The sequence below is a fragment of the Tachyglossus aculeatus genome, chromosome 21 (genome assembly GCF_015852505.1).
Source record: "Tachyglossus aculeatus isolate mTacAcu1 chromosome 21, mTacAcu1.pri, whole genome shotgun sequence".
Classification (NCBI taxonomy): Eukaryota; Metazoa; Chordata; class Mammalia; order Monotremata; family Tachyglossidae; genus Tachyglossus; species Tachyglossus aculeatus.
This window is the reverse complement of record NC_052086.1, coordinates 48,128,187-48,200,275: the sequence shown is the minus strand read 5'-3', so window position 1 is coordinate 48,200,275 and position 72,089 is coordinate 48,128,187.

Below are 72,089 nucleotides of genomic sequence, written 5' to 3'. Positions count from 1 at the left end.
CGTTCTCACCTGTCCCGCCATCGACCCCCGGCCCACGTCCTCCCCCTGGCCTGGAATGCCCTCCCTCCACACATCCGCCAAACTAGCTCTCTTCCTCCCTTCAAAGCCCTACTGAGAGCTCACCTCCTCCAAGAGGCCTTCCCAGAATGAGCCCCCTTTTTCCTCTCCTCCTCCTCATCCCCCTGCCCTACCTCCTTCCCCTCCCTACAGCATCTGTATATATGTTTGTACAGATTAATTACTCTATTGATTTTACTTGTACATATTTACTATTCTATTCATTTTCTTAATGATGTGCATTTAGCTTTAATTCTATTTGTTCTGACGACTTGACACCAGTCAACATGTTGTGTTTTGTTGTCTGTCTCCCCCTTCTAGACTGTGAGCCCGTTTTTGTGTAGGAACCGTCTCTATATGTTGCCAACTTGTACCTCCCAATCGTTTAGCACAGTGCTCTGCACACAGTAATCGCTCAATAAATAAGATTGAATGAATGAATGAATTTATTGCATGCTTACTGTGGACAGAGCACTGTACTAAGTGCTTAGCAGAGTACAGTGCAGTAAAGAGACACAATCCCTACCCTCAAGGAGTTTGTGGTCTAGTGGAGAATGCTAGTGGATGTTCCAGGTTACCCTCTTTGATGATTTATCATAGATCAATCAATCAATGGCATTTACTGAGCCTCTACTGTGTGGAGAGTACTGAATTAAAAACTCGGGAAGTACAATACAACATAGTTAGTAGACAAATTCCCTGGCCATAACAAGCTCTCCATAAACAGAACTGCTGAAAACATATAGCAATAATAACAATAATGATAATAATAGTTAAATGTTGTATTTCTCAAGCCCTTACTAGGTGCCAAGCACTGGACTAAGTGCTGAGGTATAATAATAATTAGTATAGAGGTATAATTAATAATTAATATTAACAATAATTAAATAATCAGATCCCACATGGGCTCATAGTCAAAGTAGGAGGGACAACAGGTATTGAATCTCCATTTTACAGATGAGTGAACTGAGGTACAGAGAAGTTGGGTGAGTTGCCCAAGGTCATATAGCAAGTAGGTGGAGAAGCCAGGATATATCCCAACTGGGTGGGGTGAAACATTGCACATGAGATGGAGTGGATTAGAAAAGTTTGGAATAGAAGATGGCAGTCTCACCCCTGATGAAGGCAATAATTTATCATGATATTTTTAGGTAAGGCGTCCATAACCTGTGGTTAAAGATGCACCTTTAAACCAACAATGGCAGATGCGGTCTGACCAAATGGCAGAAATTAAAATGAAAACCCGGGGAAATAAGGTGACTAAGACAGCAAGCATGGAGCTATGACGCACACTGTCAGGAAACAAAAAATGTTTTCCAATCAAGGTCTCCAGGGAGGCTGTGCTACATACTGTTGTCAATCACATTCAGCCCTGGAAGAAGCCACAAGATTTTTCAAGAAATAGAAATCCTTGTTGTCAACCTTAAGCTTAAATTCATTTTTGTACATTCATTTCTTTACTGGGCAATTGTCTTTATGTTCCCCAGACAACCTCGACCTTCTTCCCCTTTTCAAAAAAGAAACTGGGCACCGCCTCTCATCCCTGCCTTGAAGCTGCAGCAGAAGTGCTGCAAACATCTCATGGAAAGAGAAAAAAGACACCTTCAGCAAGTTGGAGGGTTGTGATTGGATCCTTTTACAGTAGTCTGGTCAAATAACAGGAAACAAAAGAACTCTCAGTTGTGGAAGCACATTGTGATCATTGACTTAGGTTTATTAGCAGCATTTAATTCCTTAAATTAGTGTATAGGGCACTAATTCCAGAATTCAACCAAGCTAGCTTTGTTCAATCAATACAGTAAGCTTCTGCTATAAAGGGGTTTTCAGGAAGGTGGTTCCCCTGGTATTAGAGAACAGCCACGGTGGAGGAAAAAAAAAAAAGTCAAGGCTTGGACAGGCTGTGGGGCTGAGCCAGACTGTCCTGCCCTTGAGACGAGACAATAGGACCCTCACAGGGAAATAATAACAATAATAATAATAATAATAATAATAATAATAATAATAATGGCATTTATTAAGTGCTTACTATGTGCAAAGCACTGTTCTAAGCCCTGGGGAGGCTATAAAGTGATCAGGTTGACCCATGGAGGGCTCACAGTCAATCCCCATTTTACAGATGAGGTAACTGAGGCACAGAGAAGTGACTTGCCCAAAGTCACACAGCTGACAATTGGCGGAGTGGGATTTGAGCCCATGACCACTGACTCCAAAGTCTATGCTCTTTCCATTGAGCCACGCTGCTTCTCTGAAATGAGACAAGTGATGATAGAGGGAATGTTGGCTGGTGCCTGGGTGGCCAGTGGAGCTCCCAGGGGTTGCTTGCTTCAGATTGGAAGTCTGCCATCTTTAGTAGCACTACAGTCAAGACCCCATCCAGCCCTGTAAACTTCGGGAGAATCCTCGGGAAAGGATCGATCAGCGTGTTAGTGATTGGCTCAGTGTCACTTGCCCTTTCTCATCAGTCATGTTTCTTCCAGGGCTTGCCAGTTGGTTGGCAAGGAATCATTCATTCAATCATATTTATTGAGCACTTACTGTGTGCAAAGCACCATGCCAAGCGCTTGAGAGAGTACAATACAACAATAAACAGATACATTCCCTGCTCATGCGATATACTGAGGCATGCATGAAATAATTTTACATACAAAATCCATTTACAACCAGTGGGAAATCCATGTGGATCTCCAAATCTGGAGTCTTTCTATGAGGGGTATCCCAACCCAACCCTTTACTCCCTAGAGATATTGTACTCCTCTTCTAGGATCCTGTTCACTCAAGCACCACTTCTGACAGTCAGGCACTCTGGAATTTTCACCAACGCCACCACCCTAATGGAGCACCCTGATCCAATTGCCACTTACCATCTGAAGCCAGTCCTGAGAGGAAAACTGTGGAGGGGATATCTGAACCACCCCAATGAAGCCCCCTCCAGCTCACCTCCACCAAAGTGAAACACCACAGACCTGCCCCAATCTTAACTCACTTGGGACTGTGATGCTCCAAAGCCTGAGTCCAACCTGATAATCTTGTTTCTAGCCCAACACTTGGTACAGTGCTTGGCATGTAGTAAGTGCTTAACCAATACCATAATAATAATTCAACTTCAAGGAATTGAATTCCTCCAAGATCTTAGTATGGTGCTCTGTACAAAGTTAAGCGCTCAATAAATATGATTAAATGAATGAATGAACTTGCACAGTCCTGACTTTACATATCAGAGGTCAACTGGACCCTATGGAGAAAGATAAAGTTAGATCCAGTTGCTTGAGAAGATGACAGTGCTCAGACAAATTGGAGGTAAGATGGAAAACTCCATAATGTTTTAGTATCAAAATAATATAATGGACTCCAATCACCTCCCAAGCAGCCCCATTGTAAGCAGCCTAATGTTTGGCAACGCTGCTGTATTGTACTCTCCCCAGCTCTTAGTACAGTGCTCTGTGAATAGTAAGCACACAGAGAATACCACTGATCTTATTAAAGCTCTCCTAATGTTCAAAGGACTAACCAATTTCAGATTACTATTGGGAAGGGATCCACAGTTGGAAGGTAAAATTCAAGATGGTTTCTTTAATCAGCACTTGGAAGGGGCAGAAAAGTAAAAGGCCTCACTCCTAAGTAGCCTCCGGAAGGTGCAAGTTTACTGAAGGACCTGGATCAACAAGAATTTGTTTAGTGTCGGGTCTAGCAGCGCTATATAGGAAATTGATTTCTCTGTGCATTCTCCTGGAACTGAAGATCTCTCTGTGGAAATCTGCTGATGGGTTTAACAAAATGCCAATAGGATTATTCGGAAGTGTTTCCATCAGTTTTCAGATGGGAATTGGCATGTGGAGGAGATGAGAGGTTACATTGCTCCTTGAATGGGGAGTTAATGGGATTTTAACTCCATAGCAGAAGCAGGAAAATATTTCAACTGGCTTGTAAACAAACAGCAACAACTTGAACAACATTTGCATTTCAAATCCCATTGTAATCTCGTGGTTTCCAGTTAGGAATGCATTTAAGACGTGGGGGTTTAGTGTGTGTGTGGTGGCTGGGGAATGTCAAGGAAGGAGGGGGTGTCTACACACACATAAAATGCTCAAACCTAATTTGTTAAGATGCCAGTTTAAGTGCTAGGGAGACATTCCTCATCACAATCATATTGTTTGTTCCTGGGAAGGGAGTCAGTAAGAGAAACTCCATTTGATAACTATGTCTCAGAGAGCTCAAATAATTTAGGGAATGCCTTAAGCAGAATCATTAAGAGAGGTGGAATTTGAACACAGTTGTTATATCCATGACTGTTGCTTAACCCAAACAATTACTTTTTTCCAGTGCTTGTGAATAACCCTCAAGATCTAGGAATTTTTGAATCCTTGGAAAATACCACGTAGGGGAGGAGAGAGAACGCTTAGGTGCAAAAAGGAAAGCTTTTATGAAGGAGAAAGAGGAGAGATCTGTCCTATAAAACTGAAACGTCATAGCCCCCCCCACCCCGCCAAAAAAGCTCCTTTGCTTAGTAAAATGCAAATTGGCAGTATTACACGGGACTACAGGGTAATCAGAAATGTTTCAGAAAGCACAGTTGGTGGACTTATCTGCCTCAAGTGCTGCGGCCAGAGGTACACATTCCAAACTGTCTGCTGGTTCTCCTCAAGGAAAATACATTTTCTGGGCAGGATGAGGAGTTATCCAAGGTCTGAAATTACTACTAAAACCAAACAATATTCCTCTTCTCTGGATATGTCATAAACAGTTGCTCGTATTGAGTATGGCTTGTAATACTGCAAAATCGTTGTCATTATTTTCCGCTGTTTACCATGGTTCATACCTTGTGACCTGTCAGATTGAGCTGCCCCAGGATTCCAGTTCCCATCAAAGGTGCTGCCATTTCAATTGCTTCATTGTCTTCCTCTCTTCCCCCTTCCTTCACCTGTGGATAATTAAGGGTGTCTACTTACTGTAGACAGTACCACCATCCTCACTGTCTCACCAGCCCAGAACTTTGACATTATCCTTAAATCATCTTTCTCATTCAACCCACATATTCAGTGTGTCACCAAATCCTGTTGGTTCTTTCACAACACTGCTAAAATCGGTTTTCCTCTCAATCCAAACTGCTACCATGTTATCTAAGCACTCATCCTGTCCTGCCTGCCTTCTGTCTCCCCCTACTCCAGTCTATACTTCACTCTGCTGCTCGGATCAGTTTTCTAAATCAATGTTCAGTCCATATCTCCCCACTTCTCAAGGACCTCCAGTGGCTGCCTATCCACCTCCAGATCAAACAGAAACTCCTTATCATCTGGTTTAAAGCACTCAATCACCTCATCCCCTCCTATCTTACCTTTCTAATTTCCTATTACAACCCAGTGCATTCGCATCATTCCTCTAATACCAACCTACTCATTGTACCTCTATCACATCTATCTCACCACCAACCCCTTGCCCATTTCTTGCCTCTTGTCTGGAACCCCCTGCCCCTTCACAACTGACAGATGATCACTCTCCCCCCCGCAAAGCCTTATTAAAATCACAGCTCTTCCAAGAGGACTTCCTCAACTAATACCTCATTTCTCCTATTCCATCTCTCTTCTGCAAGGCCCTTGTACTTAGATTTGTAGCCTTTATTCACCCCACCCTCACCCATACAGCATTTGCATACATATCCAGAATTTCTTTCCAGGACTCTCTCTCCTCTAGACTGTAAGCTCTTTGTAGGCAAGGAACATGTCTTCCAACTCTGTTATATTGTACTCTCCCAAGACCTTAGTATGATGCTCTGCCCACAGTAAATGCTCAATAAATATAATTGAGCACTTACTGTGTGCAGAACACTAATCTAAGCACCCAGGAGGGTACAGTACAACAGAGTTGGTAGATAAACTCACAATTTAGAGAATGATAAACACCCGAAAAACACCCCAAACCCAAGATTGACCTTGGAGATCCCCTGGCTATTTTCTCAATAATCAAAATATCCAGGCATCCTAAATAGATTCAATAGTAGCAGTAGTAATAGTATTTATTAAGCACTTACTGTGTACAGAGCACTGTACTTAGCCCTGGGAGAGTACACATATGTAGAAATTAGCCATAGTCCATGCCTCTCTATCAATTTGATGTATTTAATATACAATTGTAGAAGGAATCAGAAAAGGTTTCGTAGAAACAGGAATGCTTCATAAAAATCAAGTTCTATAAAAAATAAATGTACGGGGGTTAGGAAGCCCAGATTCTATGAGGCCATTTAATTACCACAGCAATTGTACCATGTCCAAGAACCTCCCTGGAGCTGTAATAATAATAATGATAATGGCATTTAATAATAATAATAACAATAATGGCATTTATTAAGCACTTACTATGTGCAAAGCACTGTTCTAAGCACTGGGGTGGCTACAAGGTGATGATCAGGTTGTCCCACGGGGGGCTCGCAGTCTTAATCCCCATTTTAAAGATGAGGTAACTGAGGCACAGAGAAGTCAAGTGACTTGTCCAAAGTCACACAGCTGAAAAGTGGCGGAGCCGGGATTTGACCACATGACCTCTGACTCCAAAGCCCGGGCTCTTTCCACTGAGCCATGCTGACTCTACTGCTCTCTCTTTACAAAACAGGTGAAATACTTGCCTTTCATAGAAATGCTGACAGCTCATTCACAGTTAGCACATTTTTCTCCTCAGATAAATGCCCTGAGGATGATAGGTGAGTTGGATTATCTCCAGGAAAGGCACAGTCAATGTCCCTTGGGAAGCTGAGAGGAGTACATGATTGCTGCACCCCCCTCTGCAATTCAGTGGCAGGCGTGACCTTGCAGGAAGAGGGGAAAAGGCCTCCCTAACTCAACAGAGGTGGCTCAGTTGCAAAGATCTCAAAGCTTTGGGTGGAGGAGTCTCAGGTTTGCCTGCTTTGGAACAAATAGTCCCAGTGGTGTGGTCAAGCAGGCTACCAAGGGACTTGGCATTCCAAACTCTGAATGCTTTATCTAACAAAGAGGCACATCAGAGACCTTAATCCCCTTGATGGTCTAGGGGAGAAGGCACAGGTCTCGGAAACAGGAGATCTGGATTCCAAATCTGGCTCTACAAGGTGGGGAATGCCTGATGGGGCTTTGCCATTGTCAGTGGTGAGGGTCCCCCACCGAAGAACCACCTAGGGCAGCAGGAATCCTGAAAAGGAGCTGACTAACGTGTACAGCAAAGACCCAAAGCAACACCTGCTGGGTTATGGCACTTTGGTAGAGAATTGGTAATTAATCAGCCGATTGCTTTTATTGAGCAGTTACTGGGCTCTTGGGAGAGTGCAAAACAATGGAGTTGATAGATATGTTCCCTGTGCACAGCAAGCTTAAAGTCTAGATTCTACAGCACATCTTTAGAGCACTGTGCCATGGTCACTTGAGTTCTTAATGGATCCTGTATATTAAAAATATATGTGTGTGCACTTTCATTCCTGCCCACCTACTCTCTTGTCATGGGAGCATGACTGGTAAGATCCAGGGTGCAAGTAGCTCTGTGCAATTATTATACTTTCCCAAGTGTTTGGTACAGTGCTCTGTACACTGTAAGCATTCAATGAATACCACTGAATGACTGCACAGAATGCCTGCCCCAGAATCACAGGCCCTAAATCAAAATAATAATAATAATAATGATATCTGCATCAGGTAGAAACTCCTCACCCTGGGCTTCAAGGCTGTCCATCACCTCGCCCCCTCCTACCTCACCTCCCTTCTCTCCTTCTACTGCCCAGCCCGCACCCTCCGCTCCTCTGCCACTAATCTCCTCACTGTACCTAGTTCTCGCCTGTCCCGCCGTCGACCCCTGGCCCACGTCATCCCCCGGGCCTGGAATGCCCTCCCTCTGCCCCTCCGCCAAGCTAGCTCTCTTCCTCCCTTCAAGGCCCTGCTGAGAGCTCACCTCCTGCAGGAGGCCTTCCCAGACTGAGCCCCTTCCTTCCTCTCCCCCTCGTCCCCCTCTCCATCCCCCCATCTTACCTCCTTCCCTTCCCCACAGCACCTGTATATATGTATATATGGTTGTACATATTTATTACTCTATTTATTTATTTATTTATTTATTTATTTATTTTACTTGTACATTTCTATCCTATTTATTTTATTTTGTTGGTATGTTTGGTTCTGTTCTCTGTCTCCCCCTTTTAGACTGTGAGCCTACTGTTGGGTAGGGACTGTCTCTATGTGTTGCCAATTTGTACTTCCCAAGCGCTTAGTACAGTGCTCTGCACATAGTATGCGCTCAATAAATACGATTGATTGATTGATTGATTGATTGATTAATGATAGCATTTATTAAGTGCTTACTATGTGCAAAGCACTGTTCTAAGAGGCGGGGCAGTTAACAAGGTGATCAGGTTGTCCCACGGAGAGCTCACAGTCTTCATCCCCATTTTACAGATGAGATAACTGAGGCCCAGGGAAGTGACCTGCCCAAAGTCACACAGCTGATAAGTGGTGGAGCCAGGATTTGAACCCATGACCTCTGACTCCAAAGTCCTGGCTCTTTGCACTGAGCCACACTGCTTCTCCAATGACTCAGGACTGAAATGACTCAGGACTGAGGCTGAGCCATCATTTTAAGAGGGGCTGTATCAGGAATGCCAGACAGAGATTTCCCTTGCTCCTGGGTGAGTAATAATAATAATAATAATAATGATAGGCTGTAAGCTCGTTGTGGTGAGGGAATGGGTCTTTATTGTTGTATTGTGCAAGTGCTTAGTACAGTGCTCTGCACACAGTAAGTGCTCAATAAATACGATTGAATGAATGAATTTGTCAAGTGCTTATTATGTGCCAGACATTGTACCAAATGCTGGGTGGATTCAAGCAAATCCAGCTGGAAACAGTCCCTGTCCCACATGGGGCTCACAGTCTCAATCCCCATATAACAGATGAGGGAACTGAGGCCCAGAGAAGTGAAGTGATTTGCCGAAAGTCACACCACAGACAAGTGGCAGAGCTAGGATTAGAAGCCATGACCTTCTGACCCCCAGGCCCGTGCTGTATCCACTATAATTCAGTCATCCCCAGAACAGGACAGCAATTAAGGAGCAGTAGTGGGGAGGCAGACAGAAGTACCACCATCCAATCAATCAATCATATTTTTTGAGCGCTTACTGTGTGCAGAGCACCGTACTAAGCACTTGGGAAGTACAAGTTGGCAACATATAGAGACAGTCCCTACCCAACAGTGGGCTCACAGTCTAGAAGACAGTGGGCTCACAGAAACTGAATCATTATGGTAATTTAAAAAGAAAGTCACTTGAAATAAAGCTTCCTCCAGATAGTAAAAAGACAGTAGTACTTAGTCACCACTCAATAATACTGATGGTATTTGTTAAGCGCTTACTATGTGAGAAGCACTGTTCTAAGCACTGGGGGGATATAAGTTGATCAGGTTGTCCTACATGAGGCTCACGCCTTCATCCCCGTTTTACAGATGAGGAAACTGAGGCTCAGAGAAGTGAAGTGATTTGCCCAAGGTCACACAGCAGGCAAGTGGGAAAGTCGGGATTAGAACCCATGAACTCTGACTCCCAAGCCCCTGCTCTTTCCACTGAGCCCCGCCAGCGTAAAGAGCCTGGTTTGGTTAAACCTTGATTTGCCACCGATAATCCATCCTTGTCAATTTAAAAACATTGATTCCTGATTTAGGAAGATCTGTTTCACATCCTGGAATTTTGTAGTTTGCCTTCTTAGTGAGGGGAGACTGCTACTCACCATCAAATGAGACAGACAGGCAAGGAGATAAACAGAGATAGAGATGTAAGAAGAAATGGAGAGAAAGGAGAAAGAAAAGTGGGAGAGGGGGTGAAGAGATTTTATTTCCACAGCCATTTCAGAAGTCTGATAAAAGTGCCACACTTCTGAAAAATGATCTTTAAAAGAATCTTGTTTTTAAGCACTGGAGAGCTAAACTATTTTGTCAACAGTATTTACTGGATCAGCCAACATCTTTAGCCAATACAGAGAAGATGGCTATCAAACAATGGTTTTGTAGGGGAAGAATTTTTTTCCACAGGTAGAATTGATTTTATATGTTTGTTTGTTCTGACCTTGAATTTGTCTCATTGAAAAGGCTGAGAAACTGCATTGGTTAAATAAGGAGATATGTATGGATCAGCTCTGCACTTCTTGTCTTCTGGGCATTAAAAATGAAATAGGTTTAGAATCTAAAGCAGCCTGCTTCCTGCTTCCACTGGGATTTTCAGGAACGCAAAAAACTGCAGTTTCTAGGTATTATGATTATTAAAGGTAATTAATAATAATCATAATAACAATGGTATTTTTAAGTGCTTACAATATGCCAAGCACTGTACCCAATGTTGGGGTAGCTACAAGAAAATCAGGTCAGACACAGTTCCAGTCTTACACACGGCTCACAGTCTTAGGAGGAGGCAGACCAGGTAATGAATCACCATTTCTTAGATGAAGAAACTGAGTCCCAGAGAAGTTAAGTGACTTGCCTGAGGTCACACAGTTGGCAAGATCTGAGGCCCCCTAACTGGACAGATGTACTTTAGTGTGCAAAGTCTTCCAGCCAGGGTAAAAACATTTAAATATTGAATAATTAGTTGCCCCAAATTATTTTACAAGTTCACACCAAGAATCAAACCTTCAGAGGACATTAAGCCTGAGTTGGGTGGGTGGTCTGTGGAGAGAGAGATGGATAGAATGTGCTGCTCAGACATCTAGCATAACAGTCATTGTGATTTTTGTTAAGCAAAATGTGGCAATCACTGTCCTCGGCACTGGGATAGATGCAAGAAAATCAAGTCAGACATGGTCCCTGTCCCACAAGAGACTCAGAGTCTAGCAGGGAGGAAGAACAGGAATAGAATTCTCATTTTTAAAGATGAGAAAACTGCAGAACAGAGAAGTTATGTGCCCAGGTCAACACCAGGAAAGTGGCAGAGTCCACAGTCACTCCCAGGCCTGTGTTCTTTCCATCAGATCATGTCTGGAAAATCTAAAGGGTGTAGGGAGGAGATTCTCATAAGTGTATTCTAGATTTCCTGGTGTGAGCAGAGGTGGCTCAGAGCCAAACTATGGGAGTACCAATTTCCTCATCCGTAAAATGGGGATTTGCTACCTGTTTTCCCTCCCACTTAGCCTCTGAGCATCATGTAGGACAGGGACTGTGCCCAACCTGATTAACTTGCATGTATCCTAATGTTTAGAACTGAGCTTGGCACATAGTAAGTGCTTAACAAATGATAGCATCATTATTATCACTATCCCTCTCATTATTATCGTAATTATTATTGACGTTATGATGGAATGGGAAATATATTTTAAGTTCTTCCATTAGTGAAGGGCGTGCAACGGCTCCACTTCCATCCCATGGTGGAAAAGCAACTTGTGAGAAGGAGAAGCCCCTCATTGCCAGTGATCCCTGATGGTAATTATGTCAGCTCGTTTACCTTTGCTCTCTTTATTTGCTGAGAACAAATGGGTTGAAAGAGTATATGGCCTGGAAATTCATTCTGTGATTCCATTTCCCTGCCATTGTCAGAACCTAAAGTAAAATGAGTTACTTATTTCATTAAGCAAATAGGGATGTGGAAAAAGCCCAGCTGCCATTCAGTGAGAGCTACACTTCCTGAAAGAGCAAGAACCTGGTTCTCTCAGTTGCTGCATTTATCTAGTCTCTTTATTTCAACCTGACAAACAGACTGGGAAGCAGAGGGAGCTAGTGGTTAAAACATGGGCCTCAAAGCCAGGGGTCCTGGGTTCTAATCCTGTCTCCACCACCTGCCTGGTGTGTGACCTAGGGCAAGTCACTTAAATTCACTGTGATTCAGTTTTCTCAACTGCAAATGGGGGTCCAATACCTCTTCTCACTCCTATTCGGACTCTGAGCCCCAGATGGAACAGGAACTGTATCCAGCCTGATTAACTTGTAATAATAATAATATAATAATGGCATTTGTTAAGCGCTTACTATGTGCAAAGCACTGTTCTAAGCGCTGACCTACTCCAGTGCTTAGAATAGTGTTTGATGCATAGTAAGCACTTAACAAATACCAAATATCAAATGTCCAAAGGTCATTGATCCCAGTGCACAGGTATAGGAAGTCCAGCCAACTGGGGCAAATCCCCTTATCCCAGGGAAGGAGCTGACACCTCCCCATTAGTGTTCGTTTAATGGACAAAATCTTCTCAGAATTCCCACAATCAATCATTTGCATTTACTGAGAACTTACAATATGCAGAGTACTATACTAAGCAATTGGGAGAGTACAATATAACATTTAGCAGGCATGTTCCCTGCCCACAAGGAGCTTTCAGTCTAGAGAGGGAGGCAGACATTAAAATGAATTATGGATGCAAACATAAGTCCATGGGACTGAAGGAGGAGTAAATAATGATACATATCCAAGTGCATAATTTAGCCAGACATGACGTAGTTACAATGGAAGTGAAAAGTACTTTTTTAGGCTGGGCTCTAGCTAGGGAAGTAGACAGATTAAATCTAACAGAACAATTGAAATTTTCTTTAAAAAATGGATTCAAACCTTGATTTTCCAGATATATTTCTGGACAAAAGATACCTTCCCCTAGAATCTAGAAAACTAAGGCCAAGATCAACAAAAAATAATTAGTTAGTGTAGCCATAGACTTACAAAATAGTCACCTACCACATATTTAATGTTTTTCTTGCCCTTGACACGCTTTTCTCAATTTGGGAGACATTTTACTTTACCCAAAATTTACCAAAAAATTCTAATAGCTCTTTCTGTACTTTGACCTCCTTTATGATGCTTTCCCTTAGCTTATGCAGTCTAAATATATTTTTATTGACTCTGAACCCCAATAGCTGTGTATATTCATCAAAGCTCTGAAGCATCAAGACACTTTCTCCTCTACCCCACCATCAAAATCTCTTTTGTGCTGCTAAAGCATGGGCTCTGTTATACATCATACAGAACAGCATGGCTCAGTGGAAAGAGCACAGGCTTTGGAGTCAGAGGTCATGGGTTCAAATCCCAACTCTGCCAATTGTCAGCTGTGTGACCTTGGGCAAGTCACTTAAATTATCTGGGCCTCAGTTACCTCATCTGTAAAATGGGGATTAAGACTGTGAGCCCCCGTGGGACAACCTGATCACCTTGTAACCTCCCCAGTGCCTAGAACAGTGCTTTGCACATAGTAAGTGCTTAATAAATGCCATTATTATTATTATTATTATCATTTTCTTTTCCCTTTCATGTGGTACCCTATATTGGCTTCAACCCTGAAGTATATGTTTTCACTGGGGTCTATTGCTAGAATTTACATCAGAGACCTTCATGTGCTATCTTGCTTTATGTCATGATGTATTTCCTCCCCAATCCATTTGTTATGTTGATTTTTTTTAATGGTACTTATTAAGCATTTACTATGGACCCTGCACCGTACTAAGTGCTTGGGTAGATTCAAAATAATCAGGTTGGACAAACTCACAGTCTAAGTCTTTATTAATGAAATAGTCTTCACTGAATGTTGTATTCCTCACAGTCTTAGAACTCTCAAGGTGTGCAGGGTTATAAGCATGAGATTGTCTTATATGCCTAAATCCAGATTTTTTTCCATTTCTTTCTTTTAGAGGGCTCCATTTATTCATAAATGGACTAAAGAGTCTAGGGTTTACTTTCCCTTTATGAAGGCTTTTGTATTATCCTACCAAATATCCCCGCTAGTGTTTGTAATATCATCCCCGTAAATATTTCATCATCTGAATTCAATACCGTTAAGGCACTCCAATTCTTGATGGGCTCCTCCTTCCTTCTAAACAAAATAGTCAATAGCCCCTGCTTTGTGGGCCTAATTCTTCTTTTTTGAATATTGCATTGAAAACCTCTGATTCAGAAAACAAGCTGCATAAGATTGTATCTTAGCCCGTGCCCTGCTGGGGCCTGTTTTCCCTTCCAAAGCACTTGAGCGGGCTGTAAAGAGGAATTCAGTTGTCCTCATGGCCAGTAGTCTTTGGACAAGTCATTCTTTTGTTTAGCCCAAGTCCCTCCAATTGTAATTTCTCCCTTTTTCTTTCATTGTTACCTTGTTGGAATTGGGAATCAGCCGATTTCATATATGTGCACATTTTGCAAAATAAACAGGTGTACAAATAAAATGAATAAGACAATGAATCTGAACCCATGGACAGAGAGTGGTTCTTTGAATCGTTTCAGGCTGGAAAAAATGAAAGAAACATTTCTGAAAACTAACTTCACAGCAGCCCAGAATACAGACCTAGGAATCAGAGGATCTGAGTTTCATTCCCAGCTCTTCTTCTTACCGGGTGTGTGACCTTGGGTAAGCCACTTAACTTCTCGGTGTCTCAGTTCCTTTACCAGCAAAATGGGGATTCAATACCTTATCTCCCTCTTAGGCTGTGAGCCCCGGCTGGGATTTAGTCATCTTGTATCTATTCCAATGGTTAGTATAGTCCTTGGTACATAGTAAGCACTTAACAAATACCACAGATATTATTAATAGTAATAAAATGAAATTTTTGTTGGTCCATTCCTTCTGAATCCTCTCAAATATATTTACCAATTAAGAAGGATTAAAGAGACATAAATTTAGCCAGACTCTAAGTAGCTAAGGTCGCTGTTGAAAATATTTAATGAACTTTTGGATATGAATCACTAGCAGAGACCCCAACGTTCATTTTAGTCACCGTTGGCCACACTGTATCACCCTATAAACACCTCTCCACTTTCAATTAACATTTCTCTATCTCCTGTCTCACTGCATATTATATTTAACTAATTTAAGAGGATTGGTAAAGATAGTTTTCACACTTCACAGGAAAGCATAATGAAATAATTATACCTACATCTACAAAAAGCATGAGGATATTACATAAGGAGCTTTTAAAGTCATTTCAACTAGAAACTTCTTCCTGAAACCTGCTTGCAAGGTTTAACTCTTGGGTCTTCTGCCCAGCTCCTGCCTTACTTCAATTAACTTGGAGTTCTAACACAAGTCTGTGGAATCTCTTCGCTGATTTATTGAATCTCTTTGCTGATTTGTTGATTTTATTTTATAGATGACAGACTCAGCCCACCCTGGGCCCCCAGGCAGTAGGAATGAGCGTGTCTGGAATTTACAGGGAATCCTGTTTCAGAAATGACTTGGCTTCTGATGTGAGTTAACTATTCCTCCTGACTCTTCAGTGTTCCAAACCGCCTGAAGGAAAGTGAGGAAATTAAAAGCCGAAGGGGCAGCAGGGATGCAATCTAAAAAAGTCACAGAAGATCCGCAGAACCCAGAACAGGAAAGGAAGGAACAGGGGAAGGAAGGAGGAAAGGAAGGAAGGAGGGAAGGGAGGAAGGGAGGGAAGGAAGCAGAGAGGGGGGAAGGGAGAAAGAAAGAGAAATAAAGAGAAAGAAAGAAAGAAAGAAAGAAAGAAAGAAAGAAAGAAAGAAAGAAAGAAAGAAAGAAAGAAAGAAAGAAAGAAAGGAAGGAAGAAAGGAGAGAGAAAGAAGGGGAGAGAGGAAGAAAGAAAGAAAGAAAGAAGAAAGAAAGAAAGAAAAAAAGAAAGAAAGAAAGAAAGAAAGAAAGAAAGAAAGAAAGAAAAAAGAAAGAAGGAAAGAAAGAAAGAAAGAAAAGAAAGAAAGAAAAGAAATAAAAGAAAGAAAATAAAGAAAAGAAAGAAAAGAAAGAAAGAAAAGAAAGAAAAGAAAGAAAAGAAAGAAAAGAAAGAAAAGAAAGAAAAGAAAGAAAAGAAAGAAAGAAAAGAAAGAAAAGAAAGAAAAGAAAGAAAAGAAAGAAAGAAAAGATAACCGAAAGACTGAGGGTCTACTTAGACTGTGAGCCCCATATGGAACAGGGACTGTGTCTGACCCAGTTATCTTATCTACCCTAGCACTTACTACACTGTTTGGCACATAGTAAATGCTTATAAACTCCACAAATACTATATAAATACTCCCACATAAAGGCAGCTCTACACCAGATAGCTCAACATCTAAAGAAAGCTCTGGTTTAACAGCCCTTATTATATCTATTTTAATTTCTTCAATAAATTTCTGAACAAAAGCCAATGCTGTCAGATCTTCCCTTTGATTTGTAATTGCTTAATTATCAGTTTACTCCACTAAACTTAAGAGATGAATTGAACCACTTAGAAGGAATTCACGCCACTGATGGAGGGTATTGTTGCCTTTGGTATCATCAGTCAGCAGCCCCATGGAGGGAGGAGCCATTCACATGCCTCTGGAGTCTCCCCTTCATGTTCTCCCCCCTCACCATTGGCTTTTCCCAGATGGATTATCGCTGCAAATGCCAGAGACCCAGGTTTTACCCTGGCAGCTAACTGATCTGAAGCCTGTTAAATGAAAGAATACCAGCTTGGTAAACAGTGAACCCGGGTTCTTGGGTAAGTCACATAACTTCCCTGGGCTTCAGTTACCTCATCTGTAAAATGGGGATTAAGAGTGTGAGCCCCATGTGGGACAGGGACAGTGACCAACTGGATTAATTTGTATCTACCCCAGGATTAACAGGTATCTAACAGTGCATGGCACATGGAAAGCACTTAAAAAGCACAATATATATCTCCAGACTCTGCAGCTTGCTTGCTGTGTGAATTTGGGTAAACCACTCAGCATTCCTGGACCTCAGTTCCATCATCTGTAAACTGGGAATTAAATACCCATTCTTCCTCCCCTTTAGGCTGTGAACTCCATGTAACACAGAGATGTATAACTTGATGACCTTGTATCTACCCCAGCACTTTAGTACAATGCTTGGTACACCGTAAGCATTTAATAAATACCACCATTATTATTGAAAGTGGAGAAATTGGGAGCGGGGTGGGAATACGTCACCGAAACTGGTTTGGAATTAAAATGGGGGAAAAAGGTACTTTTTAAATGGAATTTATTAAGCGCTTCCTATGTGCAAAGCACTGTTCTAAGCGCTGGGGAAGTTACAAGCTGATCAGTTTGTCCCACGGGGGGCTCACAGTCTTAATCCCCATTTTACAGATGAAGGAAATGAGGTACAGAGAAGTTAAGTGACTTGCCCAAAGTGATACAGCTGACAATTGGCGGAGCCGGGATTTGAACTCCTGATCTTTGAATCCAAAGCCTGTGCTCTTTCCACTGAGCCACGCTGCTTCTCTAGACTGCAAACTTCCTGTGGGCAGGGATTGTATCTCTTGTTATATTGTACTCTCTCAAGGTCTTAGTACAGTTCTTTGCAAATAGTAAGCGCTCAATCAATATGATTGAATGAATGAATGAATGAAAGAATGAAAGTGGGTGAATAAACAAGCACTCAAAAGGTATAGATACAAATACCCAGACAAAACAGAAAGGGAGTCAGGGAAAAAGAGGGATTAATTGGGGAAGGCCTTTTGGAAAAGTTGTGATTTTTAAAAGGTTTGGGAAGTGGGAGAGTGGTGGTCTCGTGTATATGGAGGGGGAAGAAGTTCCCAGCAAGAGGGACGACGTGGGAAAGGGGTTGGCGGTTAGATAGATGAGTAAGGCGAGAGGAGTGAAATGTGCAAGCCTGGCTGTAGTGGGAAGACAGGGAATGAGGGAGAAGGCATGAGGTAACATCTTCCCTGGTTGAATGGTGACAGTGACTAATCTACACCCACTCCCTTAGAGAGCTCATCAGCTCCCACTACCACCTCTACATAGATAATTATGGCATTTGTTAAGCGCTTACTATGTGCCAAGCACTGTTCTAAGCACTAGATGATCCCACCACCTGCCTCTCCAGGCCTGACTTCCCTCCTTTCATTCATTCACTCATGCAATCGTATTTACTGAGCGCTTTCTTTGTGCAGAGCACTGTACTAAGCACTTGGGAAGTACAAGTTGGCAACATATAGAGATGGTCCCTATCAATCAATCAATCAATCATATTTATTGAGCGCTTACTGTGTGCAGAGCACTGTACTAAGCGCTTGGGAAGTACAAGTTGGCAACATATAGAGACAGTCCCTACCCAACAACAGTCTCACAGTCTAGAAGCAGGAGACAGACCACAAAACAAAACATGTGGACAGGTGTCAAGTCGTCAGAACAAATAGAATTAAAGCTATATGCACATCATTAACAAAATAAATAGAATAGTAAATATGTACAAGTAAAATAGATTAATAAATCTGTACAAACATATACAAGTGCTGTGGGGAGGGGAAGGAGGTAGGGTGGGGGAGATGGGGAGGGGGAGAGGAAAAAAGGTGTTCAGTCTGGGAAGGCCTCCTGAAGGAGGTGAGCTCTCAGTAGGGCTTTGAAGGGAGGAAGAGAGCTAGTTTGGTGAATGTGTGGAGGGAGGGCATTCCAGGCCAGGGGAAGGATGTGGGCCGAGACAGGCGAGAACGAGGTACAGTGAGGAGGTTAGCGGCAGAGGAGTGGAGGGTGCATGAATGAGAATGAGGAGTTTTTGCTTGATGCGTAGGTTGACTGGTAGCCACTGGAGATTTTTGAGGAGGGAAGTAACATGCCCAGAGCATCTCTACACAAAGATGATCCAGGCAGCAGTGTGAAGTATAGACTGAAGTGGGGAGAGACAGGAGGATGGGAGATCAGAGAGGAGGCTGATGCAGTAATCCATTCGGGATAGGATGACAAATTGAACCAGCAAGGTAGCGGTTTGGATGAAGAGGAAAGGGCGGATCTTGGCGATGTTGCGGAGGTGAGGCCAGCAGGTTTTGGTGACGGATTGGATGTGTGGGGTGAACGAGAGAGGAGAGTCAAGGACATCACCAAGGTTGCGGGCTTGTGAGATGGGAAGGATGGTAGTGCCATCTACAGTGACGGGAAAGTCAGGGAGAGGGCAGGGTTCCAGGGAGGGAAGATAAGGAGTTCAGTCTTGGACATATTGAATTTTAGATGGCAGGCAGACATCCAGATGGAGATGTCCTGAAGGCAGGAGGAGATGCGAGCCCGGAGGGAGGGAGAGAGAGCAGGGGCAGAGATGTAGATTTGGGTATCATCAGCGTAGAGATGATAGTTGAAGCCGTGGGAGCGAATGAGTTCACCAAGGGAGTGAGTGTAGATAGAGAACAGAAGGGGACCAAGAACTCACCCTTGAGGAACCCCTACAGTGAGGGGAGGGAGTAAGAGGAAGGGAACTCCTTCTCTGCCGTCTCACTGTCCTTCTGCCCCTAGAACCTCAAGTTGTCTCCAGGAAGTGGTGTGACCTGGTGGAAAGAGCATGGGCCCAAGTGTCAGAGGACCTGGGTTCTAATGCCAGCTCTGTCACATGTTTGCTGTGTGACATTAGGCAAGTCACAACTTTCCTATGCCTCGGTTACCTCATCCGTAAAATGGGGATTCAATCCTACTTCTTCCTACTGGGGCAGGAACTGTGTACAACTTGATTATCTTCTATCTACCCCAGTGCTTACTTCAGTGTTTAGCACATAATAAGTACTTAGGAAGTTATTATTATTATTGTTAGCATTATTAAATGCCGTCGAAACTTTTCCGATTCATAGCAACTCCACAGATATACTTTCTCCATAACATCCTGTCCTCTGCCATTATCCACAAACTTTCTAATGGTACTTCCATTATCGTTGTTATGGTCTCCATCTATCTAGCTGCTGTTCTGCCTCTTCCACATTTTCCCTGGACTTTTCCTAGCATTAGTGTCTTCTCCAGAGAATTAGTCCTCCTGATTAATGTGTCTAAAATAGCAGGTACCATTAAATAAAAAATCTCAACACAAAGAGAGGTAAGAGTCAAGGGTAGTAGTAGAGAAGCAGCGTGGCTCAGTGGCTCAGTGGAAAGAGCACAGGCTTTGGAGTCAGAGGTCATGGGTTCAAATCCCAGCTCTGCCAATTGTCAGCTGTGTGACTTTGGGTAAGTCACTTAACTTCTCTGGGCCTCAGTTACCTCATCTGTAAAATGGGAATGAAGACTGTGAGCCCCCCATGGGACAACCTGATCACCTTGTAAACTCCCCAGTGCGTAGAACAATGGTTTGCACGTAGTAAGCGCTTAATAAATGCCATCATCATCATCATCAACATAGTAGTAGCAACAGTAGCAGTAGCAGTAATGGTAGTAATGGTAATAGCAGTAGTAGGAGTAGCAGCAGTAATCATAGCAGTAGAAGTGGCATTTATGAAGTAATCACTTGAGGCAGTGCATTAGGCACTTGGGAAACACTGAATGAAGAATTACACTTTTCAGCCCACAAGGAATCTACATTTGGCCACTTCAATACTTCCATGGCACCTAGGGAAACAATGTAGTCTAGTGGAAAGAGCATGAACCTGGGAATCAGAAGAGCTAGGTTCTATTCCTAGCTCTGCCCCTTGCCTGCTGTATGACTTCAGGCAAGTCACTGAACTTCTCTATGCCTCAATTACCTTGTCTATAAAATGGGGATTAAATCCTTCTCCCTCTGATTTTGACTGTGACCCCCTGCGTGCGAGAGGGACTGTGTAAGAGGGAGGGAGGGAGGGGCAGCTGGCTGTCAAAAGCTGCCACGTGGGAACATGTCTATTCGCCAAAGGCAGACATAAGGCATTGCGGGAGCTGAGCGTGCCAATCAGACGAAAACTGAAACAGCACATTTCATTTTAGAAACTTAGAGAAGAGGGGAGAGCTTCCTGTATGAAGGATCCCATATTCTCCCCTTCAGAATTTCGTGGGAGACTCATTGTGCATATGGCTTTAATTCTATTTGTTCTGAGTATTTTGACACCTGTCTGCATGTTTTGTTTTGTTTTGTTGTCTGTCTCCCCCTTCTAGACTGTGATCCCATTGTTGGATAGGGACCGTCACTATATGTTGCTGACTTGTACTTCCCAAGCGCTTAGTACAATGCTCTGCACATAGTAAGCACTCAATAAATACGATTGAATGAATGAATGAATTTTCTTGTTTCTTTGTCAGCACTTAGTACTCTGCTTGGTACAAAGTAAGCGCTTAACAAGTACCATAAAAAACAACAGACTAGACTATAACTAGTCCTCTGTAGAGAGCAAGCTTCTTGTGGGCAGGGATCATTTCTACCAACATGATAGCGATAGCGAGGGCTCAGAACAGTATTCTCTTACAGTAAGTGTTCAAGAAATGTCACTGGATTGATCTAAGCACTTAGGTACTCCCCCTTGCCCCTGTATCACTTATGCACATATATTCTAACTCTATTACCTCCTCTCATCTGTGATGGGATCATAATTAGAACCCAGATCCTCTAACTCCCAGGCCCAAGCTCTATCTACTAGGCATGCTTCTCAATCGTTTTGTACAACTTTACTGTACTCTTTTTCCCAAATGTTTGGTACCTTGCCCTGCACACAGTAAATGCACAATAAATACCATTGATTGAGTGTGTCTTCTCCCTCTACAGACATGTAACATCTTATTTTTTTCTCTGAAATTAGGAGAATCCTGATTGATTGAACTAAATCAGGTTGAACACAGACACACATCCTCACTCATGACCACCACTGGGATCTGCTCTATTATCTCATTTTCTTTGGTGGGAAAATGGACACTATGTCGTTCTAGGAAGTGAAACTCTCCCCAGGTTCTACAACTGAAAAGAGAGGCATATAACTGTCCCCAAGAAGCCCCAAGTCATTATCACTGTCCACCATTGTTTCCTCCTCAAGGTCGGCCCATTTTACTTTTTTTTATAATGGCATTTATTAAGCACTTACTACTTGCAAAGCACTGTTGGCTGGGAAGATTACAAGGTGACCAGGTTGTCCCACGAGGGGCTCACAGTCTTAATCCTCATTTTACAGATGAGGTAACTGAGGCACAGCCAAGTTAAGTGACTTGCCCAAAGTCACACAGCTGACTAGTGGCGGAGCTGGGATTTGAACCCGTGACCTCTGACTCCAAAGCCCGTGCTCTTTCCAATGAGCCATGTTGAGCACACTCTGGCAGCAGCTCCCTGCTCTCCTTAACTTCGGGAATAAGCGATCCCAGCAGTCAAACCTGATAAATGATTTGGTTTCCAAGAGCAATACAACCGGTGCTTTCTTCTTCTTTCAGGTTTCTGGGGGATTCAGCTGGAGGAGGAGGAGAAGTTTAAGAGGAGGAGAAGCAGCATAGCTCAGTGGAGAAGAGCCTGGGCTTTGGAGTCAGAGGTCATGGGTTCAAATCCCGGCTCCACCAAATGTCAGCTGTGTGACTTTGGGCAAGTCACTTAACTTCTCTGTGCCTCTGTTCTCTCATCTGTCAAATGGGGATGAAGACTGTGAACCCCCTGTGGGACAACCTGATCACTTTGTAACCACCCCAGTGCTTAGAACAGTGCTTTGCACATAGTAAGCGCTTAATAAATGCCATTAAAAAAAAGTTTAAGGAATAGAACATGGGAGAGCAAAGCAAGGCATCCTCAAACAATCAATTCTTGCTAGCAGAGTTGGGGATACAGGCCAGGAGGCCTGGTGGGTAGTGTTCTCAGTCTGAAGAGATTAGCTCTGAGGAACTAGGCTCACAGGGCCTGGATCTTCAGGGAGTCTAATTGTACAGAGGGGGAGGTGCTGGCTTAGCTTTAATCACTTCCTCGTATTAGTGCTTGGACAGCAGTTTGATCTCAGAGCCCATCTTTAAATAGCTAGCTAGAGAGGGTACCATGGGAATCCTGAAGGCCAAGGTGACTCTCCTGGCGTAAAGATAATTCTTTGCACAGTTGAGCTGCATGTGAAGCAGGGGTCATGGTAAAGAGGCCTCCTGTTTGTTACTCTAGAGCAGAACAGAGGCCTGGCCCGTTAAGAAAGTCAGGACAAAAAGCCATGAAAGATTCAAGGCATATCAATCAATCAATCAATCAATCGTATTTATTGAGCGCTTACTGTGTGCAGAGCACTGTACTAAGCGCTTGGGAAGTACAAGTCGGCAACACATAGAGACAGTCGCTACCCAACAGCGGGCTCACAGTCTAGAAGGGGGAGACAGAGAACAAAACCAAACATACTAACAAAATAAAATAAATAGAATAGATATGTACAAGTAAAACAAATAAAAAAATAGAGTAATAAATATGTACAAACATGTATAAATATATACAGGTGCTGTGGGGAAGGGAAGGAGGAAAGATGGAGGGGATGGAGAGAGGGAGAGGAAGGAAGGGGCTCAGTCTGGGAAGGCCTCCTGGAGGAGGTGAGCTCTCAGTAGGGCCTTGAAGGGAGGAAGAGAGCTAGCTTGGCGAATGGGCAGAGGGAGGGCATTCCAGGCCAGGGGGAGGACGTGGGCCGGGGGTCGATGGCCAGACAGGTGAGAACGAGGCACGGTGAGGAGATTAGCAGCAGAGGAGCGGAGGGTGCGGGCTGGGCTGGAGAAGGAGAGAAGGGAGGTGAGGTAGGAGGGTGCATATCTGAGATTAGTGTAAAATTGACTTTGGATTGACCCTGTCCCTTCTGTATCCCTCAACCAAACAAGGGCTAGCCTCTCCCCTATCTGCTGCTCTGGGGCCCTTGTCCAGTAGGCAAGGTAAGGCCCATCTGACCAAAGCTTCTCAAGCTATCGGGAGCTCTGGGGATTGTGGAGGAGAGCAGCATGGCCTAGTAGCAGTGCTCGGCACATAGTAAGCACTTAACAAATACCATAAAAAAAGAACATTAATCTAGGGGTCAGAGGACAGGGGTTCTAATTCCAGTGACCTTGGGCAACTATCTTGATTTATCAGTGCCTCAGTTTTCTCATCTGAAAAATGGGGATTTAATAGATATCTGTTCAATTCAATCATATTTTCTGAGGGCTTACTATGGCAGTGTACTGCATTAAGCACTTGGGAGAGTATAATACAACAATAAACAAACACATTCCCTGCCCACAGTGAGTTTAGAGGGGGATATGGACATTGATACTAATAAATAAATTACAGATATGTACATAAGTGCTGTGGGGCTGGGAGCGGGATAATAACATTACTAATAATTATTATGCAAAACTATATTGCATTACGTAGTATATCATATTATGCAATGTGATAATGTTTTAGATATATTTATTGCATAAAATATAATAGTATAACTATATAATAATAATCGTGTGGTATTTGTTAAACACTTTGCTTGTTTTAGGCACTGTACTAACCACTGTGGTAGATTCAAGATAATCAGATTGGTCACAGGTCCCATCCCACACGGGGCTCAGAGTCTAAATGGAGGGCAAATAAGTATTGAATCCCCACTTTACAGATGAGAGAACTGAAACACCAAAAATGGGATTGGAACCTAAGTCCTCTTACTCCCAGGCCTATGCTCTTTCCACTAGGCCTCACTGCTTCTCCAAGGGTGAGAGAGGCTATTGCCCCTGTAGAATTGGCACTGTTAGCTTTTCTGGGCAGGGTGAGCAGCCCTAATAATAATAATAATAATAATAATGATAACATTGGTATTTGTTAAGCGCTTACTATGTGCCAAATGCTGTTCTAAGCACTGGGGTAGATGCAAGGTGGTCAGGTTGTCCCATGTGGGGCTCACAGTCTTCATCCCCATTTTACAGATGAGGGAACTGAGGCACAGAGAAGTGAAGTGACTGGCCCAAGGTCACACAGCTGACAAGTGGCAGAGCCGGGATTAGAATCCACGACCTCTGACTCCCCAGCCCAGGTGTTTGGAGCAGGAATGGGGCAGGAAATGGAATAGAGATGATGTCTTCTGTTGACAGACCATGTCTCTGCAGTCTATCCCTGGCACCTTATATTCTTCCTCTTCCCTCGATCCCCTTAGCCTATCGGAATTGAGCCAGGGCCTGTATACCCCCAGCCTGCCCTGATAAGCGGTCAGTGCTCCAGGAATAACAGCTCCCTGGACTCATGAACTGTTGCAATAAATACGTAAACCCTGAGGCTGCTTTGCACAGCTGACATTGCTCTTTTAAGGCCACATCTGCTGTCTTCTGCTTCTACCAAATAATAAACCTTAGTGGCTCCAGTTCAGGCCTGACTGGAGCAAAGCTGCCATAGCTGTACAGCTTGGCAACAGATGACAGCTTAGCTCTCCCTCCTAATTAGACCGTAGACTTCATGTGGGGCAGGGACTGTGTCCAACCTAATAATCTGGTATCTACCCCAGTGCTTAGTACAGTGCTTGGCATATAGTAAGCACTTAACATATACCACAGTTATTATCATTTTTGTAGCTCTTCCAAGGGCCCGGATCACCTCCCCTTTTCCTCAGCTTCCCCTCCCCTCCTTATCGCCCCAACTAGCTCCCTCTGTTCTACCCCCATCTCCCCGTCTCACAGCACTTGTGTATATACGTACATATCTATAATTCTATTTATTTATATTGATGCCTATTTACTTTTTTGATGTCTGTCTCCCCCCTTCTAGACTGTAAGCCCAGTGTGGGCAGGGATTGTGTCTCTTTAGTGCTGAATTGTACTTTCCAAGTGCTTAGTACAGTTCTCTGCATAGAGTAAGCACTCAATAAATATGATTGAATGAATAAATGAATGAATGAACCTCCCTCCCACTGCTGAACATGAGGGAGTCAAGCCCCACCTTCTCCTCTCCCTCTTCCTCAGGAGTGTGCAAATGTAGATGTCTAGGATCCCTTGCAGTGGGAGAAGAGCCACTGGGGCCATCCAAAGTCAGAACTGCCTCCTTCCCACTAAGCATCACAGGGGACCAAGCCCGTAAGCTCGCTGTGTGCAGGGAATGTGCCTATTTATTGTTATATTGTACTCTCCCCAGGGTTTAATACAGTGCTTTGGACACAGTAAGTGCTCAATAAATACGATGGAATGAATGAAGCAGAGAAGCAGCGTGGCTCAGTGGAAAGAGCCCGGGCTTTGGAGTCAGAGGTCACAGGTTCTAATCCCGACTCCACCAATTGTCCGCTGGGTGACTTTGGGCAAGTCACTTCACTTCTCTGTGCCTCAGATACCTAATCTGTAAAATGTGGGTTAAGACTGTGAGCCCCCCGTGGGACAACCTGATTACCTTGTATCCTCTCCAAGCGCTTAGAACAGTGCTTCACACATAGTAAGTGCTTAACAAATACCACCATTATTATTAATGAATGAACCTTTGGGATGGTGAGTAACCAAGAACCATGTGCCTGGAGCCAGGAAGAACCCAAGTAATGACTCAAATCAAATTCTAGTAATATAGGAAATTAGTCAGGGCAGGCTTCATGAAGGAAGTGTGACTCAAAGGCATTAATGAGGCTCCAGGGAGTGAAGATCAGCAATGCTGTCGGCTGCAGCCTTTTCACGGAATGGAGGGCCATGGAAGTCTTCCCGCTAAACTGGGGCTGGGAATCTGACCTAGCAAGTCAATTCCAGCTGAAGCTGAATTACTGGAAAAAATCTCTATGTGTGTAAATAGGCATTCGCAACTGCCGGGTACAGTTCCCATGATATCTCATCATCTTTATCATCATCATATTTGTTGAGCACTATATGCCAAGCACTGTTCTAATTGCTGGGGTAAATACAAGTTAATCAAGTCGGATACAGTTCCTGTCCCACATGGGCTGCCCAAGTAGGAGGAAGTAGGATTTAATCCTCATTTTACACAGAGGCACAGAGAAGTTGAGTGGCTTGCTGAAGTTCACACAGCAAACATGTGGCAGAGCTGGGATTAGAATGCAGGTCCTCTGATTCCGAGGCCTGTGGTCTTTCCACTAGGCCATGAAGTATCTCTGGATAAAATTAGTAACCTGGGCTTGTAACAACACTGGGACACAGCTAATTAAAGAGCCACAGCTAAGGTGGACCTTAAGGGAAAAATCTTTATTTACCATGTCCTCGGATCAAAAAAAGAGGTTGAGATCTTTCAATCATTGCCCCCCTAACCATCCCCCCAAATTTCTCTCTCCTACCTATCTAAAACTTAATGACTCCTCAACCAGTTGGTCAACTTCTTAATTTTCAAAGCTCACAGCATTATTTAGATGAAGGCTTCTAACTCTCTCTTCCATCCGGTTAGAGTCCCAAACTCCTTAGGCTTCTGTTGTGTTAATTACTCAAAATGAAAGCGTGTCAGATACAAAGCACAACAACCTGGAAAGGAGGAGTGGGTTTTTATTGGAGAAAGCCTCAGAGACAGAATCATCGAATAATGTGGGAATATTACATTAATCTGATTTCCTAACCCAGAGAAAGGGATCATTATCACAACCAAATTAACTCTGTGTAATCATGAATTAAAGATAGCTCATTTATAAAGGATACAGAAAGGCATCTTTCATCTTAATATCATGATGGAATTCTTCTGACTTGAAGGGTACAATTAGGAAAAAAGGAATGGTAAGTTTGGCTTTTGAGCTCAAGAATAGAAAGAAGCTGTAATAAAACATCAGTTCCCCAGTGATTCTGTCTCCCTCCCAGTTCTCCACAGGCTAGTCAGTGTTTTATTTCATAACCTGATAGGCTGAAAAATCGCCTGCCGAACTAGTTAATTAGGACGGATGGTGCTCGGTTACTTGGGAAACAATTGCAGTTCTCAGTGTTATGGGACCCCCATGATGAATCAGTTAAAGGAGTCACACCACACAAAAACACACGCACACAAACACACACACAGCACTAGACCCACTTTCAGTTGCTGAAATTCCCTTGTAAATCTGGGCATTTGTCTGGTGAGGAGATTCTGATGGTTAGCTTTCACTGAGGGTTCCCTCATCTTTCTACTGCCTTTGAATGGAAGAATCAGTCATGAAATCCACGCAGTGGATTTCAGGCTACCTGCAGCCCCTGGCATTAGAGGCAAGAAGTTACTGGCCCATGCACAAGGGGATGAGCCATTAGCTATTTGTTCACCGAAAACTTCTTTGGATTGTTGTGAATCACAAAGCACAGTGGGACTGTAAAGGATTACCTCCCGTTAGTGTTATTCATTCCAAATGTCTGCATCTAGAAATCAAGAAACTTCTGCTACATTCTCTGATTACCCTCATCAGAGCACAGCCCTCCTGCTAGCACTGAGTGATTCTGAAAAATAAAAATTCACTTTTGTCATAAACAGAGAACCAAGTGAGTTCCTTCATTATATCTCTTTCTCCCCCGGGTAAAAATAGGCCCCATATTAAGCACAATGGCCCAGATCAGTATTTTTTTTTTTCAAAAGTAAGTTCAGGGAGAAAAAGCCAAGAAAAGTGGAAAGAGGGAGGGAATCCATTTTTTTATATATCATGTCATTTTTCTTTTAATTAAGGCTGAGGGAGGATCTGGCCCTGGCCACCTTCAGAGACTCCTTGTATGTGGCTGCCAATCCTCCTCTCCTGGTTATCTATGAAGTGTAGGGAAGGTGAGGAAAATGAAAAGGCCTAGTTTTCATCCTCCATATGATCAATTAATCAATCAGTAGTGCTTAAGGGGTACCCAGCCAAGTGCATAGTCGACAGTGAGGGGACAGTGAGGGTGAATGGGGAAATGAGGGCTTAGTCGGGGGGGTCTCTTGTTGGAAATGTGATTTTAGGAGGATTTTTAAGGTGTAGAGAGTGGTGGAAGATCAGATAGGAAGAGGGAGGGAGTTCCAAGCCAGAGGAAGGACGTTAACAAGGGGTTGGTGGTGGTGGGACAGAGATTGGGGAACAATAAGTAGGTTGGCTTTAGAGGAGAGAAGTGTGTGGGCTATGTTGCAGTAGGAGATCAGCAAGGTAAGGTGAAAGGGGGAGAGAAGATTGAGTTCCTTAAAGCCGAGGATATGAAGTTTCTGACTGATGTGGAGGAGATGGATGGGCAACCACTGGAGGTTTTTGAGGAGAGGGGAGGCATGAACTGACTGTTTCTTTAGAAAAAAATTATCTGGAAACCTGAGTGAAGTGAAGACTGGAATGGGGAGAGAATGAAGCGGCAGGGGTCTGCAAGGTGGCTGATAGAGTACTCAAGGTGGGAAATGATAAGTGCTTGGATCGACAAGATGGCAGTTTGGAAGGAGAGAAAGGCTTTGGACTTATTTGTTCAAACTATAACCCTTCATCTTCCCACCCAAACCCTGACCTCCCCCTGACTTTCCTATCACCGTAGACAACAATATCTTCCTCCCTGTCTTCATTCATTCATTCATTCAATCGTATTTATTAAGCGCTTACTGTGTGCAGAGCACTGTACTAAGCACTTGGGCAGTACAAGTTGGCAACATATAGAGACAGTCCTTACCCAACAACGGGCTCACAGTCTAAAATCAGCCAAGGCCAAAGCCCAGTGCCAAAGTACTCCATGGTATTCCCATAGCCAAAATGCCATGTGGAATTCTGGTCATCACATCTTAGGTAGGATATACAATAGAAATGGAAAAGATACGAAGAAGGGCAACAGTGCTGATCAGAAGGTTGGAGACATTTCTGTGTGAAGATGGATGTAAAGGACTACAACACTTCAGTCTGGAAAGATGAGGACTGAGAATGGAAATGATGAGGTTTACTAAATAATAATAATAATAATGGCATTTAAGTGCTTACTATGTGCAAAGCACTGTTCTAAGCGCTGGGGAGGTTACAAGGTGATCAGGTTGTCCCACCTGATCACAATCTTAATCTTAAGGCTCACAGTCTTAATCCCCATTTTACAGATGAGGTAACTGAGGCACAGAGAAGTTGTGACTTGCCCAAAGTCACACAGCTGACAAGTGGCGGAGCCAGGATTTGAACCCATGACCTCTAACTCCAAAGTCTGTGCTTGTGCTCTTTCCACTGAGCCACGCTGCTTCTCTAAATCATAAATGGGAGGGAGACTGGTAGAATCCCTTAGCAACAGGACAAGGGGATCCCCTCAGAATCCTGAATACAGTAGATTCAAAACATAGGAAAAATATGTTCAGCTAGTCAAAGGTAAACCTTCAGAATTTGTTATCCCAGGAGGTTGTGTGGGGCAAAAAAAAATCAGTAGGTTGAAAAGTGGTTTAGATAAACTCATAACCAAGAGCTATCTATGGATTATTAGAGGGATGTTTAGAGAGAAAAGTTATAGTCATTGTCAAAGACAACCTTCCCCTCTGTAAGCTCTTTGTGGGCAGGGAATCATGTCTACTTGATCTACTGTATCGTACTCTCCTAAGCGCTGCTTCATATAGTGCTTTGCACACATTAAATAAATACCATCAACTGATCACATGGTTCTTCGTAGAGTCCTATGGCTATGTCTGGAGGCAGAATAATCTCCCTTAATGGGCCACTGGTCTGATCTAGGATGGGATTTCTAACCATTGTCTATTCTTAAAAAAGTAACCCCAATGAATTCTGCAATTTGAATGCCCCACAGATCACCTTTCCATAGTGGTAGATATTCTCTGGATGCTGATCCTAATTTCCCAAGATTTCACGCAAGACTGCAGAGGGCAGAACTATTCTTAGATTGAAAATATTTTACAGCATCCACATATTTGTTTTAGAGACTCTAAAGTTATCTGACTCATTGTCCAGCGAAGGATAATGATAATAATAATGGCATTTATTAAGCGCTTACTACGTGCCAAGCACTGTTCTAAGCACTGCGGAAGTTACAAGGTGATCAGGTTGTCCCACAGGGGACTCGCAGTCTTAATCCCCATTTTACAGATGAGGTAACCGAGACACAGAGAAGTGAAGTGATTTGCCCAAAGTCACGTAGCTGACAGTTGGTGGAGCCGGGATTTGAACCATGACCTCTGACTCCAAAGCCCGGGCTCTTTCTACTGAGCAACGCTGCTTCTCAAGTGGATAAGTGGACTTGCAACTAGCACTTTATTGCAATTCATTATGAAAAGATTGAAAAGCACTGGCTTCTTATGTCCCAGCCCAGTTCTCAGTATCTGCCTAAGGATGCTGGCAATCCAGGCATCCCCGCCCCCACCCTAGAACTCATATGGGTTGTATGTATGACATACGTATACATATGTATATGTGTATGTACTCATATGGTAGTTCTGAAAACTACCCTGAATCTCAGCAAGGTGGCACCAAGATGAGAGGAAAATGCTTGAAAACTTTCAGCATTCCCTGCAAGCCCCAGTGGCCCCACATTTTCCATTATATTTTTCCAAGCGTCTAGTACAGTTCATTGTACCCAGTGAATGCTCATTAAATTCCATTACTACTGCTATTATTAGTTTACTACTACTAGTAGTAGTAGTAGTAGTAGTAGTAGTAGTAGTAGTAGTAGTAGTAGTAGTAATGATGAGAAGCAGTATGACCCAGCGAAAGTGCATGGGCCTGGGAGTTGGAAGACCTGGGTTCTAATCCTTGCACTGCCACTTGTCTGCTGTGGACCTTGGGCAACTCACTTAATGTCTCTGTGCCTCAGTTCCCTCATCTACAAAATGGGGATTCAATACGTGTTCCATCTCCTATTTAAACTATGTGTCCCATGTGAGACCTTTTTATCTTGTGCTTACTACCCAGTGCTAAGTACCCCATTCCCTGTCCACAATGAGCTTACAATCAATAGTACATATTAAGCACTTGCTCTTTGCAGAACACTGTATTAAGTGCCTGGGAAAGTACAACAGAGTCAGTAGCCTCGATCTCTGCTCTCAGTGATAATGGGAGAGAATTTGGTTTGGAGGGTGCATGGAATCCATTGGAAGCTGTTGGGGAGAGGCTTCTGCTATATATTTCCATTATAGTTAAACCTGGGTCTGCTGTCCCTCTATTGTTCCAGCACTTAGAACAGTGCTCAGCACATAGCAAGCGCTTAACAAATGCCATCATTTTTATTATTATTATCATCTTACTGAGCTACCCCACTCACCCAATCTTGTGAAATATTGGTTAAAAGTGCTTAGTACAGTGCTTGATACATAGAAAGCACTCTACAAATCCCACAGTTATTATTATTATAATTATTACTACTTTCCACCAAGCGAATATGCATGTTTGAAAGGAACATTGGTGCTACTGGTATAAAAACATTGCACTTGGCAGTCCCTAATGATTGTACCAGTATGTTTCTCAAGGGCATGGACTTTGTCTACTATCACTACTAAACTCTCCCAAGCATTTAGTACAATGCTCTGCATACAGTAAGTGCTCAGAAGTATCACTGATTGATAAGATAACATTAGACTTCATCTGGATAGATTATACGGGGGAGCAAACACCTCACCGTGAGACGACACAGTCAGAAACAATCGCATGAAAAATAGGGCCTTGGTGGAATACTGTCTTTTTTGATTTTTGATGATTAGATAATAATTACGGTACTTGTACTTTATTATGTGCCTAGCATTATTCTAAGCACTGGGATAGATTCAAGTTATTCAGGTTGGATGCAATCCCTTTCTCATTTGGGACTCACAGTGTACACAGGAAAGAGCAGGATTTATTTCCCATTTTACACCTGAGGTAACTGAGGCACAGAGAAGTTAAGTGACTTGCCTAAGGTCACACAGCACCCACGTGGCAGAGTTGGGACAGAGAACACAGATCATTTGACTCCCAAGCTCATGCTCTTTCCATTAGGCCATGCGGCTTCTCTAGATACAGGAGTCAAACTCAAACTACCAAATGGTCAGCCCAGACTGTATATATGCAGTAAGATAGGATTGCAGGCATAGATGTAACTTGGTTTCCTAGTCTTATAATAAGATATATTCATCTCTGTCTTTCCTGAAATACAAAATGTTTAATGCCTCAAAGCCACCAGAAGGATTCGTTGCTACTTATATTCCCAGCACGGCTCAGAGGCCATACATTAAAGAGATAAAATAATTTTCTCTGGTTAGATACCAAGATTTCATTGAATAAAGAAGAGAATGAAATCAGCTCGACTCGATCTATGGCCCGAAACTGTGCTGCATTTTCTCTCTTTCCCATTCCTGACCGAGGCTGAAAAGGATCAGGGTAAGAGCAGATTAAGCAGGGGCCTGATTTGAATTTTCCTTCTGCCCCATAATTCTTTAAGGAGGTCAAGGAGACAGTGACAGGAGAAAAATGGGCCTTCGAGCCATTACCTGGAAGCGTCAGCAGACACGTTTCCTTTCCATTAATACAAAGGCTCCAGGGAGGGGAACTGGAGTGACCCTCAGGAGGTGATTGCTGTTGGGCTCTGAAGTTACTCAGCTTACATAGTATTAACCCAGACCTGTAACTTCTACATCACCAGACTTTTCTGTCTGCTCCGGGCTCTCTTGCAAAAGACGTAGCAAGTACAAGAATCCTGATCCTCTCTTGGGTTTTGAGCCAACCCAAGCAATACCTTGGAACTCTTAGCACAGTGCTCTTCATAAAGCAGGTGCTCAATAAATACCCCTGATTAATTGATGAAAGCCTACACCCTTGTTGCTGTCTGGAAGAAGGGGGCCACTTGTTATCCTCCGGGTCCACCGAGGGGAACTCCTTCAACCCAGCTCCATCAAGTCAAACATCCTCTAGAAGGATTTTATTCTAATGGGGCTCTCTAGACTCACTCAAACCATCAGAGTAATTGTTTGGCTTAATGTAAAATCTGAGTACCACATTGAGAAAAACCGTGTTAGAAGGGAACTGTTCCCCATCTAGTTCCTGCCTGGTGTTGTTTGCACATTTCAGAGCCTTGAATTAGCAGTAGTTTGGGAGTCTCCCTAATTAGCTACCGAACAGTTCGAGCTGCCATTTATTTGTTTTACGAGCAAGATAACATATTGCAGTTTAAAATTCCGGAAGACGGGGGCTATAAATACACTCATAATTTACTTGAAGTCTATCACACAGATTTACCGAGTTCAGAAGTTTTAATTTGGTTTAGGGAGAAAGTTTGATCCAATTAGTCAAAGTGTGGGCTATAAGTATTATTATCACTTTGCTGGGAATTATTGAAAAGGGCAAAAGAGGAGCTGGATTATCAAAACCTCAACATACACCCAGTTTCCCCCTGCGGAACCTGACCGCCGCTACAACTGCAGTAAGCTGTTTGGCTCTTCCTCTGAAAATATTTTCCTGCGGTTCTGTTGTCAAAATATCACACCATCAAGTTGGACTACATAGAGAAAAAACACAAGGAAGAAACACGCAAATCCCAGGAATTTTGCAATTACTTATCAGTTCTTTGATTATTTCAAAGAGATGTGCTCTGGGGTTAGCCCTGTGAACCATTCTATCAGGATAAATCCCCAGAGACTGTATCTCATTAATACTGCTCAGCATGGAGTGTCACCTCCTATACCATCAATTTCTTCTTCGCTCTGAAGCTGCGTGAAAGGAACAACTTTTTAAATAATCAATTTGGAATTAAAGTGATTGAAAAGTTCATCTTTCAACATCAGTATTTCAGCCACGGTTTAAAGTGTTTGTAGATTGGGTGATTCAGACAGATAACCATAAACTGCAAGGAACCTTAAGAAGTTGTTTAGTCCATCTTCCTATCTGAACCTTTCCTGACAGAGAGTCATCTGTTCTATTTTTAGATACCTTTGAGAAGGGGAAGATTGCAAACTTCCTCATTAACCCATTCCAGAGTTTAACAACCCTTATCAACAAGAAATGCTGCTACTTGTCTCATCTCCATCTTTCATGATGTTTCTCAGTTCCATTCCTTCTTGTAGAGTCATTGGTGGAAATGGAGGGGACTTGAGCACCCCCCTTCTCTCCCCACATCCACCCCACCACCACCACCACCCTGGATCCCTGTACAATCTAAAAGACAATAATTAAATTAGTCCTCAATTGCCTCGGCTCTAGGCTAACAAATCCCAAGGTCTTTAATCTTTTCTTGTCGATCTGGACATTATGGGATCACAGACATTAGAACAATGACAATCAGAACTCAGCTGCCAAGTGAAAAGCAGCGAGGCCTTGTGGAAAGAGCACATATCAGGGAGTCAGAGGATCCAGGGCTCCACTACTTTTCTGTTGTGTGAGTTTGGGCAAGTCACTTAACTTCTTGGTGCCTCAGATCCCTCATCTGTAAAATGGGGATTTAGACTGTGAGCCCCCATGTAGGACAGGGACTGTGTCCAACCCAATTTGCTTGTATTCACCCCAGAGCTTTGTACAGTGCCTGGCACATAGTAAGCACTTAACAAATGCCATTATTATTATTATTATCATTATTACATGGATGGTATACAACCAGATTATTATGTATCTACCCCAGGACTTAGTACAGTGCCTCACACATAGTAAGAGCTTAACAGATACCATCAAAAAAGAAAGGCCGATAAAAGGATTCCCAACATACTTCTCCGGAATCTCCAGCTGTCCCTCCAACTACATTCCTAGTCATCTCACAAGGAAGGTCTCAAACACCACACCCATCAAAAACTTCCAGCTACTCTGGATTTTCCAAAGAGTACAACGTCACTTCTTGACACTTGTATCCTCCTTAGATTAGATTCTCTCATAGCATACGAGCTCATTCTTCCAAAATATGAAAGTTCCCCTGTGCTTCTCCCAGGCTGTCATGGAGGAGACACCATTATCCAAACCAGTCAGACTTGGGATGAAATGGGGTAGGCTGATGGTTTTGTAAATAGATACTCTGGATGAAGGAAGAAGAGGCTAAAGAAACACATGGAAGGGAAATGTAGTGGCGGAACCATTTTCTGAGTACTTACTTGGTGTGGTGCACTGTACTAGGTGTTTGAGAATTACAGACTATCAAAGGGATTTATTCCTTGCCCATAGGGAGCTTACTCTCTAATGTTGGGGAGGGGAACAAACAGAAAAATATTTACTACTAGGAAGGTGAAAGATAAATAAAAGGTATACTTAAGTTCCTGCATGCTAGTACAGTGGTTTGCACATGTAAGCACTCAATAATATTATTGTTATTAAAATGATAATAATAATAGGTGAAGGGATAATATAGTAGAGGGAAATTAATTGGGGCAATTTCTTTGGGGGAGGTGAGGTATAAAGAGGGATTTGAATGTGAGGAGAGCTGTGTCTGTCTCATGTCGGGGGAAGGGAGTTCCAAGACAGGAACAACGTGAGCAAGGGGACAGAGGGAGGAGAGTTGAGTGAGCTGCCATTAGAAGGTTGGCTTGAGAAGAATAAAGACAGCAAGATGAGGAATAGTGGAAGAAGAGAACAGATAGGGAAGGTGGGCCAGATCGAAAGGGTAAACCTTTGAAGTTTCAAGTATATCAATATTGTGAATCAAACCATCACTCAGAAATAGCCAGTGACCAGTTATGTCAGAGCAATGCAGTCATAGGACAGACTGATTGTGGAATAAGTCTTACTTCCAGCCCTTTTCCAAAAGGAGTAGCATTACCTCCATCCTGCCCCAACATCACGCTTCAGTGAGTGCACTCAGGAACTCATCTGCTTCTCATTCATTCATTCATTCAGTTGTATTTATCGAGCACTTACTATGTGCAGAGAGCACTGTACTTAGCACTCAGCACTCCCTTCCCTTTGGAGATCAAACTACCCAGTGGTGACACACCTCAGGAATTTCTTCAGCCTGCTTGAGGGAGGTAGTCCTTTCTCATGGCTTTGGATGTCTTCTGATGGGTATAGGCTTCCCTGATAGAGTAGTCGACAGCGTGGCTCAGTGGAAAGAGCCCAGGCTTTGGAGTCAGAGGTCACGGGTTCAAGTCCCGGCTCCACCAACTGTCAGCTGTGTGACTTTGGGCAAGTCATTTAACTTCTCTGTGCCTCAGTTACCTCATCTGTAAATGGGGATTAAGACTGTAAGCCCCCGTGGGACAACCTGATCACCTTGCAACCTCCCCAGTGCTTATGAGAGTGCTTTACACATAGTAAGCATTTAATAAATACCATCATTATTGTTATTACTTTAGGTGAAACAGCATGGCCTAGTGAATAGAGCACGGGCCTAGGAGTCAATTGACCTGGGCTCTAATCCCAGCTCTACCAATTGTTTGCTGTGTGACCTTGGGCAAGTCACTTAACTTCTCCTTCCCCCTCCACTCTCTCCACCTTCAAAGCACTACTGAGGTCATCTCTCCTCCAAGAAGTCTTCCCTGATTAAATCTTCTTTTACTCTGTTGGCTCTCCCTTCTGCTTTGTCCATGAATCTCAATCTGTGACCTTTAGACCCTTGATATTTTCCCCACCCCTAACCTCTCAGCACTTATGTACACATCTTTAAATTATATATTATAAATTATGTATTTATTCATGTTAACAACGATCTGCTCCTCTAGACTGTAAGCTCATTATGGGCAAGGAACATGCCTGCTAATTCTGAGGTGTTGTACTTTCCCAAGCACTTAGTACAGTGCTCTGCACATAGTACTGCTCAATAAATACCACTGAATGATTCTCTGTGCCTCAGTTTCCTCAGCTGCAAAATGGGGACTAAGTACCTGTTCTACCTTATACTTAGACTATGAGCCCCAGGCAGGATAGGGATTGTGTCTTACCTAATTAACTTGCATCTACCCCGGCACTTAGAACAGTGTTTGAAACATAGTAAGCACCATAGTAAGTGCTTAACAAATATCCTAAAAAAAAAATAGTTGTGATGATCTTCCCTGGTTTCTCTAGCTGGCAACTGAGCAACTGTTCCCCAGCCTTTCCCATTCCATCTCCCCAGTCCCTCTTTAAACTTTACCTCCTACTCCCCCTTACCCATTGCAACTCTAAACATACTCCTTCCATGTTCCTGGAGATCTTGTGACCAGCAAACCAGTCCTACACTCCGTGCCTCTGAATCCAACCACCTCATCTTCTTTTTTTAAAAAAAAATGATATTTATTAAGCACTTTCTACGTTCCAGGCACTGTACACAAAGTGGGGGTAGAGTGTTTTGCACATAGTAAGCGCTTAACAAATGCCATCATTATTATTATTATACAAGATAATCAGGTTTGACACAGTCCATGTCCCGCATAGCGCTCCCAATTGTAATCCCCATTCTACAGATGAGAAAACTGAAGACCAGAGAAGTGCAGTGACTTGTCCAGGGTCATACAACAGACAAGTGGCAGGGCAGGGACTAGAAGCCAGTCCACTGACTCCCAAGCCTGTATTCTTTCCACGAGGCCACCCTACTTCTCTTTCCTATGCATGATCCTCTCTCCCCACTGCACAGGGCCACAGATGGCTCTTTCCTAACGGGGGAGGCCTAGGTCAGGCCACAGTGAAATGCAATGGGGAGAAAGGCGGCAATCTCCTCCCAACTCCTCATTCCAGCTTGTCCAGGACCTGACTGACTGATTAGACTGTAAACACCACGTGCAGTAGTCTCAGTGGCCTTGGGGGCTGCCAGCCCAGAAGAGGTCAGATGCAGCAGTGAAACAGGTTTTTCCATTCAAAAAGTGGCTGAGGCAGGTATGGAGTGAGAGAGCCATGGTGATCAATCAATCTTTTGTAATAATAATAACAATAATGGTATTTGTTAAGCGCTTACTATGTATCAAGCACTGTACCAAGTGCTGGGAGTGGGGGGGGAATACATTATTATTGTATTTGTTAAACACTTACTATATGCCAAGCACTGTACTAAGTGCTAGGGTAGATACAAGTTAGGTTGGACACAGTCCTTGTCCCCCGGGGCACTTACAAATTACTCAGTCAGACGATTGTATTTACTGAGTGCTTAGTGTGTGCAGAGCACTGTACTAAGTGCTTGGGAGAGTACAAGATAACAATAAACAGACACATTCCCTTCCTACAATGAGCTTACAATCAGTAGTACATATTAAGCACTTGCTCTTTGCAGAGCACTGTACTAAGTGCCTGGGAGAGTACAAAAGAGTCAGTAGCCTCAATCTCTGCTCTCAGTGATAATGGGAGAGAATTTGGTTTGGAGGGTGCATGGAAGAAGCAGCATGACTCAGTGGAAAGAGCACGGGCTTTGGAGTCAGAGGTCATGGGTTCAGATCCCGGCTCCGTCAATTGTCAGCTGTGTGACTTTGGGCAAGTCACTTCACTTCTCTGGGCCTCAGTTCCCTCATCTGTAAAAGGGGGATTAAGAGTGTGAGCCCCCCGTGGGACAACCTGATCACCTTGTAACCTCCCCAGCACTTAGAACAGTGCCTTGCACATAGTAAGTGTTTAATAAATTCCATTATAATAATAATAATAATAATGGAATTCATGGGAAGCTGTGGGGGAGGGGCTTCTGCTATATATTTCCATTATAGTTAAACCTGGATTTGCTGTCCCTCTGTTGTTTCAGCACTTAGAACAATGCTCGACACATAGTAAGTGCTTAACAAATGCCATTATTATTATTATTATCTTACTTAGCTACCCAACTCACCCAATCTTATGAAATATTGGTTAAACGTAGTTAGCTAGGGTCAGTAAGGTGTCTATGGCCAACAATGACATATCTGGGCTCCTTCCCAGCACCTCTTCTAAAGAGCTAGAAACTAATATTTGTAGGAAAAAATATCCCAAAATTCAATCTCTAGAAGACCAAATATGATTATGTAATTTCCATGCAATATTGAGCCCATGATTTCAGACTTAAACAACCCGCCAGTAATGCATGGGGCAGTGGTGGGGGCGATTATGAAAACTGTGAAATCTGCTTTGGCTCTTTGATCACATAATTCTCCTCCTCTTCTTGGGCTAGGTTATTCTTTTTGTCATTTAATAAACTGACTCTAAAATTGGAAGAGAGGAAATTACAAGTCCATGTCCTTTGTGCACCCTGAGGGATTATGGGATTTTACATAATTAAATATGAGCTATATAATTTTCCAGCTGCTCTGTTATATTGTATATTGCCCCTTTCACCGTTTTTCTGTTCTAGTTGGAAGGAAAAACCTGATTTATTTCAACTACAGCTATTCCTTCAGTTTTCAGCTAGAGACTATTCCCTCCGTAAATTCACCTCTCCGATTGCCAATCCCTGATACCTCTAACCTCATTAACTATGGCACTTGTTAAGTGCTTTTTGTGTGCCAAGCCCTGTTCTAAGCAATGAGGTAGATAGACGTCAATCAGGTAGGACACAGCCCCTGTTCCAGATGGGGCTCACACTCTTAATCCCCGTTTTACATGTGAAACAATGGAGGCCCAAAGAAATGAAATGACTTGCCCAAGGTCACACAGCAGAGCCGGCATTAGAACCCAGATCCTTTTGACTCCCAAGCCCATGCTCCATCCACTAAGCTTTGGCAGTCTTACTACCAGGACCTATATACCAAAACAGAGCAGGACAAACCAAAAACCCCAACTCAGTTCCTCCCAAGCATTTTGTTGCTCACACACATCTGCCTGCCTTCATTTGTAAACTGAGGAAACCTGCTCTTGTCCTGGCTTCCCTGCAGCCTGCCACTGTCATTTAACCTCATCTGACAGGAAGAACCGGACCCAGGTCTGCCTTACAAAATAGTTGTTTGGAGCAAAGAAACAAAACACACTCCTGATACTGTTTATTTTTATGCTTCCCCTGCCATCAGCCCAAACCTCAATGAAATGCCCTTTTCCACCCACAGAAATGCTGCAAGCTGTGAGCCACAGGTAGAAAATGGGGCCCAGTGAAGAAATCATGAGATTTCCCTCCAACCATTGCCCTTGCTTGCCCACAGCCGAGGAAAAGGATCATTTCTTAACTCTCCCAGCTCTCTTGTGGTTTACGGATGTTAATGTCCTTGGTATTTTCTTACCACCGAAGGCTCTAATAATGTTTTCTTTCCATTTATTTTTGCCTGTTTCACCTTCCCAAGAACTGCACCTCTGGTTTCAAGCCCATCTCCTCTTCTGCATCTGATCGTGATGTTTCCTTAATTCTGCCCCCTTGTCGTCTCTATTCTTAATCACGCATTTCATCACTTCGCTTTTTCTGTTTTTTCCAATCCATTGTTTCTTTGGTCTATAATTGCATCACCCTGCCTTCTGCTTGCGAGGATGGCATCTCTTTAGTCACACAAGAGCCCCTTTAATCATTGCTGTTTCTGGCATATATAATAATAGTACAGACAAGTTGTTAGCTTTCACCTTCTCGTTGCATTCACACTTTTCTTTCTGTAATGGGCTAATGACAACACATAAACCTAAAATCCTCCTAAAAGGAACTACAGAAGGGATGGAATATAAATCTGTTATCTGAGCTGGCTTATTATTTCAGTTCTTATGATGCAGTGTTAGCAGTGCAGAGGACAAGAAAACCGAAGACTGACTTCTAGCAAACACCAAGTGAAGAAAGCCAGTCTTGTAAATCAGGACTGGAAGGCAAAGAATGATTCTGTGACCCCAACAAAGATCAGAGGGGATGGTGATCTCTGACTTCCCTCCGAGGTCAAATGTAAAGCTTACTGACTTATAAACCACAGGAGAACTGGCATTACCAATGAATTGGCACCAGTGATTTAGTCGATAGGTGTGTTGGGACCAAAACCTGAAATACATACAATATTGACGCAGCCATCCACTACTGATGGTACCCAAATCAGCCAGGCAAAACTTGTACTGCACATGCAAATGAACTCTTTCACATGTTGTCTGGTCATTATCTATAATTCCCCATTTGGGTTGGGCATTGTGATTACTATATCAGCCTCCCTGCTTATCTCCCTGTCTGTTGTCTATCCAACTCCAGACCACACTTCACTCTGCTGCCTGCACCATTTTTCTACAAAAACGTTCAGGCCATGTTTCCCTACTCCTCAAGAAACTCCCGCAGTTGCCCATCCACCTCCACGTCAAACAGAAACTCCTCACCATTGACTTTAAAGCACTCAATCTCCTTGCCCACTCCTACCTCACCTCACCTCACTAGTCTCCTACTACAACCCAGCCCAATGCATTGCTCCTCTGGTGCTAGCCTTCTCACTGTATCTCAATCTCATCTCTCTCACTGCAGACCTCTCGCCCACATAATAATAATTATGGCACTTGTTAAGCACTTACTATGTGCCAAGTACTGTTCTAAGCACTGGGGCAGATATATGTTACACAGTCCCTGTCCCACATTCTCATTTTACAGATGAGGTAACTGAAGCCCAGAGAAGTTAAGTCCTTCCTTTGGCCTGAAATGCCCTCCCTCCTCATGTCTGACAGACTATTACTCTCCCCGTCTTCAAAGCCTATTGAAGGCACACCTCCTCCAAGAGGCCTTCCCTATCTAAGCCCTCCTTTCCTCTTTTCCCATCCCTTCTGCATTTCCCTGACTTGCTCCCTTTATACATCCTCCCTCCCAACCCCACTGCACTTACCTATGTATCCGTAATTTATTTATTTATATTAATATCTATCTCTTCCTCTAGACCATAAGCTCATTGTGAGCAGCGAATATGTCTGTTTATTGTTGATGATGATGATGGTACTTGTTAGGTGCTTATTATGTGTCAGGCACTGTACTAAGTACTGGGGTGGATACAAGCAAATTGGGTTGAACACAGTCCCTGTCCCACATGGGGCTCAAAGTCTCAATCCCCATTTTACAGATGAGGTAACTGAGGCTCAGAGAAGTGAAGTGATTTGCCCAAGGTCACACAACAGACAAGTGATGGAGCCGGGATTAGAACCCATTACCTCTGGCTCCCAGGGCCAGGCTCTATCCACTACTCTATGCTGCTTCTCAATATTGTTGTATTATACTTTCCCAAGTGCTTAGTACAATGTTTGGCACAGAGTAAGAACTAAATAAATACGACTGATTGACTGACTGACTGACTGACTGACTGACTAATTACTATTCCTCTAATATTTCCTCTCTCCCTACTATATTTTAACACCTGTCACCCTCTGAATATTGGATGCTCCTTGTGGGCAGGGATTGCCCTTACCAAGTCTGCTGTATGATACTTTTCCACCAGCTCCCCCCCAACGCCAGAGGATATTGGACTGCAGGGACTGTGTGCTATGAATTAAATAAGGGAGATTGCTAGCTCCTTGAGGGCAGGGAGCATATTGTATTGTTCATTCATTCAATCGTATTTATTGAGTGCTTACTGTGTGCAGAGTACTGTACTAAGTTCTTGGGAAGTACAAGTTGGAAACCTATAGAGACGGTCCCTACCCAACAACAGGCTCACAGTCTAGAAGGGGGAGGCAGACAACAAAACAAAACATGTAGACAGGTGTCAAGTCGTCAGAACAAATAGAAGTAAAGCTAGATGCACATCATTAACAAAATTAATATAATAGTAAATATGTACAAGTAAAATAAATAGAGTAATAAATCTGTACAAACATATTTACAGGTGCTGTGGGGAAGGGAAAGAGGTAGGGTGGGGGGATGGGGAGGAGGAGAGGAAAAAGGGGGCTCAGTCTGGGAAGGCATCTTGGAGGAGGTGAGCTCTCAGTAGGGCTTTGAAAGGAGGATGTGTGGAGGGAGGGCATTCCAGGTCACAGGGAGGACGTGGGCCGGGGGTTGACGGCGGGACAGGTGAGAACTAGGTACAGTGAGGAGGTTAGCGGCAGAGGAGCAGAGGGTGCAGGCTGGGCTGGAGAAGGAGAGAAGGGAGGTGAGGTAGGAGGGGGCGAGGGGATGGACAGCCTTGAAGCTGAGAGTGAGGAGTTTTTGCTTGATGCGTAGGTTGACTGGCAGCCACTGGAGATTTTTGAGGAAGGGAGTAACATGCCCATACCGTTTCTGCACAGAGATGATCCAGGCAGGAGCGTGAAGGATAGACTGAAGTGGAGAAGTATAGAATGTTCTCTTCCAAGAGCTTAATTCAATACTCTGCACACAGTAAGCACTCAAATAAATATCACTGATTGGTTGACTGGAGGAGGTAGCATTTTAGGAAGGTTTTAAAGATGGGGAGAGTTACAGTCTGGTGGATTTGGTACAGAAGGGAATTCCAGCCTGGAGGAGAATAGAATAAGCAAAGGGCCTGAGGTGGTAGAGTTGGGAACTGGATAAATAACATGATAATAATAACAATAATAATACTAATAATGGTATTTTTAAACAGCTACTATGGGCCCAGTACTGTACTAAGCACTGTGGTAGATGCAAGATAATCAGGTACCACATGGGGCTAACAGTCTAAATAGGAGGGAGAACAGGTTTTGAATCCCCAGTTGTAGATGAGGAAACTGTGACACAGTGAACTTAATTGACTTGCCCAAGGTCACTCAGAAAGGAAGGGGTGGAGCCAGGATTCGATACCTGGTCCTCTTACTCCCAGGCCCTTGCTCTTTCCACAAGACCACACTGCTTCCCTAGTATCATCATTATGATTATTATTTTATTCTTCTTATTATTATTATTATATTTGCTAAGCACTCACCATGTTTCAATCACTGTTCAAAACACTGGGGGAGATACGAGTGAATTCATTCATTCGTTCATTAAATCATATTTATTGAGCACTTACGGTTTGAGGAGCAGTGTACTAAGTGCTTGGGAGAGTACAATACAACATTAAACAGACATATTCCCTGCTCACAACGAGCTTACAGTATACAGGAGGGGAATCAGTCCCGGACAAGGACTGTGTCCACCCCTGTCCCATATGAGACTCAAAGTCTAAGTAGGAGGGATAATGAATATTGAATCCCCATTTTACAGATGAGGTAACTGAGGCACAGAGAGGTTAGGTGGCTTACCCAAGGACACACAGCAGGCAACTAAGAAAGCTAGGTCCTTTGACTTCCAGGCCCACGGTTTGCTTTTTTTTTTTCCCCATTAGTCTATGCTGTTCCTTGTGGAAGGTGAGGATCAGTGTAGATCAAGATGGAAGATGAGCTTGGAAGGAGAAAATCGCTCAAGGCATCTTCACTCAAGCGAGATCAAGAAGACCTACTTTATCCTGCCAAAGTCAAAAGATCAAATGCCGAAGACTCCAGAGAGCAAACCCAATGACACCAGGAGCCTGGGGGCCCTCCCTTCTCTCTCTTAAGACAACATCCCCCCCACTTAACCACCTGAACCAGCTTGGAATGTCTCTTCTTGGAAAGTCAAAACAGAAAAGAAACACTTTGACAAATTTCCAAAGCTGTTTTTAGAGACCTGACAGATCTATTAAAACTTCCCGCTCCCCTCTTGGAATGGATCGGCATTCCCCCCAGCCCCCATGCAAGAAGCCAGAGGCGGACCAACTTAATGCTATCACAGCAGTGATGTATGTAACACTAAATGCCATCACCCCGTGATATAGCACAGTGCAGGGTCTGATAAAATATATTCCAGGAGTGATGGCACTTAGTGCTGGGTCCTAGATCATTACAATGACAGCGTGCTGATGATGTATAATACTGTATCCAACCTGACCCCCTTCGGTTAAATGTGCCTCACACCTTTGTAAGCAACAGTGCTGTAATTCTCGGGAAGGGAGAGAGACGTGACATCGGCAGCACTGGGCTTGGAAGTAATTCCCTGAGAGGGAGAAGGGACGACCACATCTCTCCCTCTTCCCAAAGGTTTTCCTTTCACCTCTGCCCAACTTGATGGTGGAGAACAGATGACAAATGCCAATTCGCCACCTAAATTCCCTGAGCTCCTTCCAGAGAAGGTTCCTTCTAGGCCACACTGCTTCTCTAGGAATAATAATCACAATAATAATAATAATTGTGGTATTTGTTAACCACGTATTATGTACCACGCACTGTACTAAGTACTTTGGTAGATGCAAGATCATCAGGCTCCACAGTCTAAGTAGAAGGGAGCACAGATACTGAATCCCCAGTTCAGTACAGAAGTACAGGTAACTCTCATTTGAGAAAACTGAGCCACAGAGAAGTTGTCTTGACTCACCCATGGTCCCACAGAAGACAAGTGGTAGAGCAGAGATTAGAACCCATTAGAATTAGAGCTGTAGTAGATACAAGACAATCTAGACTGTGAGCCCGTTGTTGGGAAGGGCCTGTCTCTATATGTTGCCAACTTGTACTTCCCAAGTGCTTAGTACAGTGCTCTGCACACAGTAAGAGCTCAGTAAATACAATTGAATGAATGAATGAAGATAATCTGGTCCTACGTGGAGTTTACAGTCTAAATAGGAGGAAGAACAGATATTGAATCCCCAGTAGCAGATGAGGAAACTGTGACACAGAGAAGTTAATTGACTCGCCCCAGGTCTCTCAGAAAGAGAAAGGATGGAAATGGGATTGGATCCCTGGTCCTCCAACTCCCAGGCCCATGCTCTTTCCACTAGGCCATGCTGCTTCTCAGATTAGGAGAAGTCCTGGGAGGTCATGTCCCCTCGCACCTTCCAATCCTCAAAACCGTCACCCTGCTCTACTTGCCCACTGAGAGCCTAGGACCACGTCTCAGGATGGGCACTGGAGGTGGCCCCACTCCCGCTCCACTGAGCCACTGGACAGAAAGACCTAAAATGACTGAGCTTGCCTGGTCCAACATGCCAAAAATCATGCCCATCAAGAAGCTGGGCATTTCAATCAGGCAATAATATTTATTGAGCACTTACCTTGGGCAAATCACAGTACTAAGCACTTCAAAGAGTACAACAGAGTTGGTAGACATACTTTCTGCCTACATCAAGATTGTACTCTAGAGCGGGGAGACATACATTAATATAAATAAATACATTATAGATATGTAATTTCCTGAGTTGCCCTCTGAGCAGCTGAATTGCTCTAGCTGCTACTACACCACTGCAGTTCTCTCTTTCTCTCTGGATAGAACTATTTTCAGGCATGAATTGAAGAAATACTCGCTTGGGCCCAGATCTTCCTGACTGGCAGGATTCATTTGGTTTTTGTAGTCAGAACACAGAGGGCTCGAGTGGTCATCATACTATAGTTAATGAAGGAAAATGACTCCAAATAAGATGCAGCCTTGTAGATTTCTTCTAGAAGTAATTTGACCTTCCAGACTCTTCATGTCCTATAAAATGTGCACTATCACCATGCTTATTAAAGCCTTTTCCCTCTAACCCACACCTAACCTCACTTTCTATCCTGCATTCATTCATTCATTCATTCGATCAATCAGAGAAGCAGTGTGGCTCAGTAGAAAGAGCCCGGGCTTGGGAGTCAGAGGTCATGGGTTCAAATCCCTGCTCTGCCTCTTGTCAGTTGTGTGACTTTGGGCAGGTCACTTAAGTTCTCTGTGCCTCAGTTACCTCATCTGTAAAATGAGGATTAAGATTTTGAGCCCCACATGGGACAACCTGATCAGCTTGTATCCTCCCCAGTGCTTAGAATAGTGATTTGCACATAGTAAGAGCTTAACAAATACCAAAATTATCATTGTTATTATCATTATTCAACTGTATTTATTGAGTGCTTACTGTGTGAAAAAGCACTGTACTAAGAGCTTGGGAAGTACAAATCAGCAACATATAGAGATGGTCCCTACCCAACAAAGGGCTCACAGTCTAGAAGGGGGAGACAGACAACAAAACAAAATAAGCATTCCTCTGTAGCTAGCAGTGATTATGCCTGCCAATTGCTTTGTAACCTTCCATGCTCTTAGTCAGTGCTCTGCACAAAGTGCCCAAAAATACCACTGAAGAGAACAACACAAATCTCTGTTCCACAGCATATACTATTAACAGTGATAGTCATGATAATAATGATGATAATAATAATAATAATAAAAATAATAATAATGGTGTTAAGCACTTATTATATGTCCAGCATTGTACTAAGTGTTGGGATAGTACTTGGCACATAGTAAGCGCTTAACAACATCAAGCAGAAACTCCTCACCCTGGGCTTCAAGGCTCTCCATCACCTCGCCCCCTCCTACCTCACCTCCCTTCTCTCCTTCTACTGCCCAGCCCGCACCCTCCGCTCCTCCACCACTAATCTCCTCACTGTACCTCGCTCTCGCCTGTCCCGCCATCGACCCCCGGCCCACGTCATCCCCCGGGCCTGGAATGCCCTCCCTCTGCCCATCCGCCAAGCTAGCTCTCTTCCTCCCTTCAAGGCCCTGCTGAGAGCTCACCTCCTCCAGGAGGCCTTCCCAGACTGAGCCCCTTCTTTCCTTTCCCCCTCGTCCCCCTCTCCATCCTCCCGTCTTACCTCCTTCCCTTCCCCACAGCACCTGTATATATGTATATATGGTTGTACATATTTATTACTCTATTTATCTATTTATTTATTTATTTTACTTGTACATTTCTATCCTACTTATTTTATTTTGTTGGTATGTTTGGTTCTGTTCTCTGTCTCCCCCTTTTAGACTGTGAGCCCACTGTTGGGTAGGGACTGTCTCTATGTGATGCCAATTTGTACTTCCCAAGCGCTTAGTACAGTGCTCTGCACATAGTAAGCGCTCAATAAATACGATTGATTGATTGATTGATTAACAGTGGAAAGACCCCGGGCTGGGAGTCAGAAGGTCATGGGTTATAATCCCGGCTCTGCCACTTGTCTGCTGTGTGACCTTGGGCAAGTTACTTAACTTCTCTGGGCCTCAATTCCCTCATCTGTAAAATGAGGATTCAAAGTGTGAACCCCACGTGGGACAACCTGATTACCCTGTATCTACCAGCGCTTAGAACAGTGCTTGGCACATAGTAAGCACAGAACAAATACCATCATTATTATTATTACCATCATTATACAAGAAAATGAAATCAGACACGATCCCTGTCTCCCACAGGGCTAACGTTCTCTTCCCCACCTCCAAATATATATGTAGACCTTCAAGAAAACCCAACCAAAAGGAAAGATTAATTACTTAGTAATAATAGAAGTAATATTTATTAAGTGCTTACTGTGTGCAAAACACTGTATTAAATGCTAGGGAAAAAAAAATACCTCTGACAGAATTAGACACAGTCCCTGGTGCTCCAGGGGCTCACAATCTATGCATAAGGTGAAGAAGAGATAGGCAAATGACATAATCAGAAAGATGAAATCATGTGAACACAAAAACAACCTAACAGACAAATATCAGAGGCCACCAAGTCTGGGGGCAATAGGGCCCATCAGAAGACTTCGGGGGGCTGACAAACAGAGGTCAGGGTGCATTTTCTGGGACAATAAGGAGGAATTTCATCCAGAATTAATTTCTATTAAAGGGAGCAGGTAGTACGTGCTTAGGTGGCTCAGAGATCAGATTGACTCTAAATTCTGAGCATTCATTTAGCATTCTTTGGTATTATCAATCAAAAAGGAAGTTTCCTTTAATGAGACACGTAGAGTTCCTGCCTTCATGGGAGAAAAATGACAGGCCACGTTTGGCCCTGATAGGCCAATTCTGGTGCTTCTGGTTCCTTTATCCTTCCAAATGCTCCTGGAGACCCAGAAACTGAGCCAGGTGTGGGACAGCAAAAAACTTATAGTGCTGAGAGGGAAAATCCTGCTGTCCCTTCTTTGGCAGATACAGTAAATCCTGCAGTTGGGGGTGATTTAAAATCCCTATATTTGAGACATGTTGACGCATTCAGATATTTCTTAAATGCAAATGGAACTCTATATAATCCTTTCCTGGCAGTCATAACTTAAATTGATAGCCACTAAAACTGGGAAGAAACTGCTACGGGCATGACAAATACAAATAATAATACTTAAATATAAAGTGAAATACCGAACTCGTCATCCAGAGAAATAGATGGGTGAAGGGCCATAGGAAACTCAAAAGGATGGAGGCATCATGTTGGAGATGAAAGAACAGGGTTGAGATTATGCAACCCACTCTCTTGAGTGTTTATCCTTCCTGTTTAATAACTCTGGTAGTGCTCCTGGATGCACTTGCCAGTTTCTCTTTATAGGTCTTCGCTGGGATCTGCAAGATAGCAGGGTCTAGTGGAAAGAGCACAGATCTCAGAGTCAGAAGGACCCAGGTTCTAATCCCAGCTCTGCCACTTGTCTGCTGTGTGACCTTGGGTAAGACACTTAACTTCTCTGTGCCTCAGTTACCTCATCTGTAAAATGATGGCATTTGTTAAGTGCTTACTATGTGCGAAGCACTGTTCTAAGCACTGGGGGGATACAAGGTGATTAGGTTGTCCCACGTGAGGCTCACACTTTTCAGCCCCATTTTACAGATGAGGTAGCTGAGGCCCAGAGAAGTTAAGTGACTTGCCCAAGGTCACACAGCAGACAAGTGGTGGAGCAGGGATTCGAACCCTTGACCTTTGACTCCCAAGCCCATGCTCTTTCCACTGAGCCACGCTGGGTCCACCCTGATTCGCTTGTATCTACCTCAGCGCTTAGTATAAGTGCCTGGAAAATGTTAAACGCCTAACAAATTCCATTAAAAAAAAAAAGTTGTATCAGGAGCAAGTAGTAGTCCACAAGCCCCAGGCTGGGAAAAGAATGGGAACAATGTGGGTGGGGAAACCCCAGGCACAAGGAGAGCTGAGAAAGGAGAAAAGGATATCTGGGAGGCACAGAACTGGGCAGCAAGGTTTTGGGGAAGAAGAATCCTAGATTTTTTTTTTTTTTAATGTGAGGCCCCCAGATCACCTCTAACTCATGAAAGACAAAGCTTAAATCTGCCCTTCCTGCTCTTCCGTGTCTTCTTCCCTTCCTTCTGTCCAGTTTGCTTTTCCCTGGGTGAGTCCTACACAGATCCCTCATGTAATTATAATAATAATAATAATAATGGCATTTGTTAAGCACTTACTATGTGCCAAGCACTGTTCTAAGCGCTGGGGAGGATACAAGGTGATCAGGTTGTCCCACTTGGGGCTTACAGTCTTAATCCCCATTTTACAGATGAGGTAGCTGAGGCTCAGAGAAGTTAAGTGACTTGCCCAAAGTCACACAGCTGACCATTGGCAGAGCCGGGATTTGAGCCCATGACCTCTGACTCTCAAGCCCGGGCTCTTTCCACAGAGCCACGCTGCTTCTCTTGGGGTGAGGGGGAACAAGGACGATGGTAACTTCTGCTTACACTCTGCCACCACTTATCCACATTCCCGCCAACTCCCACCATCGGTGCTCAGCCCTCATGGCTGTGACCTCTCACTCCCATTTCCCTTCCTTTGGCTTCCCACGCCGGACCTCAAACTTCTCCCATCTGTCCTGAGCCCTGGAGTCTATCTGTACTCGACACCACCTCTCCCTCCATTTCCCCTGCTTGGAATTCTTCCTGGTGACCTGCAGAATCACTCTAAAATTCTCCTCCCCCTGCCGCCTCCCCTTCTCCCCCCGCCACGCACATACCTTTGTTCCTTTCACCCACACAGATTCCGTCTTTCTGTGGACTCTCTCCCCATTTCCGACACAGTTCCTCCTAATCTTACCACATTTCCTTTGTTGTCTTCAAATACTAAACTGAACCCACGCATTGTGTTCTCAGGAGGTTAAAGGATCCAGGGAAGATAAGACTAAAAGCTGAAAGGGCATTTTTAATGGTCTTCGGCATAATGGAATTGTGTGTTATCACGGAGAGGGCGGTGAGCTGAGCAGAACCAGAGTAAAAGGGTTTAAATTGTGAAAAGAGGTATTTTGATTCATTCCAGAAGGCAGTTCCTGTCTCTCAGCACTGACAGATTCTGCATACACCTGGTGAGGCTGGAGAACTTTATGATTCAAGGGACACCCAACTGACTCGAGTTAGACAGTAATAATAATAATAACAGTCACAATTGTTAAGCAATTACTAAGTACCAAGCACTGTATTTAGCAATGGAGTAGTACTAGTAGCAATTACAGTATTTTTTAAGCACTTACTGTGTGCAGAGCATCTTAATAAATACTCTATTTATTTATTTATTTATTTATTTATTTTACTTGTACATTTCTATCCTATTTATTTTATTTTGTTGGTATTTTTGGTTCTGTTCTCTGTCTCCCCCCTTTTAGACTGTGAGCCCACTGTTGGGTAGGGACTGTCTCTATGTGTTGCCAATTTGTACTTCCCAAGCGCTTGGTACAGTGCTCTGCACATAGTAAGCGCTCAATAAATATGATTGATTGATTGATTGATTAATAAGCACTGGGAGACAATTGGCAGGTGGGGATTAGACAGGGTTCCTGTCCCTTGGGGGTTTACCGTGATATAAATTAATCAGGTCAGACACAGTTCAGGTCCCACATAGGTCTCACATTCTTAGTTGGAGGGAGAAAAGGTATTGAATCCCTATTTTACAGATGAGAAAATTGGGATACTGAGAAGTTAAATCATTTCCCCAGGATCATTCAGCAGGCAAGTGGTGAAGCCAGAATTAGAACCCATGTCCTCTGACCTTCTAGCCTGTACTGTTTTGGCTGCTGGTTCCATTTTACAGATGAGGTAACTGAGAAAGCAGCATGGCTCAGTGGAAAGAGCACAGGCTTTGGAGTCAGAGGTCATGGATTCAAATCCCGGCTCTGCCAATTGTCAGCTGTGTGACTTTGGGCAAGTCACTTCACTTCTCTGCGCCTCAGTTACCTCATCTGTCAAATGGGGATTAAGATTGTGAGCCCCACGTGGGACAACCTGATCACCTTGTATCCCCCCAGCGCTTAGAACAGTGCTTTGCACATAGTAAGTGCTTAACAAATGCCATCATTATTATTATTATTATTAAAAGTGACTTGCACAAGGTTACACAGTAGACAAGTGGTGGAGCTGGGATTAGAACCCGGGCCCTTTAACTGCCCCCAAGGCCCAAGCTGGGAAACAGAGAAGCAGCGTGGCTCAGTGAAAAGAGCACGGGCTTTGGAGTCCGGAGTCATGGGTTCAAATCCCTACTCTGCCAATTGTCAGCTGTGTAACTTTGGGCAAGTCACTTAATGCCTCTGTGCCTCAGTTCCCTCATCTGTAAAATGGGGATTAAGACTGTGAGCCCCCCATGGGACAACCTGATCACCTTGTCACCTCCCCAGTGCTTAGAACAGTGTTTTGCACATAGTAAGTGCTTAATAAATGCCATTAAAAGATAAAAGAAACTCTTTCCCACAGACCACGCTACTTCTAAGGCCACATCACTTACTGAACACTTACTGTGAGCTGAGCACTTTACTAAGCAATTCTGAGAATATCAGATAATAAACAGACACATTCCCTTCCTGTTTTCCCTCCTACTTACACTGTAAATCTCATGTGAAATAGGGACTGTGTCTGACCTGATTATCATGTATCTGCCCCAGTGCTTGGCACATAGCAAGTGACTAACACAAGCCACCATTATCATGTCTCTGGGGGCCCTTCCAGTACTAGAGAAGCAGCGCGGCTCAGTGGAAAGAGCCCGGGCTCTGGAGTCAGAGGTCATGGGTTCAAATCCCAGCTCTGCCAATTGTCAGCTGTGTGACTTTGGGCAAATCATTTAACTTCTCTGTGCCTTAGTTACCTTATCTGCAAAATGGGGATTAAGACTGTGAGCCCCATGTGGGACAACCTGACCACCTTGTAACCTCACCAGTGCTTAGAACAGTGCTTTGCACATAGTAAGTGCTTAATAAATGCCATTATTATTATTATTATTATTATTATTTATTTTGTTAATATGTTTTGTTTTGTTGTCTGTCTCCCCCTTCTAGACTGTGAGCCCGCTGTTGGGTAGGGACCGTCTCTATATGTTGCCAACTTGTACTTCCCCAGCGCTTAGTAGAGTGTTCTGCACACAGAAAGCGCTCAATAAATACGATTGAATGAATGAATGAATTACTAGCTCTTTGGGTGTTTTCCCTTGAATGGTGTTCCCCCATTTTCAAAGGGAACTACCTTTAAACCTATGCTGCTTCCTATTACATAAGCAACATCCCCAGTGACAACTTATTGGCCACCGACCCCTAGTCTGCATCCTGCCTCTAACCTGGAATGCCCTCCCTCTTCAAATCTGACCGGCAATTACTCTCCCTTCCTTCAAAGCCTTGTTGAAGGTACAACTCCTCCAAGAGGACTTCCCAGACTAAACCCCACCTTTTCTCATCTCAGACTCCCTTCTGTGTCACCCCGATTTTCTCTCTTTGCTATTCCTCCCCCCCCCCAGTACTTATGTACATATCTGTAATTTTATTTATTTGTATGAATGTCTGTCTCCCCCCATCTAGACTGCAAGCTCATTGTGGGCAGGGAATGTGTCCATTTATTGTTGTATTGTATTCTCCCAACCTCTTAGTACGGTGCTCTGTACACAGTAAGCACTCAATAAATATGATTGAATGAATGAATTAATTTTTTTGATCTTATATCACAAACCACTCCATCTCTACCCCTCTCAGCATCCCTCTTTATCTTCCCTCCTGCTCCCCATGTATCCAAATCTTCGGGAGGATCCAAATGCTAACTAACAGGTTCCACCTACGGGAAACACCCACCCCCTTGGCCTCTGGTCTGGCAAGGTGCAGGACCTGGGAACGCTCTTTCCCGCTTCTAATAATAATAATAATTTTGATATTTGTTAAGTGCTTACTATGTGCCAAGCACTGTTCTAAGAACTGCGGTAGATACAAGATAATCACGTTGTCCCACGTGGGGCTCACAGTCTTAATCCCCATTTTACAGGTGAGTTAACTGAGGCACAGAGAAGTGAAGTGACTTGCCCAAGGTCACACAGCAGCCAAGTGGCAGAACGGGAATAGAAGCCATGACCTTCTGACTCGCAGGCCTGTGCTCTATCTACTGTGCCTGCTACTGAGTTGTCTAAAGCCTCCCGTGCCTGATAATCTCTCCTACCAGTAGCGGATCCTGACAATTCAATTCAATTTCAATTCCAAGTTCAATTAACTTTATTGGAATGACAAAGTGTATGAGTGTTGCCAAAGTCAAATAAATAGTCTTGGAGATAAAGGGCAACCTTGATACATGCCAGAATTAATCAAAAAAGGCCTCTTCAGAATCCCGCCTGTTGACTACAGGTTATGAAAACCGTAACCCAAGAGAACAAATTTGCCCCTTCCCTGATCTGTCTCAGGAATCATGCGCCTCAATGAGGCTTATTCCATCCCAAAGGTTTCCCCTAATCAAACTTGAACACAGATGTCCGTCTCTTCCCTCAGCATAATTAACCTCTTCCCTAATAAAACAAAAATGATCACAATGCTTCTTTCAGAATGAGCTCTGGGGTCTCGGTATCTGTGAGGGAGTTGTCCCCATCGCCCCTTCCTTCAGGAGATTTCATGCAGCTTTCCAAGATCCGTGCTCAGCTGCAAGACTCTGCTGCTTTGAGTGCACCATCTTTCCTTTGTCTCAGAAATCAATCAATGGCATTTTTTGAATGCTTGCTCTGTGCAGAGCACTGTGTACTCTCCCAAGCACTTAGTACAATACTTTCGATGCAGTAAGTGCTCAATAAATACGATTGAATGGAAAGAACTGGGAGACACAACCCCTGCCCTCAAGGAGCTTACACTCTAGAGGCAAACAGATACTGAAAAGCAGCATGGCCAAGTGAAAAAAGCACAGGCATGGGACTTGCACAAGATCACACAGCAGACAAGTCGCAGAGCCGAATTTAGAAGTCAGGTCCTTCTGACTCCAAGCTTTATCCACTAGTCCCCTTAAATCATCTCCATTTTATAGGAATTATTCACCACAGAGGGAGCATGTGAGCATGTGGAAACCTGGAAAACTGGAAAACATATTTATCTGTCTGATTTCAGGACATCTTTACTTGGAGACCCCACTAGCACCTCAAACTAAAGATATCCAAAACAGAACTCTTCATCTTTCCTCATGCACCCTGTCTTCTCCATGCCTTTCCTATCACTGTAGACAGCACCACCATTCTCCCTGTCTCATAAACCCATAACTTTGGCACTGTCTCCAACTCACCTCTCTCATTCAACCCATACATTCAGTCGGTCACAAATCCTGGCAATTCTACCTTCACAGCATCTCTGCAATCTGTTCTTTCCTCTCCATCCAAACTGCTACCACTCTGATCCAAGCGCTCATCATTTCCTGCCTTGACTTCTGCACCAACTTTCTTGCTGACCTCCCTGCCCCGTCTCTCCCCGCTCCAGTCCATACTTCACTCTGCTGCCCAGATTATTTTTCTGAAACACCTTTCAGTCCACACTTCCCCATTATCAGACACTTCTAACTGTGGCCTATCCACCTTCATATTCATTCATTCAATTGTATTTATTGAGCGCTTACTGTGTGCAGAGCACTGTACTAAGCGCTTGGGAAGTACATATCAAACAGAAACTTCTTAGCATCAACTTTAAGGCATTTAGTCAGCTCTCCCCTTCCTACCTAATGTCTCCTATCTCATACTACAACCCAAACAGCACACTCTGCCTCTCTAACACTGACTTACTCTCTGTTCCTTGATCTTTTCTGTCCCACCACCATCTCCTTGTGTTGTACTTTCCTAATTTCTTAGTATAGTGCCCTGCACACAGTAAGTGTTCAATAATTACCATTGATTAATTGATTGATTGGTCTTTCTGGAATAGTTTCCATGTGATTCCAGCTGGAGACAAGGCTGCAATCTAGATGAGTGCTTGTAGGCTCTTTTCAGAAGCCCTTGAATGGAAAATTAGGCTCTGTTCACTCTGTCTAAATAGATAGCGATGACTCCACTGGCTTTTTTGGATGTCATTTGGAGGGGGCCGTGAGCCAGAGAAAGGTAGACATAGAAAGCAAGACTTGTCCTGCCCCGCCCCCAATTCTTTCCCAATGTCTCTTCTGCAGGCCCCTAATAAATATTGCTTCCCAAACCTCTGACTAGCTATATCTTCAACCTGCTGGCTTAAAATACTTTCTGTGGAAGGCAAGACAGCACTATAACTTGCTCCCCTTCCACTGCATTGGGCAAATTAGTTTTCAAAATAAGTAATCACAAAAATTGCATTGAATACATAACATCTGGAAGAACAGGGAGTCTGACAACCCTCCCTGGAAGAGGCAGGGGGTGGAGGGCAATCCAATTTTTCATTGGGATCTGCAGGAACCAACAGAAAGAAGAAACAGGGAAGGGTTGGAATCCCAGAAATCAGAAGCAGCAAGGCCTAGTGGAACTCCACAGGCCGGAGAGTCAGAGGACCTGGGTTCTAATCCTGACTCTGCCACTTGCCTGCTTTGTGGCCTTGGGCAAGTCATTTGACTTCTCTGTGTCTCAATTTCCACACATGTAAAATGGCTGATACAATTATGAAGGCGGGATAGGATAAGTCCTCAAGGGTCAGTTCTTGGTCCCCTTCTGTTCTCTATCTACACTCACTCCCTTGGTGAACTCATTCGCTCCCACGGCTTCAACTATCATCTCTACGCTGATGACACCCAAATCTACATCTCTGCCCCTGCTCTCTCTCCCTCCCTTCAGGCTCGGGTCTCCTCCTGCCTTCAAGACATCTCCATCTGGATGTCTGCCTGCCATCTAAAACTCAGTATGTCCAAGACTGAACTCCTTATCTTCCCTCCCAAACCCTGCCCTCTCCCTGACTTTCCCATCACTGTAGATGGCACTAGCATCCTTCCCGTCTCACAAGCCCGCAGCCTTGGTGTCATTCTCGACTCCGCTCTCTCCTTCACCCCTCACATCCAATCTGTGACCAAAACCTGCTGGTCTCACCTCCGCAACATTGCCAAGGTCCGCCCTTTCCTCTCCATCCAAACCACTACCCTGCTGGTTCAATCTCTCATCCTATCCTGACTGGATTACTGTATCAGCCTTCTCTCTGATCTCCCATCCTCCTGTCTCTCCCCACTTCAGTCTATACTTCACGCTGCTGCCCGGATCATCTCTGTGCAGAAACGCTCTGGGCATGTTACTCCCCTCCTCAAAAATTTCCAGTGGCTACCAGACAACCTACGCATCAGGCAAAAACTCCTCACTCTCAGCTTCAAGGCTGTCCATCACCTCGCCCCCTCCTACCTCACCTCCCTTCTTTCCTTCTGCAGCCAGCCCACACCCTCCTCTCCTCTGCCGCTAACCTCCTCACCGTGCCTCGTTCTTGCCTGTCCCGCCGTCGACCCCCCTGGCCCACGTCCTCCCCCTGGCCTGGAATGCCCTCCCTCCACACATCTGCCAAGCTAGCTCTCTTCCTCCCTTCAAAGCCCTACCCTACTGAGAGCTCACCTCCTCCAGGAGGCCTTCCCTGACTGAGCCCCCTCCTTCCTCTCCCCCTTCCCATCCCCCCCACCCTACCTCCTTCCCCTCCCCACAGCACTTGTATATATGTTTGTACAGATGTATTACTCTATTTTACTTGTACATATTTACTATTCTATTTATTTTATTTTGTTAATATGTTTTGTTTTGTTGTCTGTCTCCCCCTTCTAGACTGTGAGCCCGTTGTTGGGTAGGAACCGTCTCTATACGTTGCCAACTTGTACTTCCCAAGCACTTAGTACAGTGCTCTGCACACAGGAAGTGCTCAATAAATACACTTGAATGAATGAATGAATAAGTGCGTGGATTAACAAGGAAAAAGTTTGGATGGTGAGGAAAGGGTGGATTTTAGTGAAGTTGTGAAATTTGAACTGACAGACTTTAACGATATATTGAATATGTAGGGATTCAATATCTGTTCTTCTTCCTACTTAGACTGTGAGCCCCATGTGGGACTTATTGATTTTGTATTCACTCCAGTGTCTTAGTACAGAACTCGGCACATAGTAAGCACTTAAAAAATACCACAGTTACTATTATTATTATCATTATCAATAATGATAATAATAAATGCTACTACAGTTACTACATTTCAAGTGTGGAAGCTCATGGTCTCGCTTTTGAATTAGCCCCCTTCTCATCCAACCATTCCCTCTGAGCTGCAGAGTGAAGTATGGACTGGAGTCAGGAAAGAGAGGAGGCAGGGAGGTCAGCAAGGAGGCTGATACACTTACCAAGGCAGAGTAGGGTAAGTGCTTGGATTAACATGGAAGCAGTTTGGATGGAGAGGAGACGGTGGATTTTAACAAAGTTGTGAAAGTTGAACCAACAGACTTTAGCAATAGATCGAATATGTGGGTTGAAAGAGAGAGATGAGTCAAGGATAACGCCAAGGTGATGGGCTTGTGAGACCGGAAGGATTCAGTACCCAATTCCCGTCCCTCTGAGACTGTCCCTTGTGGGACAGGAACTGCATCTGATAGACTTATCTTGTATTTACCCCGGGACTTAACAGAGTGCTTGGGACATAACAGTTAACAACAACCTGAAATTATTATTGCTTAGTGATTAATTATCATTATAGGACTTTCAAAAAATGCTGTTGTTATCTGACTCCATCAACTCCTTTAGGCTTCGATCCCTAGCTTCCATTAATCAATCGTATTTATTGAGAACTTACTGTGAGCAGAGCACTGTACTAAGCACTTGGGAAATACAAGTTGGCAACATGTAGAGACAGTCCCTACCCAACAGTGGGCTCACAGTCTAGAAGGGGGAGACAGAGAACAAAACCAAACACATTAACAAAATAAAATAAATAGAATATATATGTACAAGTAAAATAAATAAATAAATAGAGAAATAAATATGTACAAACATATATACATATATACAGGTGCCGTGGGGAAGGGAAGGAGGTAAGATTGGGTGGGGGGGATGGAGAAAGGGACGAGGGGGAGAGGAAGGAGAAAGGATGGAGAACCAGGCTTCACTTAAGGAAGGATTTCCACAGGCTTTTAGAACAGTGCTTTGCATACAATAAGTGCTCAATAAATACCGTGAATTGATTGGGTGACAGCTGATCGGGTCTGACTTGATTCCTAAGGCTGGAGGGAGCAGCAATCTTCCCAACTGCCAGTCATTCCCTCAAAAGCCACCAAAAAGCTCAACACAGTGTCTTAGCTTCATGACTTGGCATTTTCTCATTTAGTGTGGTGGTGGTGGCAGTGTGAACCACAACCTGTGTCCCCAAAGGCCTCCTGAATTGTCCAGCAAATCCGTCTCACTGCAAACCACTCTGTAAAGAAAATATGGCCGGAGTGTTGGGATAATTGGTCTGATTTTGGTTGGAAAACACTCTGTTCCTCATAAAGACTCCAAACACCTGAAGAGTAATTACTGTTTCAAGCCATTACCTCACAGGTGATACCCAGTTTCTGTCCAAGTGTGGTATTTCAATTTATTAAAAACACTCAAATATACAGGAGACAGAGACAGTTAATCAATATATGCATCAAAAATGATGCTTGCTCTTTGCAATAGCTGGTGGGATCGATTACGGGTTTTGAGATCAGATTTCCTCTCTAGCTGGGAACATTCCATTTTGTGGAAAACACATTCAAAGTCTCAGATTGTTACCCTTCAACATACTCCCCTAGAAACCCAAGAACAGAGAAATGCAACAGTTGTTTGGTGTCTACATTTAAAACTATCTCCACATGGAGATAGTTGTGGAGGTAGAGACCAATGCTAAGGTGATGCCTAATGATTAGGAATTGTAAATTGATCGGCTGCCCTTTGCACTTACAAGTATAGGGAGGAAGACAGAAAGCTGAGAGATTTGATCTATGCAGGTTTGAGAGAAAAGCATCTAATGGTCAGAAGGGGGAAAAGCTTGTTATTAGTCAGATATGTAGGAACACATTAAGTGGCATCAAAATACCATGTGTTTCTTGTCACAAACTGACAGACCAGCATACAGACACACATACACATACACACAAACCACAGGGACAGTCACAGATGAAGACACGTGCAGATAGTTGTAGCAGTAGTAATAGTATTTATTAAGTGTTCACTGTGTGCAGAGCACTATGAGTTCTAATCCCAGCTCCGCCACTTATCTGCTCTGTGATCTTGGACAAGTCACTTCACTTCTCTGAGCCTCAGTTACCTCATCTGTAAAATAGGGATTGAGACTGTGAGCCCAACATGGGGCAGGGACTGTGTCCAACCTGATTTGCTTGTACCCACCCCAGGGCTTAGTACAATGCCTGGCACATAGTAAACACTTTATAAATACCACAATTATTATTATTAGCATTATTATTATTATTACTAAGTATTGGAAGAGAATACAGAGGTAGGAATCAGATATCAGCAGGCCAGGGTTGAAGAAGATTCAAAGGAAGGGGAAAAAATAGGGGGGATAGAGATGAGGCAATTTCTTACAGGGGATGGGGACAGGGAACTGGAAGAGACAGGAGGACATAGAAGGGAGGAGGAGTCACAGAGGAAAAGATAAGGAAGAAACTTGAAGGGAGTAGATTGAGTGAAAGGAAGGGGGATGAGGGAAAGTTTAGACCAACCAGGACTATGAAATCTAACCTTCGATTCCCCATCTCCTCTTGCCTCCATAATAATAACGACATCTCCACTCGATGGGGTGAGCAACACGGGTGCTAAATTGCCTAAAACCACACCTTCCCATTTCTACAAGGTTTCTGGCTGTGTTAAGTGTTTGTGACTGGAGTGTACAATTTCATTCACTGAAGTGATGTTGTATTTCTATAAGAGGAGAAGCAGCGTGGCTCAGTGGAAAGAGCATGGGCTTTAGAGTCAGAGGTCATGGGTTCAAATCCCAGTTCTGCCAATTGTCAGCTATGTGACTTTGGGCAAGTCACCTCACTTCGCTGGGCCTCAGTTACCTCATCTGTAAAATGGGAATTAAGACTGTGAGTCCCCCGAGGGACAACCTGATCACCTTGCAACCTCCCCAGCGCTTAGAACAGTGCTTTGCACATAGTAAGCGCTTAATAAATGCTATTATCATTATCTTAAAGGGTTAATGCACAGACATAACCAAGGAGTAGCTTTGTCACTGGTTCAATCAAACTCCAAGCAAGCCTTATAAATTGTCAATAAATGTCAAATATATAAGCTCCTGGGACTGCTCATTGAGCCAGAAGAAAAAAATCCCCAGTACTGGGGGACTTGGAAACTCATCTCTCAACATCTGGAAAGAATTGAAGGAGGGGTGGGTGAAGGAAGGGCAGGGAAGACTATTTAAGAATACATCAGTTATGCTATTCTCCAAAATGAATTACCCATATTCCCACCTAAGCCTACTTTTCCTCCAACTTCCCCATCTCCAGTGATTATACCATCGATCTCTATATCTATATGAAGCAGCATAGCTTAGTGGATAGAAGATGGGCCTAAGACTCAGGAGGACCTGCATTCTAATCCCACCTCCACCGCATCTGCTATGTGACCTTGGGCAAGTCACTTGCCTTTTCTGTGCCTCAGCTACCCCATCTGTAAAATGAGGATGTGTGTGAGCCCCATGTGGGACAGGGATTGTCCAAACTGATTTATTATCTACCCCAGCACTTAGAACAGTGCTTGGCACATAGTAAATGCTTAACAAATACCATAATTATTATCACTATATATACTCAATTACTTCTTTTGACTACTCATAAATATCTTTATGATTTTCTCCATCTATTAGACTATAAGCTGCTTGTAAGTCAGAAACATTGTGCATCTTTATTTTGAATTTCCCAAGTGCCTAGCACAGTGTACTGCACCAACTGGATACTACCATCATTACTACTACCACTATTACTACTACCTCTACTACTACAGTCTTTTGCACAAATCATCTTCATGAAACATTGCTCACCTCCATCTCTCTGTTCCTCACAATCCTCTACTGGCTTCCCATTTCCCTACACATCAAGATAATACTCCTCATGATTGGCTTCAGATTTCTCCATCCCTTTCCATCCTACTCATCTGGTCTGTTCACCCACTGTTCCCCAGAGTTCAACCACTTTGTTCCTCCCCAGCCAACCTTACCCAAGATGAAGTCAGGGTTAGAACCCAGGTCCTTCTGATGCTCAGGCCCATGCTCTATTCACTAGGCCATGCTGCTTCTCACTGATCTGCTTCTCACTGGTCAAAATTACCTTACCTTACCTTAGTTGTACCATAGGAAAATGTCCCTTTTTTCCTATCTCTGGGTGTGGTAGCTAAGGAGGCCGATGAGGCTGTTACATGAGAATCCAGACCATGTGATGTATGAGCAAAGATCCCTACTGCTCTGATGTTTTGCCCCATAAAGAACTGGGCTCCATTTTTCAAATTGCTTTTGGATGTCCTGATCTTCATGAATTCTCTCCTCCAGAAATGAAAATCCCCTCCTGATTGCTGTCTGCTAGGCTGGCCCACTGCTGAGTTAGTTATCTGACAATCTACTGCTCAACCACACTGCTTGAAATTGCGCTTGAAATCCTTAAAATGGTGGGTATACTAAGTAGTGATAGAAAAAATAATTGTGTTTGTTTTCTAAACAACTAAATAAGTGCACTGAAAGAGCACATCTTCCCACTCTCAAATGAAAGTGAAATAGCAAAGTCCAAGTATTTTACAGATACTTATTGGAAGAGTCTAGATGGTCCTTTTGTTGTGAATGCAATATTCGGCATGGAGAGTATTCTTTAACAGAGCTAATGTCTGAGCTGTTTCATTCATGGAGTTTTCCCAAGAAGTATTCAATAAATAATCGAGAATGTAGAAAAACCAAAAGTGCATCCTGATGATTATTTTGATCTGGGGTGCCTCAGTACCGGAATATGACCAGAGGGTCCAAAGGTATTGATTAAGATACACACTGGACACTACATCCAAGTACTGGTAATTGTAAATTTAAATCACAGGAAATTTCACATTTTAGAGGGAAATTGTCCTCTAGACTGTAAGCTCTTTGTGGATAGGAAACGTGTCTACCAACTCTGTTTTATTGTGCTCTTCCAAGCGCTTATTACAGTACTCTGCACTCAGTAAGCACTCAATACGTACCACTGACATTGATTTGTGGTAGAAAAATAGACCAAAGCTGCAGGAGTTGGCAAATATAACTGTTTCATAAGACAATGAAGGGTTGCAGAAAGCACACTTAACTGTGCTGGAAAGTTTCCTCCAAGTCTGACAAAAGAAACAGACAAATTTGTTTTTGTTTTTTTTCTGAGGAGGAAAAATTGCCCTGCAATTGGATGGAATTTCAGCAGAAAGAGTTTAACAGTTTGAAGTCCTTGATTGAAAAAAGCACCAATACTAAGATGTTCTGAGATGTTCTAGACTGTGAGCCTGCTGTTGGGTAGGGACTGTCTCTATATGTTGCCAACTTGTACTTCCCAAGCACTTAGTACAGTGCTCTGCACACAGTAAGCACTCAATAAATATGATTGATTGATTGATCGAGAGTCCTAAAAAATAAATATTTCAGCTTCTTTGTTAAAACAAGACCTAAGAGCATCTTTCAATCATGAATATGAGTCAATATGAAGCCCACAGTCTGCACATCCAGAATGACAATGATGACAGAGATTTATATGCCAATCATTCAACCAATCATATTGATTGAGCATTTATTGTGTGCAGGACACATACTAAGCATTTGGGAGAGTACAACACAACAATATGACAGGCACTACAGAAGACAGCTGTAGCACTTTGCATATAAAAAAATTCAATTCTTTTTGTATTGTTATTGTATTAGGTCATTCTACTAAGGGATTTATTAAGGGCTCATTAAGTACCAAAGTACTGTGTTAAGCACTTGGGTAGACAGACGATAATTAGTTCATACACATTCCCTAATACATAATGCAAGAGGTAGGGAGGCCAGATATCTTATCCCCATTTTACAGGAAATCGGAAGGAAATGGAGAGATAGAGAGGTTAAATGACTTGCAAGGTCACACAATAAGATAATAGCAGAGCTGGGACTAGAACTCTAGAGTGCAGTGAGCCAATATTGACTATTTAGAAGAGCTAATGGAGCAAAATCTAATAGTTCTGAATTTGAGTAAGTCAGATTGGCATATTCATTCATTCATTCATTCATATTTATTGAGCGCTTACTGTGTGCAGAGCACTGTACTAAGCGCTTGGGAAGCCCAAGTTGGCAACATATAGAGACGGTCCCTACCCAACAAAGGGCTCACAGTCTAGAAGGGGGAGACAGACAACAAAACATGTGGACAGGTGTCAAAACCTTCAGAATAAATAGAATTATAGTTATATGCACAACGTTAATAAAATAGAGTAATAACTATGTACAAATAAAATAGAGTAATAAATCTGTACAAATATGTACGAGTGCTGTGGGGAGGGGAAGGGGCTAAGGCGGGGGGGGGCGATGGGGAGGGGAGAAGGAGAGGAAAAGGGGGGCTCTGTGTGGGAAGGCCTCCTGGAGGAGGTGAGCTCTCAGTAGGGCTTTGAAGGGAGGAAGTAAACTAGTTTGGCGGATGTGTGGAGGGAGGGCATTCCAGGCCAGGGGAAGGACGTGGGCCAGGGGGCGATGGCAGGAAAGGCGAGAACGAGGCCCAGTGAGGAGGTTTAGCAGCAGAGGAGCAGAGGGTGCGGGCTGGGTTGGAGAAGGAGAGGAGGGAGGTGAGGTAGGAGGGAATGAGGTGATAGAGGGCCTTGAAGCCGTGAGTGAGGAGTTTTTGCTTGATTCGTAGGTTGACAGTCAGCCACGGGAGATTTTTGAGGAGGGTAGTAACATGCCCAAAGTGTTTCTGTACAGAGATAACCCGAGCAACAGAGTGAAGTATAGACTGAAGCGAATAGAGACAGGAGGATGGGAGATCAGAGAGGAGGCTGATGCAGTAATCCAGTTGGGATAGAAGTGAGAATTCCCAACAGGTGATTTTCAGGCCCAAATGTCTTTGGCCCAGTGGATTAACAGAGAATTAGGTCCAAGTTTCCAAGAAATCACTTTCAAAAGCAAGAGATTCAAAGGGGCATTATTTAGCTGGCATTATAAAATTACTAAGCCACAGCTTTGACAATGGAATGGATACCGGTAGAGTTATTGTTTAGAAGGAAAATCAGAGTTAGACTTCCAAACAATTTGGAAATGATATCAGTGAGGAAGAATACATTTAATAGAGGAAAGATTAGAGAAGCCCCACTCTCCCTCACCAAAGAAAAAAAGCTATAATATGGTAGGCCTTTTTCTTATAGCCTGATAAAGCTGAAGCAAAGTGGCCTAGTGGATAAAGTAGAATGGGAGTCAGAAGGACCTGAGTTCTAATCCCAGCTCTGTGACTTGTCTGCTGTGTGTCCTTGGGCAAATCATTTAACTTCTTTGTGCCTCAGTTCCATCCGTAAAATGGGGATTAAAATTGTGAGCCCATGTGGGACAGGGACTGTGTCCAATGTGATTAGCTTGTATCTACCCCAATGCTTAGAAGAGTTCTTGACACATAGTAAGCGCTTAACAAATGCCATTATTATGATTACTATTTAATGGAAATTATTAGAAGTTGCGTTCCACCCTAGATCATGCAGATGATAGATTGAAATCCCAAATTTGAGGCCCCCGACCCCTTACAAAGCAGAATGTCTGGTCATTCTGATGTAGAGAGCAGGGTTGGGTTGAATAAGGACCCATCCTGGCCTCCCCAGACACTGGATATGTTCCATGGGTTTGACTAGTGACAAATTCTGAATTTCTATCCAACTAAGGACAAAGTCTACCCCAAAGCTGGTGACTCGGAACTCACTATGGGTGTTGCTTAGAGAAGACCAGATATTGCTAACATGATCCCTTGCAAATGTCTTTTCTTTCCTGCCATTACCCTTAGCACTCTAGTAACTATAGTAACCAAGCTCAGAGGTTGCTGAGTTCAGAACAATTTGTAGCTGGGTAAGGGGTTCTGGTAACATCACAGTTCTCCCTCTAAGAGAGTTTAAAGCCTGTTGATGCCTGCTCCTATACCTCTAGTGTCTGCCATCACACAGGAATTCTTATTTAGGTCAGTGTGCTTTCTCAAGTGAGGAAACAAGGGCTTTACTAATAATAATAATAATAATGATGGCATTTATTAAGCGCTTACTATGTGCAAAGTACTGTTCTAAGCACTGGGGAGGTTACAAGGCGATCAGGTTGTCCCACGGGGGGCTCACAGTCTTAATCCCCATTTTACAGATGAGGGAACTGAGGCACAGAGAAGTTAAGTGACTTGCCCAAAGTCACACAGCTGACAATTGGCGGAGCCAGGATGTGAACACAAGACCTCTGACTCCAAGGCCCGTGCTCTTTCCACTGAGCCACACTGCTTTAACCACAGGTATAGCATCTAATTAGGGTTAGTTGAGGACCTTTTCTTCTTCCAAAGCAATATTTCAGTCTTTCTCCTTAAATCTCCAGATTTCCAATTGCAGACTTCACCACACATACTAGTCTTGCTCCAAGTATGATTCTCTAGAACAACCAATCTTCTTTCATGATTCTTCTCTTATGAATCAAGACCAATACTGTAGCCTTTTCTACCACAACGAAAGCTCAGATTTATTACCCCTATGATAGTTGTTAAGGACGTTTCCCCTTTTTCAGGCTTACCAGCTATGAAAGGAATAGTCAAGGAATGGTTCTCCAAATTCAAACAGGCAGATCTATGATTTAGACTCAGGACTAACTCTGATGTTATTTCAAAATGGTAATTATGGTATGGTATCTATAACACATAGAAAAGATATTTCTTTCCTCCCCTGAATATTACAGTTTTATAGCAAAACTGAAAATTTATCCTTCCTTCCTCAAAGCTGGAACTGACCATTCTGAGTCAAAATGCTATTTATTTTTCAGGAATATCAATGTTTGCAAGAAGCAGCATGGATCAGTGGAAAGACCATGGGCTTGGGAGTCAGAGGATGTCAGTTCAAATCCTGGCTCCGCCACTTATCTGCTGTGTGACCTTAGGCAAACCACTTAACTTCTCTGTGCCTCAGTTACCTCATCTGTAATTTGGGGATTAAGGCTGTGAGCCTCATGCAGGACAATCTGATTACCCTGTATTTACCCCAGCGCTGAGAGCAGTGCTCGACACATAGTAAGCACTTAACAAATAACATAATTATTATTATCATTATTAAATCATATTTATTAAGGTCTTACTGTGTGCAAAGCACTGTACTAAGTGCTTGGAAGAGTATGAGATAACAACAAGCAGACACATTCCCTGACCACAACAAGCTCCTTAGCAAAAGAGAGAGACCAAGCCAGGATGTTCTGTGATTTCTTCCAGCAATGTACAGCCAATATCAATTAGACAAAAAATTAAGGGAAAACTTTTCTCCGGGAAGGATCGAGGACAGGTATTCGACTTGCCTTGTTTTTAATTGTTCATTTGTTTCCCCCACAAACTGTGCGTCAATAACCCGAGCGCTAGCTTCAAATTGGAATGTCTGGTCCCCTGAGAAACTGGTTAGAGTAAGCTGTGCTATGCAGTGTAGAGGTTACCATGGTAATTACACATCAACCACCAGCAGATGCTTCCCAGTGAAACCCCTCGTTAGCCTTCAGAGAGCTAATTAGATCAGCCCCTTACCACTTGCTTCCTGGAACATTTTCTTCACAAAGGTTTAGAAAAGAGGTTCAGTGCGCTTTCAGGCTGAGGCAATAATACCACTTTGGGCATGACCTATCAGATGGCAGAAGCCAAAAGTGAATGGCTCACACTCAGAGACACCTATGGAAAGTCACATTTCCATCACCAAACATTTTTCCCAGCTCCAACCTATCATTCCTTTGCTGACAAAACTCTCTATACAAAGAGCTGCCCTTTGTTTAGATGGTAATGGTGGGTGAAATTCTACCAGCGTGGCTCAGTGGAAAGAGCCCGGGCTTGGGAGTCAGAGGTCATGGGTTCTAATGCTGGCTCTGCCACTTGTCAGCTGTGTGACTTCGAGCAAGTAATTTAGCTTCTCTGGGCCTCAGTTACCTCATCTGTAAAATGGGGAGTAAGAATGTGAGCCCCACATGGGACACCTGATCACCTTGTATCCCCTGCAGTGCTTAGAACAGTGCTTTGCACACAGTAAGCACTTAAAAAATACCATTATTATTATTATTACCCAGGTGGCTGGGTGGGGCTAAGTACGCAGTCATATGACCGACAGTCCGTTCAATATAATATACACATAAAATGTTTTCTGTTTCTCTGATGCATTTGCCCCATATGGGGCCAGTCTCTGCTCTGGAAACTACCTTTCACCATCGTGATAAGTGTTTAGTTCAGTGCTTTGTGCACAGTAAGTGCTCAAAAAATACGACAATGAATCGTGATCTTAAGGAAGCCTCCATTCAATGACAGAAAGCCTTTCATGATTGTTGCCATGAGGCTGGTCTGTGAGCCAAGGAAATCTTTCAGTAGCCCACTGCTATGTCACAGTATTTGAGCCTGGGTTCCCCTGGATCATTAGAACTATTGTTCTGCCCTCCATGTTAACACATATTAACATGTGTTTCAGTTCCCCATTCAGCAGCTGTTCAGATATTCTGCTGTCATCCAATCTCTTTACATGTCTCACCCAGAGAAGGTGTGTTGCTAAGGATGCTGGCTCGATGTCAACTGCATTCCAGGCCCATATTGGTGGTATTCTTGTTCTGTTATTTGACATGGAGTATGACTCAGAGGTGACAGTGGTGAAATAATCATAATAGAATAGTAATAATAATAATGATGATTGTTGTATTTTTTAAGCACTTACTATAGGCTGAACACTGTTCTAAAGGCTGTGAAAGATAAAAGATATTAGGGTTGGACACAGTCCCTGTCTCAGATGGGGCTCACACTCTTAATCCCCATTTTACAGATGAGGTAAATAAGGCACAGAGAAGTTAAGTGACTTGCCCAGGGTCACACAGCAGACATATGGCAGAGCCGGGATTAGAACCCATGTCTTCAGGCTCTCAGGCAAGATGATGGGAGCAAGATGTTGGGTATGTCTTCCAGGGTGACATCCAAGTCCCACCGAAATACTGAGGACTGGACACCATTATTGTCTTAATCAATCAATCAGCCGTATTTATTGAACACTTACTACATGCAGAGCCCTGTCCTAAGTAGTTGGTGATTTCACTTTGTTAGCAGGTTTGATGCTCCAATGCCTGTCAGTCTCCCAAAAGCTATATTGGCCCTTAAGATTCCATTTTTTTCATCTATCTGTGAATTATTGGCTAATGGGCTACCTCGGGAGCAGATTTCAAGGACATTATTATTTCCAGTGCTGTCAGTGAAAATATTAGGGTTTCCTGGGATTCATAAGCTCCATTTTCATCAGGCACATTTTCATTCTGAACAATAAGCTTTTCTGTGTCACCAGTCCTGTTTTCCAGTTTCATGAACATGATCCAATACAGATGCAGCATGGCTCAGTGGAAAGAACCCAGGCTTGGGAGTCAAACGTCATGGGTTCTAATCCTGGCTCTGCCACTTGTCAGCTGTGTGACCTTGGGCAAGCCACTTGATTTCTCTGTGCCTCAGTTCCCTCATCTGTAAAATGGGGATTAAGACTGTGAGCCCCATGTGGGACAACCTGATCACCTTGTATCCTCCCCAGCGCTTAGAACAGTGCTTTGCACATAGTAAGTGCTTAACAAATGCCATCATTACTATTATTATCTATTGCCCTCTGTCTGAGTTCTTTTGAACCCCATTTTCGGTGTTTTTGGCAGCAGTGTAGCCTGATGTAGACCATAGTGTAGACCACAGAACTGAGTGCCAGGAAACTTTGGATTCTAATCTTGGCTCTGCCACTTGCCAGCTGGGCAAGTCACTTCACTTCTCTGTGCTTAAATTTCTTCATCTGTTAAATGGAAACTAATCAATCACTCAGTGATATCTATTAAGCACTTACTATGTGCCGATCACTGTACTAAGAGCTTCGGAGTGTACAACACAACAGACATGACACAACAAAATTAGCAGACATGTTCCTTACCCATATCAAGTTTAGATTCTAGAACAGACTGGATTAAATAACTGTTCTCCTTTCCCTTTAGACTGTAAGCCCTTTGCAGTACAGGGATTATGTCTGATGATTGCAGTGACGCCACTCCACAGTTTAGCCCAATGCTTTCTTGGCACATAGTATGTACTTAATAGCTCAACAAACACCACTATTATTATTATTATTATTATTATTATTATTTTTAGGCCCAGATTGTTCTACATGAACACTAAATGGTACTCCTTGTGCCTGGAAGTATTGCAAGTCTGTCCTTTTAGACTACATGAACCCCTTCAAGAAAGTTTGAATTTATCTGAAGAGAAAAGGTACTGTTCAAGAGTTGGTATTTCTTGGGGAAATAGGTTAAAGAACCCTAGTAAAAAGGTGAGGGTAGATGCGACATTGTGGGAAGGAGAAAAGAAGTGTAGGGGCTGGCTTGTGCTGTACTGGAATTCCTGGGTATGTAAACCATGGGCTGAACTGGCTTCTAGTGCCCTGACCCAGCTTCCTTGCAGATTTTCAGAAAGGCTAGATGAACAGAAGCAGCATGGCCTAGTGGATAGAGCACAGGCTTGGGACTCAGAAGGATCTGGGTTCTAATTCCATCTGGTCTGTTGTGTGACCTTGGGCAAGTCGCTTCACTTCTCTGTACCTCAGTTACCTCATCTGTAAAATGGGGATTTAAGACTGTGAACCCCAAGTAGGACAGGGACTGTGTCCAACTTGATTAGCCTGCATCTACCTCAATACTTAGTACAGTGCCTGGCACACAGTAAGTGCTTAACAGATACTGTAAAAAAAATCAGAACAGGCTGAAAAAACAAACCTCTCAGTTTTGAAAGTAGCTTGAATTAATACCGCTGTTTAAGGAAAGCAAAGGAACTGTCACTTATCCAAAGGGTCAGATTTGGGATGGAAGTGACTCAGGGGGCAAGAGGATATCATTAAACTGCTAACCAAGTTGAGATTTTAATTGCATAGCACCCAGGTTGGAAGTGTGACTTTTTCTCCTCTTGATGACATACTCCACTAATCCGACACCAGGCCTCTGTAGCTGCCAGATATTGACACGCTGATGCCAGGGATATTGTTATCTTCTGCTTTATTGAAAAACTCTATCTGGGGTTTGAATTGCACAGCTAGGTCACTGTTTAGCAATATTTTTCTATTCTCCTACAAGTGAACCTACTATAGTAGCCCAGATTGTGAGCTAAACTATATCAGGTAAGCATTAAGAACGATCCTGCTATTTACTTCCCTAAAAGTACAGGAATCCAACAACAGAGAATTAAAGGAGCCATTGTTTCAGACATTGTTCAAGCAAGGTATTGTTTTTATGTTTGTTTTTGTTATGGAAATGCAGCAAACTTGCAGTGAACCAAGGAAAGGGGTTTTTTTTGTTTGTTTTTTCCTGGGCAAAACACAGAAGATTGTTCTGAATATCATCTGGAACCCACGGCAAACCAGACCCTCATTTACAAGGAAAACCTCCCCAGCAGAAGAGCAGCTACTGAGAAGTTAGTTCATGTAGCTGCTGTAGCATCCCAGACAGCTGTGGAACAGGAAGAAGACTAAGTGATGGTATCAGCAAGCTTTACTCCCTTATTGACACCCATGCCCATCATCCCCATCAGCTCTTCCGTACATTTACGGAAGACTCTCCCGTCCTTCCCAGCAGTATCCTCAGATGAGATCTCCTCCCTACTCTGAAGTGCTACTCCAGCCACCTGTGCTTCTGACCCCATTCCCCCTCATCTTATGAAATCTCTCTCCCCTTCCCTCCTCTGCTCCTTAACTTCCATCTTCAACCGCTCACTCTCCACTGGTTCCTTCCCCTCTGCCTTCAAACATGCCCATGTATCCTTCATCCTAAAAAAAACCCTCTCTTGACCCCACCTCCCCTTCTAGTTATTGCCTTATCTCCCTCCTACCATTCCTTTC